At 40.8% G+C, this 71,883-nt stretch overlaps 2 protein-coding genes and 1 long non-coding RNA gene across 5 annotated transcripts; 2 read left to right on the top strand and 1 right to left on the bottom strand.

The window, feature by feature from the left end:
* The first annotated feature begins 11,193 nt into the window (after positions 1–11,193).
* On the top strand, positions 11,194–16,375 carry LOC142842109 (HAUS augmin-like complex subunit 8). Its single transcript, XM_075959041.1, has 7 exons — positions 11,194–11,256; positions 12,213–12,271; positions 12,557–12,622; positions 12,706–12,864; positions 13,173–13,314; positions 14,329–14,491; positions 16,230–16,375. Exons 3-7 carry the CDS (start codon positions 12,572–12,574, stop codon positions 16,351–16,353), a joined length of 639 nt encoding a protein of 212 aa, XP_075815156.1. The 5' UTR covers positions 11,194–11,256; positions 12,213–12,271; positions 12,557–12,571; the 3' UTR covers positions 16,354–16,375.
* Positions 16,376–24,336: 7,961 nt separating this feature from the next.
* Positions 24,337–63,475, top strand: LOC142842111 (uncharacterized). Of its 3 annotated transcripts, none has more exons than XR_012909176.1 (4): positions 24,337–24,426; positions 55,023–55,149; positions 55,340–55,400; positions 63,233–63,475. It is a non-coding gene; the product is annotated as an uncharacterized LOC142842111 (long non-coding RNA). The 3 variants fall into 3 exon arrangements; XR_012909175.1 differs by lacking the exon at positions 63,233–63,475 and adding an exon at positions 59,076–59,158; XR_012909177.1 differs by lacking the exons at positions 24,337–24,426; positions 63,233–63,475 and adding exons at positions 54,095–54,159; positions 59,076–59,158.
* LOC142842112 (ADP/ATP translocase 2) lies at positions 40,790–42,011 on the bottom strand. The gene has a single exon (XM_075959042.1). The coding sequence runs from the start codon at positions 41,937–41,939 to the stop codon at positions 41,043–41,045; it is 897 nt and encodes a 298-aa protein (XP_075815157.1). The 5' UTR covers positions 41,940–42,011; the 3' UTR covers positions 40,790–41,042.
* Positions 63,476–71,883: the final 8,408 nt, after the last annotated feature.

Raw genomic sequence — 71,883 nt, 5'->3', positions numbered from 1 at the left:
AATACAATTTGTGTGTTGTTATTTTGGGGCATAAGCTATCCAGGTGGCTGGGAGCTGGGTGGCAGGAATGCAGCCCGCAGCTCCTACTACACACTGTGTCGTCTGCAGGAGGAAGAGTGGTTGAGTCCAGATACCTGCATATGAGAAGAAAACTAAGAAGGTAATGGAGTCTTTTACTCTTGGAGCCACTAGGAATGGGTGGAGGGCACGTGGCAGCTGCAGCCCGATCCTGGAAGACACCATTGGGGCCTTTGCCGCCTCCAGGTTTTGGGCACAGTCCTGAGTCTCTGGTGAGAGTGACACCAGTGTCCATCAGTCGTATGTACCTTCTCTGCCCCTCCTGTTTTGAGGGCCTCTGTTCTGTCAGATCTGTCCTCCAGCACTATCCCTTCACACCCAGGAGGCTCCTGAGTGATGGGCAGTGGCAGCGGCACTCGGTGTGGGCCACAGGCACAGCTGGCAGGGGTGACGTTCACTTCTGCATCTTCCTGTGTGATACTTTTTCAGCTGTCAATAAGCAAGGCTGGCAGGGCTTCCTGAGGCCCCAAAAGCTGCACTGCATTGCAAAAATGGGGGAAACATGTTGGGGTCAGCTGCAGGCTCATCCCTGTGGTGACACATCCCTGGAGCACAGGATCCAGTTCCAGGTTGTCTGTCACGGCCAGGCAGGACTGCTGAGCACAGGCTTGGTTTATGACAATCAGAAGGTTAATTTCCCATCTGCCTGGCCTGTGCCCCAGGAAGTGTGGTGAGGGTTCCCAGGATTCCTGAAGCTCTGACTGGAAGTCTGGTTTAAGAGAAGGGATTCTCACATCACCCTGCAGACAGCTTTCCCAAGCTACTTATCCCTGCTTCCATTCACCCTGTGGCTGTTGCCACCTTGAAGGCTTGGCCACAGTGCCTCCATGTGTTTATACAAGGCATTTTGGTTCTGCTACCCCATCAGGTGACCTTGGTCTGGCTGGAGTCTTGAGTGTCTGTTGTCATGGTAACATTAGCCTGCGCTTTCTCCTGAGGCTGAATGGATCTCAGAAGGGCTGGTCCTGAGTGGAGCCCACTTCCAGCTGAGCAGCCCTTTCCCTGAGTGTGGGGCAGATGATCTTGAGTTTCAGATTTCAGTTGTGGATAAGGGGTGCTTGGGCTGTGCTGTGTGCTCCCATTCCTCCTGAACTGGTACACCATTTCACGTTTCTCCCAGGCACACTTCTGTGACTTCAGTAGGTGTCTCCAAGGCAGTTGGTGGTGGGCATTGCTCTGCATTGGTCCTTGTTATTTTTTTTTGTGTGTGTGTACATGTGTGTGTTGCAGGTTGTACAACCATGCATGTACACATGGATGGATGCCAGAGTGAAATCTTTCTTTTGTGACAGGATTTCACTGAACTGCCAGCTCTTGGGATCCTTTTGTGTTCCTCATCCCTTGCTAGGGTGAGAGGTTCTTGTGGTGAAAGACTTAGAGGCCCCTTAGCACTACTGCACCCCCTTCCTCGGAACCAGGGCCCTGGTAACCAACAACACGTGCACGAGAGCTTTGAGTACTTTCCATCTCCATTGTATAGACCTGGACCCTGGAACTGGGGTGAGACGACCTTGTAACCGTCATAACATTGATCAAGGTTCCTCCTTGTAACTATGACATTGATAAAGGCTCCTCCTTGTAACTGTTACAACATTGATTAAGTAGAGTCAAAATAGTAGACAAATGATTTTTGGGCTTTCCCTTTGATTTTGTACTCCCCCCTCCTTGATTTTGTGTTTTTTTTTTCCTTTAAAAGAGCTTGTAATAGACAAAGCAGTCGTCCTTCTCCTCTCGAGGCTGGGGGACCTCTGCCGCGGCAGAATAAAAATTCCTCTTGCTATTGCATCAACCGAGTTGTGAATGTCTCTTGGGGCGACCTTCTCCTTGGTGGGGCTTTAGGGCCCAACAGTGGATTTGTTTCTGTGTAGATGCTGGGGATTCAAACTCAGGTCTTCAGACTTGCAAAGTGACTGCCAGACTACACACCACACAGCCCTGCTTGTTGGCCGTTAAATTCTCATTTTGTTGCTGGTTTGTTTGTTACATGTTCTACCTTGGACATTTTCTCGCTAGTGAGTCAGGGTTTTCAGTGGTTGGCTTTCGTGGCCTGTTGTCAACAGCCACAGGCAGCAGCTCTCGTGTCATTGAGCACAAGTTCTGAATTTGCTTTCAAAAGACCAATCAATATTCCAGCCCGGCGGTGGTGGCAGGCATAGGTGGATCTCTGTATGTTTAAGGCTAGCATGGTCTACAAGAGCTAGTTCCAGGAGAGATAGGGTTGTTGCACAGAGAAACCCTGAAGCATGATTAATAAACGCTCAGGGTCAGAAATTGGGTTTCAGTCTGAAGGTCTAAAAAGCAAAACAGCCAGCCACTGGCTCTTGCCTCTCCCTCAGTCTGAAATGGTGATCCTGCCTCCAGATTTCTCAGAATGAGACTATGTCTGAGAACTGTCTCCCCCATCTTTTTCCTCTGTAGGGCTGGGATTAAAGGTGTATGACACCGTAACCTGGTCTGTAAGGCTGACCAGTGGGACTGTTTTACTCTCAGATCTTCAGGCAGTCTTTATTTATTAAAATACAAAAGAAAACCTATCTCACCCCCCCAAATAAAAGACCATTATGGATTTTTCTGCCTTTTTTCTTTTATGGACAGTGTCTCTCTACATATTCCTAAATGGCCGGGACTTAGAGAGATAGAGAGATCCACCCCTCTACCTCCTAAAGGCTGGAATTAAAGACAGGGCAACCACGTCCAACCGCAATTGTTGGTCATCTGTTGTTGGACCTTCTTTAGACTGCCAGTTCCCAAATGATGGCACAGAGACTTCTTATTAATTATGAAAGCTTGACCTTAGTCTAGACCTGTTCCCAACTAGCTCTGGCGGGTGGTGGTGGTGGCACACACCTTTTATCCCAACATTTAGGAGGCAGAGGTCTGTGAGTTCAAGACCAACCTGGTCAAAATTTCCAGGGCAGTAGGACTGTTTCACAGAAAAATCTGTCTTAAAAAAATTACCACGTCTATATTAGTCTACATTCTGCCATGTGGCTCCTTACCTCTCTGTACTGCTGACTCCCTCAGTGTCTCCCTGGCTTAATTATGAGAGCCTCTGATTCTTCCTGAGTTCCCTTCTCTCCTGGAAGCCCCACCTGTTCTCTCCTGCCTAGCTATTGGTCTTTCAGGTTCTTTTTAACCAATCAGAAGGTGCCTTGGGCAGAGACACATCTTTACAGCATACAAAAAGATTATCCAACAGCAATCAGGTGTGTACACAGACCTGTTGATGGAGCCCAGGCCTTCATGTGCCAGAGCCCAGCACCTGCTGGGGATTGACTGCATGGGCTCCCAAGTCAGCGTCAGGGACGTGCTGGCATGGGGGTCTCAAGACCTGAACCCTGTGATTCTTCTTGGGTTCTGACAGGCTTTCATGTATGATGTGTGAGGGTGGCATCTGGCTTCAGCACGTGCCCCTTTTAGTCTGGAATTCTTTTTTTTTTATTGAGAAAAGGACAAAAAAAGTTTCCGCCTCCTCGCAGACTCCTATTTCCCTCCCTCTCCTCCCACCCTTCTCCCCGTCCCCCCACTCCTCACCCCCTCCCTCTCCAGTCCAAAGAGCAGTCAGGGTTCCCTGCCCTGTGGAAAGTCCAAGGTCCTCTCCCCTCCTTCCATGTCTAGGAAGGTGAACATCCAAACTGGCTAGGCTTCCACAAAGCCAGAACATGAAGTAGGATCAAAACCCCGTGCCATTGTCCTTGGCTTCTCATCAGCCCTCATTGATCACCATATTCAGAGTCCGGTTTTATCCCATGCTTTTTCAGTCACAGTCCAGCTGGCCTTGGTGAGCTCCCAATAGATCAGCCCCACTGTCTCAGTGGGTGGGTGCACCCCTCGTGGTCCTGACTTCCTTGTTCATCTTCTCCCTTTTTCCGCTCCTCATTGGGACCTTGGGATCTCAGTCCACTGCTCCAGTGTGGGTCTCTGTCTCTATCTCCATCCATCACCAGATGAAGGTTCTATGGTGATATGCAAGATATTCATCAGTATTGCTATAGGATAGGGTCATTTCAGGTTCCCTGTCCTCAGCTGCCCAAGGAACTAACTGGGGACATTGCCTTGGGCCCCAGGGAGCCACTGTAGGTTCAAGTCTCTTGCCAACCCTAAGGTGGCTCCCTTAACTAAGAATTGTGCTTCCGTGCTCCCCTATCCAACCTTCCTTTATCCTAATAATCCTGTTTCCCCAAGTTCCCCCCATCCTCCCCTTCTCACTTTTCTCTGCCCATCATCCCTTACCCCAATCCCACCCCACCCCCAAGATCCCAATTTTCTCCCCGGCAATTTTGTCTACTTCCCATAGCCAAGATGATAACTATATGATTTTCCTTGGGTTCACCTTCTTATTTAGATTCTTTAGGTTAACCAATTGTAGACTCCGTGACCCCTATTTATTGCTAGAAACCAATTATGAGTGAGTACATCCCATGTTCATCTTTTTGGGTCTAGGCTACCTCACTCAGGATTGTGTTTTCTATTTCCATCCATTTGCATGCAAAATTCGAGAAGTCATTGTTTTTTACCGCAGCGTAGTACTCTAATGTGTGTATATTCCACACTTTCTTCATCCATTCTTCCATTGAAGGGCATCTAGGTTGTTTCCAGGTTCTGAGTATTACAAATAATGCTGCTATGAACATAGTTGAACAAATGCTTTTGTCATATTATAGGGCATCTCTTGGGTATAATCCCAAGAGTGGTATTGCTGGGTCCAGGGGTAGGTTGATCGCGAATTTCCTTAGAAACTGCCACACTGATTTCCAAAGTGGTTGCCCAAGATTGCATTCCCACCAGCAATGGAGGAGAGTACCCATTCCTCCACAGCCTCTCCAGCAAAGGCTATCATTGGTGTTTTTGATTTTAGCCATTCTGACAGGTGTAAGATGATATCTCAAAGTTGTTTTGATTTGCATTTCCCTGATTGCTAGGGAGTTTGAGCATGACCTCAAGTGTCTTTAGACCATTTGAACTTCTTCTGTTGAGAATTCTCTGTTCAGTTCAGTGCCCCATTTTTTAATTGGGTTAATTAGCATTTTAAAGTCTGAGTTCTCTATATATTTTGGAGATCAGACCTTTGTCTGTTGCAGGGTGGGTGAAGATCTTCTCCCAGTCAGTAGGTTGCCTTTTTGTCTTAGTGACAGTGTCCTTTGCTTTACAGAAGCTTCTCAGTTTTAGTAGGTCCCATTTATTCAATGTTGCCCTTAATGTCTGTGCTGCTGGGGTTACACATAGGAAGCGATCTTCTGTGCCCATCTGTTGGAGGGTACTTCCCACTTTCTCTTCTATCAGGTTCAGTGTGTTCAGACAGATATTGAGGTCTTTAATCCATTTGGACTTGAGTTTTGTGCATGGTGATAGATATGGGTCTATTTTCATTCTTCTACAGGTTGACATCCAGTTGTGCCAGCACCATTTGTTGAAGATGCTTTCTTTCTTCCATTGTATACTTTTAGCTCTTTTATCGAAAATGAGGTGATCATAGGTTTGTGGATTAAAATTCGGGTCTTCTATACGATTCCATTGGTCGACTTCTCTGTTTTTATGCCAGAACCACACTGTTTTTGTTACTGTAGCTCTGTAATAGAGTTTGAAGTCAGGGATGGCAATGCCTCCGGAAGATCCTTTATTGTACAGGATTGTTTTGGCTATCCTGGGTTTTTTGTTTTTCCATATAAAGTTGATTATTGTCCTCTGAAGATCTGTGAAGAATTTTGAAGGGACCTTGATGATTGCATTGAATTTATAAATTGCCGTTGGTAGAATTGCCATTTTTACTGTGTTGATCCTCCCAATCCAAGAGCAAGGGAGGTCCTTCCATTTTCTGGTATCTTCTTCAATTTCTTTCTTCAATGCCTTAAAGTTCTTGTCAAATAGATCCTTCACTTCCTTGGTTAGAGTTACCCCAAGATATTTTATGCTGTTTGTGGCTATTGCGAAAGGTGAAGCTTCTCTGATTTCCCTCTCTGCTTCCATATCCTTTGTGTATAAGAGGGCAACTGATTTTTTGGAGTTGCCCTTGTATCTTGCCACATTACTAAAGGTGTTTATCAGTTGTAAAAGTTCTTTGGTGGAGTTTTGGGGGTCGCTTATGTACACTATCATATCATCTGCAAATAACGAAAGTTTAACTTCTTCCTTTCCAATTCGAATCCCCTTGATCCCATTATGTTGTCTTATTGCTATTGCTAGAACTTCAAGCACTATATTGAAGAGGTATGGCGAGAGTGGACAGCTTTGTCATGTTCCTGAGTTTAATGGAATAGCTTTGAGTTTCTCTCCATTTAATTTGATGTTAGCTGTCGGCTTGCTGTATATAGCTTTTATTATATTTAGGTATGACCCTTGTATCCCTAATCTCTCCAATACTTTTATCATAAAGGGATGTTTTATTTTGTCAAATGCTTTTTCAGCATCTAATGAAATGATCATATGGTTTTTTTCTTTCAGTTTATTTATATGATGGATTACATTAATAGATTTTCGTATGTTGAACCAGCCCTGCATCTCTGGGATGAAGCCTACTTGATCATAATGGATATTTTTTCTAATGTGTTCTTGGATTCGGTTTGCCAATATTTTGTTAAGGATTTTTGAGTCGATGTTCATGAGTGAGATTGGCCTGTAATTCTCTTTCCTGGTTGAGTCTTTGTGTGGTTTTGGTATCAGAGTAACTGTAGCTTCATAAAGGGAATTTGGTAATGACTCTTGGGTTTCTATGTTGTGAAATACATTAAGGAGTACAGGTATTAGGTTTTCTTGGAAGTTCTAGTAGAATTCTGCATTGAAACCATCTGGTCCTGGGCTTTTTTGGTAGGGAGGTTTTTGATAACAGCTTCTAATTCTTCATGACTAACAGGTCTATTTAGATTGTTCACCTGGTCCTGGTTTAACTTTGGTATATGGTATTTATCTAAAAAAGTGTCCATTTCTTTTACATTTTCCAGTTTTGTGGCATACAGGCTTTTGTAGTAAGATCTAATGATTCTCTGAATTTCCTTTGTGTCTGTGGTTATGTCCCCCTTTTCATTTCTGCCCTTATTAATTTGCATATTCTCTCTCTGCCGTTTGATTAGTTTGGATAGGGGTTTATCAATCTTGTTGATTTTCTCCAGGAACCAGCTTTTTGTTTCATTGATTCTTTGGATTTTTTCTGTGTTTCTATTTTGTTGATTTCAGCCCTCAGTTTGATTATTTCCAGTCTTCTACTCCTCCTAGGTGAGTCTGCTTCTTTTTTTCCTAGAGCTTTCAGGTGGGCTGTTAAGTCTCCAATATGTGCTTTCTCTGTTTTCTTTAAGTGGGCACTTAGTGCGATGAACTTTCCTCTTAGGACTGATTTCATAGTGTCCCATAAGTTTGAGTATGTTGTTTGTTTATTTTCATTGAATTCCAGGAAGACTTTAATTTCTTTCTTTATTTCTTCCTTAATCCATGTATGGCTCAGTAGTTGACTGTTCAGTTTCCATGAGTTTGTAGGCTTTCTGGGGGTAGCATTGTTGTTGAATTCTAACTTTAATCCATGGTGATCTGATAAGACACAGGTGGTTACTAATATTTTTTTGTAATTGTGGAAGTTTGCTTTGTTACCGAGTATGTGGTCAATTTTTGAGAAGGTTCCATTAGCTGCAGAGAAGAGGTTATATTCTTTCCTATTTCGGTGGAATATTCTATAGATGTCTGTTAAGTCCAATTGATTCATTACCTCTATTAATTCTCTAATTTCTCTGTTAGGTTTCTGTCTGATTGACCTGTCCATTGGTGAGAGAGGAGTGTTGAAGTCTCCTACTATTAGTGTGTGCGGTTTGATGGCTGCCTTGAGTTTTAGTAATGTTTCTTTTACGTATGTGGGTGCTTTTATATTAGGGGCATAGATATTCAGGATTGAGACTTCATCCTGATGAATTGTTCCTGTTATGAGTATAAAATGTCCCTCTCCATCTCTTCTGATTGCTTTCAGTTTGAAGTCAACTTTGTTAGAAATTAGTATGGCCACACCTGCTTGTTTCTTAGGTCCATTTGCTTGATAAGCCTTTTCCCAACCCTTTACTCTGAGTAGGTGCCTGTCTTTGTGGTTGAGGTGTGTTTCTTGTAAACAGCAGAATGTTGGATCCTGTTTTCATATCCAATCTCTTAGCCTGTGCCTTTTTATAGGTGAGTTGAGCCCTTTGACATTAAGTGATATTAATGACCAGTGGTTGTTAACTCCGGTCACTTTTTTAGTAGTAGAGTTTGTGTGTTTCCCTTCTTTGAGTTGCGCTGGTGAAGGGTCTCTAGATGTCTGAGTTATTGTGGTCATTGTTGGACTCCTCGGTTAGTGATTTTTCTTCTATTACATTTTGTAAGGCTGGATTTGTGGCTATGTATTGTTTAAATTTGTTTTTATCCTGGAAAATTTTGTTTTCTCCATTTATAGTGAACGAAAGCTTGGCTGAGTATAGTAGTCTGGGCTTGCATCCATGGTCTCTTAGTTTTTGCAGTACATCTATCCAGGACCTTCTAGCTTTCATGGTTTCCATAGAGAAGTCAGGTGTAAGTCTGATAGGTTTACCTTTATAAGTAACTTGGCCTTCTTGGCCTTTTTCCTTTGCGGCTCTTAATATTCTTTCTTTATTCTGTATGCTTTGCGTTTTGATTATTATATGGCGAGGGGATGTTTTTTTTTGATCCAGCCTCTTCGGTGTTCTGTATGCTTCTTGAACCTTCATAGGTACATCTTTCTTTAGGTTGGGAAAGTTTTCTTCTATAATTTTATTAAATATATTTTCTGGACCGTTGAGCTGCACTTCTTCTCCTTCTTCTACTCCAATTATACTTAGGTTTGGTCTTTTTATTGTGTCCCATATTTCATGAATGTTTTGTGATGAGAGTTTGTTGGACTCGCTGTTTTCTTTGATCAGGGCATTTATTTTCTCTATGTTATCTTCAGAATCTGAGATTCTTTCTTCTATCTCTTGTATTCTGCTGGTTATGCTTGTTTCTGTAGTCTCTATTTGTTTACCTAGATTTTCCATGTGCAGCTGGCCCTCTGTTTGTGTTTTCTTCTTTACCTCCATTTTAGTTTTCAAGTCTTGAACTGTTTCCATTATCTGTTTGATTGTTTTTCCTTGGTTTCCTAGGGTAGCATTCACTGATTTATTCAATTCTTCAAACTTTCTGTTATACTTCTCATCCATTTCTATAAGGGCATTTTTTACATGCTGTTTAAGGGCCTCTATCACTTTCATAAAGTCAATTTTTTTCTACTTCTTCTTGATTAAGGTGTTCATGTCCTCCTGTTGTGAGGTCGCTGGGTTCTGGTGGTTTCATGTTGTTTTTCAGATTGTTGGGTGAATTCTTGCATTGGTGCCTGCCCATCTCTTCCTCCGAATGCTCCCCTATGGATCTTCTTTTACAGGATCAGGTCTCCTTGCCCACTGATGTACCTTCCCATTGATGTCACTCCCCAGTGATGGCTTTCCTGGTGCTTAGATCAGATCTCTGTGCTGCTTGGATAGCTCATAAACAAAGGGCCTACCTTGCTTGCTGCAGGCAGGCTATTGAAACAAAGGAACTGCTGCCCTCCCGGTTGCCCTCCCGATTCAGATTCGGTCCCAGCACCCGAACAGGCTGAGCTGGGAGATGTTATGTGGCCAAAGAGGGGAGGGAGGCAAACAGGGTGGGGAGGGTTCTGGATGCAAGCTGGGTGGGATAGAAAGAGAGAGGAGGTATTGGGCAGTATAGCCCCTGCAGGATGACCAGGAAGTGTAGGAGGGATGAGGAACATCTGAGTTCCCTGTTCCGGGCTGCTGCTGCACTCACTTACCCCAATGATGGCTCTCCTGGAGCCCAGATCAGATCTCCGTGCTGCTTGGGTAGCTTGTAAACAAAGGCTAGTCTGGAATTCTTAGGGGTGTGCTTTTGAAACATTTTAATTGGAATTGAGTGTACAAATAATGAGATTCATGGTGACTTTTTAAAAACTTAACTACATTTTTATTCATTAGAGAAGGGTTCGGGCCAACTGTACATATGGTTACCAGAGGACAACCTGTGGGAATTGATTCTCACCTTCCACCACATGGGTCCTGCGCATCAATTTGGTTTGGCAATCTTGGTGGCAAGCACCTTTACACACTGGCCCAACTGCTGGGAGTTGAATCCAAGTTCTCCTCTTAACCAGCGAGTCAACTCTTCAGCTTCTGGTCACACTCAGTCCAGTTACCTTCACTGTGGGTTCTTCAGTATCTGACCCTAAACCCCACAGCCCTTGGCTGTTGTACCACCCGGGGTAGCCAGGTCTGCGTGAGTGTGTGGTCCCTTATGCAGATTGTTCTGAGGGGAGGGCACTGGCACAAGCAGTTTTAGAGCACGATGACCCCGAGTTCCGGAGCCAAGGCCACAGCAGTTCCTGTGCAATCGTGGCCAGGGTGGTCAAGAGCCCCACTGTCAGGCAGGCGAGAAGCAGAGCTTGCACTTTGTTCTTCACAGCTGATTCTCTTCGTGCCCTTGAGGGCCTGGCTGGCAGCACCTATGCAGGGTGGAGTCTGCTGCCTGCTGGCCTGACACCTAGGGCCATTGCAGGTGGTTGCCCAGAGTGACCCTCAGGCTTGGAAAACTTCTTTGCTCTAGTCTGAATAGGCTTGGGTAGTTTTGACAAGGAGTAGGTTTTAGTTTTCCTGTTCCATCCTGCTGCCTCCTTATTTCCTACAGAGGGTCCCCAGACCCAGTGGTGCATGAGAATGAACCACGACACAACCCCCACTGTGCTCCTTGCCTTTCTTGTACCTGACAGCTGGGCATCCACTGATGCTGGTGGTGCAGCTGCTGTTTGTGAGCTTTGTAGACTTAGGCCAGGGAGAAGTCAGTGTCTCCTGAAGTCCAGAGTAACCTGTGTAGAAGTCAGCCCATCCTGAGAGTGCCATAGGAAGTCGAGCGCCAGCCCCTCCACAGCACACGCAAACACACACCCATCGAGATGGCAGTCCAGCACGTGTGCCGTTAATTCCCATGTCTGATGAACGTAGCTGTCCACTGTTTGACTCTCCCATGTTCGCAGTCTCAAAACTCCTGCTTCTCCGTCTGACCTTTAAGCAAATGCATCAAAGGTCAAGTGGCCTGACCTCTGACTGTTTACATAACAGGCTTCTGCATCTGCTGGAGGGAAGTCACCAGAGGGAAGAAAGCCCAGCACATTGCAGAAGGTCAAAGGTGAGTCCTGGCTAGGGTTGGAAGGGTGGGACTCTGGCAGCAGGGAAGGAGCTGCCAGGCCTCCCTCAGGGCAATCAGGACAACCCATCACAGACTGTCCACAGTCCAGCCTGATCCAAAAGTCCCTCAATTCCCCGGTGATCCTAGATTGTGTCAGGTTGTGAGTGAAAACTTAGCATTAAGGGTCTCTGTCAGAAAGGATGTGGTTCAAGTGTGTGATGGGAGCATAGGCAGAGTGTCTGAGGCCCAACCATATGTCCACGGAACTACTTGCGGATCCAGGAGCTGCTACTTGCTGTCAGTTTAGGATGCTACAGAAATTATAACCAATGGGGTGCCTGACATTTGGACACTTGGGAGGTGGTGGCAAGATCAGAAGTTCAAAGTCATCCTTGGCCACGTGGGCTCCATTGAACCAGGGTGTGCATGAGACCCTATCTCAAAACACAGGAACAAAAATTTCTCTGTTCCCAGGCGGGGATGAGAGCAGCACATGGGCCTGGCTAGGATGTTCTCATGTGCGGCGTGAGCACCTCCTGAAGACGGGCCAGTCAGGAGTCAGGACCTGCCTGGCCTAAACAGGTGCTCACCAAAAGGGACTGACTAGGGTTAGGGTGTATGCAGACATTTTATTTGGATTTTGGCTTCTGATGGATGAACCACAGCTGCCCGTTGGCCCTTGGTGCACAGGATGCCCCTGGCTAGCATCTAGTTGGCCCAGAGGTCTGCAGTACCAAAGCTGAGGAACGTTGTTTGTTGGTTTTTGTTTTTGTCATTTTGTCGTCATTGGTTCTTGTTCCTGATGCCTTGGCACATTTGATGTCCGAGGACAACTCTGGAGTTCTCTCCCTCCAGCTTCCTGCGAGTTCAGGGATCGAGTGCGTCATCGGGCTTGCCAGGCAAGGAAGCATCTTTATGGGCTCAGCCAGCCAAACCATCCCATTTTTTTGACACAGGGCCTCATGTACCCTTGACTGGCCCAAAAGGAACGACACACCTTCCCCAGAAAAGACAGGTGAGCACTGGGGAGCAGACGGTGGGTAGGTCTGACTCCCGGCAGCCAGTCCTACAGGATGGAGGCTAGGGCTGTGGTGTCCATGGGTCCTTGCTCAGGTCAGTGTGCCCATATACTGAGTGGGGAGACACCCATACACTTCTGGGCAAGGTGTGACCTGACTCCATCCTCAGCCCCGCGGACACCATTTGAACCTATAAAGTGCACAGAGGTTGGGGTTCTGCCATGCCCGGAAGAGCCAGGTCAACATGGCTTACTGGGAATTGAACAGCAGGACCCTTGCAGGATCTACAGGAGACCATGGACATGATGGAGTCGCAGACACTGCTGCTGACCCTGCTGTCTGTGAAGGTGAGCTTAACTGGGACTCACGAAACAGCGTGTGTCCTCTGTCACCTCCCCCACCCCACCTGAGTTGGTCTTGCGACCCACAGATGGAAAACAACCTGGCTGTGCTGGAGGAGAAGGCTGAGAAGGACTTGGTGGCCTTATGCCATGAGAAGGAGCGTCTACAGCAGCGGGTGCTGGAGCTGCGGCGCCAGCTGCTGCTCCAGCAGAAGCATCAGGAGCTGGCTACCATCCTGGATGCCCAGGTGGGTTTGAGCATGCTCCTGAGGCTAGGGGTGCATGAGGGAGCCAGGATCAGGATGCCACCACTTACATTCTGCCCGCCCTGCTTAGGCTCCTGATACGAATGTAGTACTCTGTATGGGACACCTGTCTCTGCCACACAGTCTGCAGAATACTTGGCACCTGCCAGCATTGATGTTGTCCCACCGTGGAGCTTAGCATAGCAACAGGGCCCCATCCAGGGCAGGTCAGAGGGGGTCCTGTTACCTGGAAGCTGGCCCTTCTTGTGCGAGTGAGCGGTGTGTCTTACAGTGTCCCCTTCTGCCTGCAGATGGAGGTGCTGGGCCCTCTCGAGGCTGTAGCAAAGCGCTTCAAGGAGCAATACAAGACACTGGCCACAGCCTTGGACGCCACACGACATGAGCTTCCCGTGCAGGGCATCCACATGCAGGGAAGTGGGCAGGAACTCCTAGGTAAGAACAGCCTTGCTGTGTGGCATTGCCTCAGCAGGAAGGAGCCTCAAGTCTCACATGCACCATATTCTAGGTGCCTCTACCCTGGGGTGGTGTTGGAACCCGTGTGGACCAAGTAGGACACAGGCAGCTGAGTCACGATTCCAACCCCACGCTGGACCTCACAGCTGGAAGACTCTGGGGGCAGGGTGACCTATCTACCGGCCCTGAGCCCTGGGCCCTACCAACAGGGTGGAGGTGTTGAGAGGTCATTTGAGGGATTCTCTGGAGCAGACATCCTCCTTAGGACTTTTTAGCTGCACAGGGTTTACTCTGCCTGGGCTACGTAACAAATGAAAAAGGTATGGTGACCTACATTTATTGTCTGACTCTTGGGAGGCTGTGAGTTCCAGGCCAGCCTGAGCTACAACACAGTGAGACCCTGGCTCCATAAAAGAGCATAGTGTTGACCTGGAAGCTGTAGCGATCCTCCTAGCAAACTGCCCCTCGCAAGTCTGTACCCAGCAAAACCCCAGCACTGACGGTGAGGTGAGGACACGACACAGCAGGAACAGGTCCTTTAACCCTCATGACCTTGCTGGGTTGTGTGTGGTGCAGGTCTGTGCCTGGGACACACAGCTGCTACAGATACCAGAACCTCAGCTCTTTAGATCCGGAGGCCAGGAAGTGCAGGTCCAAGCCACATCTGGCAGGTGCATCCTGCTTGTCGCTCGTAGTGGAAGGACAGAGGGACAGAGGGTGAGAGAACAGAGCAGTGGCTTGCAGCCTGAAGCCCCAGCTCCCCTGGTCCACAGGAGCCTCCTGGGCAGCAGTCACAGAAGCACCTGTGCGCTCCCCACTGGGTTTGTCTTCCCAGCATGCACTTGGCACCCACACTCCAGGGACGAGTGAGATCTCCTAAGATCCCTCCCTTTGGCCCTGTTCCCTGAGTGTGAGAGAAGAGCCAACGCTGCACAGCTCAAACAGCTGCTGCTTTGGGCACCGGAGTTCTGCTAACAGCCTGTATCTCCACAGATGATCTGGAGCCGGCCCTAAAGACCACCCTGCAGCTCCTGGGAGAGCTGGGCATCTCCTCCCTGGACGCCAGCGGGCAGGTGCCAGACACCAGCGCGCAGGTGTCACGCCTGCTAGAGGAACTCAGGGACTTGATTACCAAGAAGGACCAAGAGCTCTACAGGTGTGGGTCAGGCCTCCCCCTTTCCCCTCCATCCCTCCCCTCCTCTCTCCATCATCCCTTTCTTTTCAGTTGGGTTGCTGGAGGTGGAACCCCACCCAGCTGCTCTCTCAGGTGAAGACTGTTTGGGCTTTTGAGGACTCAGCTATTGAGTGCCTCACTACTATAGCACTGTTCCACTCCTAGCCCACTTCTGAGTTCTGAGACACTGGGACCTTGGGTGCAGTGAAGCCATCAATTCATACTGTGCCAGAGTCCAGCAGAGTAGGACTGGGGACCGTAGAGACCTGAAGTCACCACGGGCAAGGAAAGCATCCCACACTCAGTCTCATGCCCTAGATAGGGCAGCTCCAGGTCAGCAGGGGACAGAGAGAGCCTTTTCTGAGCCGGACAGTTGCTCAACACATGTTAAACGTCATTCAGAAGTCAGTCTTAGCAGGATGTTTGGGGGTTTCTTTTTGTATGTTTTGTTTTGTTTCTAGACAGAGTTTCTCACTCTGGAACTCACTCTGTAGATCAGGCTGGTCTCGAACTCAGAGATTCGCCAGCCTCTGCCTGCCAAGAGCTGGGAGTGAAGCTGCACACCATCACTGCCTAGCCAGTCTCGCGGTTTCTTGAGGGACATTGTTGTTTTGTGTGTTTTCTAAGACAAGGTCTCAATCTGTAACACCGAGTGTGGCTTTGAACGTGCAGAAATCCTCCCACCTCAGCTTGCAGAGTTCTAGAATGGCAGGTGTGAACATCACACGTGTTGGGGTTTTGTTTTTGTTTTTTTACGTATTTTTATGTTTGGGCATGTGCATGCCAAGGCATGAGTGTAAAGGTCAGAGGACGGCTTTGGGGTCTGTTCTCTCTTTCCACTTTGTGGGCCCTAGGGATCAGACTGAGGTCATCAGGCAGGCTTGGCCATTTTGGCCACCTCCAAAAAAATGCATTTAAGGAGATGCCCATAGGAGTTCTCAGGGATTCTGAAGTGCCGTACCCAGCGCTGGCCTACAGAATGGGTCAGCCATCACTCATATGGAGCATAGACTGAGGATGTCTCCCTGTGCTTGTGACCACTGTATGGCCACAAGTTTTCCCAGTCAGTATCTGAGCAGTACAGATGTACCTGGTATTCACTCTTGGACACATGCCCTCCTTCTAGGGGCTCTTAAAGTCTTCAGACACCTGGCCTTTGACCATGTGGTAATGGCTGAATCTCACATCTAGCTTGGCACCAACAAGGTCTCCTCACATCAAATTTGCCCACTGTTGAGGGTGTGGGGCACTGAGGTCCCAGGTGAACAGGAGGATGAAGGATGCATTCAAGGCTCGCCACACAGCTCTTTCCTGCTAGGCCTGGGGGCACAGATCTGTCAGCTGTCTCAGATGCTTGGGGGCTGAGGCAGGAGGGTCATCAGTTTAGGGTCAGCCTAGGAATCTTAGGTGCTGTCTCCTTCAAAAGAGGGAGAGCTGGGGACGGAGGGAATTCAGTATACACAGGCCCTGCTTCTGTTTGCAGCACCATATGGACACATGCACACTTGCCCCCAAGTTGGCAGCCACCCTTGTTGACTTCCAAAGACACCATTAGGGTCCTGAGATCAGCCAGCAAGGAAAGTCTGGTGTCCTGAGTTCAGTCCCTAGGATCTGTATGGAAGGAGAGAACCTATTTCTCTAACAAGTTTGTTTTTCTAAGATCTCCTTTAGAGTTCTTGGCCAGAGGCGAAGTTGTCCCTTCTCTTTCTTCTGCCCACAGGATCTTCAGTCTGGCCATGGAGCTTTCTTCCCAGGCCAGCAAGGAGGCAGCCTTGATGAACCAGGAAGTCTGGGAAGAGGCCCAAGGCACCCCTTCGTGCAGCCAGTGGTACTTCGGTCCATAGGCAGCAGACATCACCAATGTCCACACTCCTGGTGGTGGGGTGTAGGGATAAGCCCAGCCCATTAGGGGGCGTGTTTGCCTTGGGCTAATGTTACCTATAAATCTGGCGAGCATGAGCCCCGCAGCTCTCTTTGTTTGTATTTCCTGCTCATCACTGGATGGCTGGTGTTGTAAGTTCATTAAAATTTGCTGTTTCATATTAAGCTAGCCTGGTTATTATGCCGCCTACAGTGGGGGGCAATGAGTGGAGAGGCTAGGCAGATTTGGATGGTCACTGAACACCCTTGGAGTCCCCACACCCAGTAAGGTCCACAAGGAAGTTCTGAAGATACTGCAGGGCCAGCAAGCCTGATCACCAAGTAAAGCTGATTGCTGCCATACCTACCCCAAGTTTCATCCCTGGAACCCACATGCACATGGAAGGAGAGAACTCACCCCTGCAAGTTGTCCTCCGGTCTTCACAATTGGGCTGGCTCACACACCCTGGACAGACATTTCCTAAAATACACAGCATCCTAGGCCAGCAATCAATCCCTGGCCTTTAAGGACAGCAGCAAATGCAGGCAAACACTCATACACATAAATATATGAAAAGACAAGTATTGATGAGGCTGTAAAGAGACTGAAATCCTCTTCCATTGCTGGTAGAACTATAAGATGATAAACCCACCGTGAACATGTTCAACATCTTTAGCCATCAGGAAAATGAATATCAAAACTACTTTGAGATTTTATCTTACACCTGTTGATTTCTTAAGCTCCATAATACAAGGGACTGTTAATGCTGGTAAGGATATGTGGCAAGGACATGTACAAGTGCAAACTTGTACAGCCAATGTGGAAATCAACATGCAGTCCTCATGTTGTGAGTCAATTCACCTCAAGACCCAGCTATACCACTCTTGGACATATATCCAAAAGATCCTACCACAAGGACATTTGCTCAACTGTGTTCAGAGTGGCGTGGTTCATAAAAGACACAGACTGCTGTATCTGGGAGAGATTGTGTTGATGATTGACGTGGGAAAGTTCCTCCAATGAGGGTGGCAATATCCCTAAGAAAGTGGGCTTGGGCTACAAAAGGGAGCTATCTTAGCATGAATGAAGGAGTGACTGGGCAAGAGAGAAAGCCAGGAAACAATCTTTGTCCATGGATTTTTGCATTCAACTATTAACATGATTTCCTATCCTAAGCTCTAAAAATGATGAAGTCAAATTACCCCACTCATTGTCTGAGCTGATTTTGGTTAGGGGATTTAATCAGAGCAACATAAATGTAAGTTAGGACAAAAAAATGGAAAACCAAAAGTAATATTGTTGCTAGGCAGAACCTGGGAATGATGTCTCTTGAAACAGTGTAGAAGATATCTAGATTTTAGGTGGTGAAAAAAATATAGAAATTAGTATACAGAACTAAATTGGCTGTTCTTATAGGACCAGGAATATGGAAATGTTAAGAAGAATGTCAGAAAGTAGAGATTGAGATCATAGCATTTCAGTTGGAAATGATACACTCCATAACCGATTAAGTTAGAGGTCATTTGTGTGATATTTTGGCTCCAAAATCTTCCTTTTATTTTCTTATTGAGTGTGGTTGAAAAGGTACTTACAAGGGTTTTGATTCTGTGGTTGTTTGAATCAAAATGGCCCCGAAAGTCTCATGGAGAGTGGCACTATTAGGAGGTGTGGCCTTGTTGAAGTATTTCATAGTCACTTTCTGCTGCCTGCTGATGTGGATGGAGATCTCTCAGCTCTTTCTCCAGCACCATTTCTGCTTGCATCCACCATGCTTTCTGCCATGTTGATAATGGACTAAATCCTCTGAAACTGTAAGCTTGCCTAAATCAAATGTTTTCCTTTATAAGTGTTGCTGTGGTCATGGTGTCTCTTCACAGCAATAGAAGCTTTAACTAAGATACCCAAAAGGCAGCCAAACAGGCACGTCTCCATCTAGTATGTACAATGGCTCTCCCATAGCTGCATATGTGGAGCTTACCTTCTCTCTACTCTTCCACCGCACATATGCTTTCCATTACAATACATTTCTCAGTGAACGTAGAAAGTAAGCCCGATAGCACTCAAGGTAAATCCCCACTTTTAAAAATGGCTTTCTCATAGGTGCATACAAAGAATGTACATCCTCCCGAGTCTTTTCCAGGCTGTGTACTCTAGTTCATCTCTGAAACCAGAAGGTCACATGTCATTAGGCATGATTTGCATATAGGTGACTGGAAAAGAGGCTGTGTACTCAGATGGAGGGGATACTTTTTTTCATGATGGAATATTAACAGTCAGCAAACCCGGTGGTGGTCATCCTTGGTAAGCAGTCACAAGTGATCACAGGAAGGTACCAATTGTTTGTCTTTAGATAGTGCTGAGTAACAACAAAAGAAATCTGAATAGAAACTGTATATGATAATGTAATAAATTAGTATTTCCTAGGTATAAACTGTTCAACTAAACCTTAGATAAAACACAATACATTATTCATATGATACTTGGCATTACTACTGAAAGACCCCCAGTTCTTGGGAGACTCTCACTCAAGTCTTGGGATAACACGACACCCCCCATAGTAACTCACAAAGGACCATCTTTGCTGCAATCACAGGAGGCTTTAATCAATGAGATGGGAACCAGTACACTGGGGCCAAGACTCATAACCCATGCAGGGGAAGAGTTTGACCTTGAGTGACTGGGAGAAGGAGTTTTTAAGGGAAGAAACCATAGCCCAGTAATCCAAAAGTGTCATAGAAAATTTCAAAAATCCAGTGTTGGTCACAAGGGGGCAACTCCCTGCCTCTCAAGATCACTTCCAAGATTACAATCTAACTTTATCTTCAGCTAGTTCTTGAAACACAGTCACTGAACTGGCTAATCCTAGATTCTTGATTCTTCTTTTCTTGCTTAGATTTTTGGCTATTTTCTTCCTGCTGGGAGGGTCTGGATTTAACCAGGTATTTCACCACTATAACCATGCTTTTGGGTTTTAATGTATGTAGTTGATACCAAGAAACAGCAAACACATAACAAAATATCATGGAATTGATCCAGTCCAACACAACTAAGAAATCCCTCTTAAAACTGTGATGCTCCAGCTTACTCTAGAGAGTTACACAGGCAGACTCTCTATCCTTTCTATTGGTGAGTATCTCATTTGCTTTTTTCACTACAGACATGTATACAAAAAAGTTAAATAAACATTTACATCTTTGCATCCAAATCTCTAATAGTTCTGATTAACATACTACTTGTCTTTGGGTGTATTTCAAAGGCAGCCCTCCCTCAGCTAAATTTTATATTGTGTGGCTTACTCTCTAAGCATTGGTCAATCCTTTATATCACCAATTCTACATTGCGACTGAGTAGTAGAGTACTACACAGTACATGAGACCCCATTTACAACGTCCACAAATTAACTCCAAATGGACCTTACACCTAAATGTCAAGTGCTAAGTGCAGAACTTCTAGAAAATACTTGAAACTTGGCCTCTCTGACTTTGGCAACCCGCCTAGGCTTTGGGAGGTTTCCTTAAGGCAATGATGTATAGAGCAACAACAGAGCTCTGTCTCTAATCTCAGGAATACGCTTGGGAGAGCTGGCAAAGATGTGGGGACAGGGCCTTTGGAAAAGGGTTGTTTCAGATCCTCAGAACCCAAACCTTTACACAGAAGGGTGAAAGCTGTGGTTATCAGTTCCAACACCACTGTGGACTTTGTTTATAAAGTTCTTGGTTTACCCAATGTTCTTCTCATTTTCTGATTAGCCTCTTTCTGAATTTGTATACTTCCTTTTAAAACCAAACCCATTGATTTACATTAGCAAAAGACTTGCTGTTGAACTTGACTTAGATCTCCAACCAATCTGGGATTTGTTTCTGTAGATTAGCCGCCAGTGCTGGGAATGCTGTGCTGTGTCCCTTCTGCTTACCTGGTTCTGTCACTCAGACCTTACTAGCCAATGAGAGCCTCCACCAGTCAAATGGGAGGGTTCTTCCGGGAGCCTGACTTCCGGTTTAGCACTTCCTGAAGAAATCACAGTCTCTCTCATGCACTGCGCCTTGTGATCCCTTGTGGGGTTAAAGCTTGTCAGCTAGGCAGCTGCACCATGGTGAGTGAATGGTTGCTCTCCCGAATGGGAGGAGAGGCAAGCCAAGGAGAGCAAGGGGCCAATGTCCCCAGGTGGGGAGGAGTTGCTGGCCTTGGTGCACGTAGTTGCTCCTCCCACGTGTGGAGGAGTGGCTGGGCTTGGTGGGTTTGGGGTTGCTGTCCCCAAACTAGGTGGAGCGGACTGCTGAGGCTCGTGGCTGATGTGATGCATTTTCGCCTGGCTGGGCGGGAGCCAGTGGACAAACACAGAGTTTAGTGTGTTCCTGCCTCATCCTAAGTAGCCCTAAGTGATCCTTGCAACTCCTGTGGCAGACTCTGAATAACTTCACTGCCTGGGTGGGCTGTGTCTGCACAGAGCAGAGCTTTGGGAGCTGCAAATGGTGGTGCCTGTAGTGCTTATGTTGTCGCATGTGGAGAGATATCACCAAATTTTCCAAACTCGGAGCCTACTGGTCTCTCCAGTATCTACAGAAGTTCTGCACTTTTAACATTTATGTTTAGGATCCATCTGTAGTTAATTTTGTGGAGCTAATAAATGGTTTCTCCTGTGTAGAGGCACTCCGCTGCTAAACTGTGAAGTAGGAGAGCATAATTGAGTATAGAATTAATAGTTTAAGGATTTGCCAGTTCTTAGGAGACATTAAGTCACACAAAGTAGAATTTAAGTGAGGGAGTACTGCATCCCAAATTCCCCAAAGATAAGTAGTATGCTGGCCATGCCTGTTAGAGATTAGTATCATGAGATGCAAATGTTTGTTCACCAGGATTAATAAGCGGGTAAGGTACATTTCTATAATAAATGAGACAACCATGATTTACAACCTGCCAAAAGACCCACTTCCCCATCAAAGACCTCTAACATGCTGCCCAAGGGGCCATTACAGGGTCACAACCTGTGTGCCATGAAAGTATAATAATTCTAGGACAGCTGCAGTTTTCAGTTTTTAAAAGTCAATGTCCCCTATACTGTTTGAGGTAGACTTGAATCCTGTCTGTAGCCCCACAGAGCATTACCCTTGCTATCCTCTTGGTTAACCGCCATAAATTTTTGGATTAAAAGTATGCTGCACCACAGAGTTCTAAAATTACCACTTTGAGTCTTATCGTGGTGGTGTCCATTGCAATAACAATAAAAGGATTTGTGTGTGGAGCATGGCTTCTCCCTTCAGACCCGAAGTGTAGGAACAGTATACTGTGTACACTGGAAGGGGGAAAAACTGGACAATAACTAGATCACAGAATGAAGTTTAAGGGAGTGAGCTTCAGGGGTATCCATTACAAAGAAGGACCTGATTGACACAGTGTGTGACTTTTGGTGTGTTTTCCCATCATACATTAATTTCTTGCATGTGAATGAAGACAGACACCAGTGGGTGTGCAGTTTAAGGAGGATAGCTTGAACAACTACATATTTAGTTTCCAATTAGTGAACTCTCCCATGCAGGTATATTTAATCCTGGTTGACACAGTGAATTCAGCTCAGATGTTTGAGACACAGGCCATTGGCTGTAACTCCATGTGTCAGCTTACAGCACTCAGAAGCTAACATTTTACATGGGACAAAGTCATGCTTTCTCTTACTAATGGCATTCTCCCTACCAGGGAAGTACCTACTCTGTTTCAAAGTCATTATAACTTATCGAAAATCCAAAAAACAAAAAAAGAAAAAAAAAGAAAAACAAAGTCAGTATAACTAAGTGTTCAATTATTTTTTATTATTTTAAGAAATCAATTAATGGTTGTCATATTTTAGATTTCATTTTCTTCAAAGGCATAACTGCTATAATCTTGTATTTTCTAATGTTTCCCAGGTTTTGAATTTCATTTTTAAGAGCTGTTTATTTATTCATCTTTTTATTTATATCAGATTAGAGCAGTGATTCTCAACCTGGTGGGTTATGACTCATTTTGGTGGATCAAATGAACCTATCACAGGACAGGCCTAAGACCATCAAAAAGTACAGATATTTATATTATGATTCATAACAGCAAAAATATAGTTATGAAGTAGTAGTGAAAATTGTTTTATAGGTGGGGAGAATACTACATCATGAGTAACTGTATTAAAGAGTCATAGCACTAGGAAGATTGCGAAAAACTGGTTTAGATCAGTGTCTCCTGTAGCTCGGGCTTGCATCATACTATGTAACTGAGAATTGCTATGAACTCCTAATCCTGCCTCTGCTACCTAGTGCTGCAAAAACAGTCCAGCAACTCCTACCATGCTGGACATTGACTGGTCTGTGTGAAGGAGAAATAGATCAGTGAATGAGTATACTAAAACTTCTTTAGATTTTATTGTGAATTTACAAGTGAAGTAGGACCTGTGTAATAACTGAGTTCACGGACCAATTCTAAAGCCAGTATCGTCACATCAGAAAAAGGGATGGGAAAGAAGGAAGGTAAAAGCTTTCCTACTGTGACAATAGTTGACATTAGCAGTGAGTAGTGAGGTAATCAATTTTAAATGTTCCATAAATGTGCTGACTGGCCATTTCATGGGTCCACAGACCATGCATACAAGAATCTATATAAAGAAATTAACTTATCATTAAACCAAATTACTGTAGTTACAGTAGTTCAAGTAAAATAGAAGAGCTGGATAAAATGGTGTGGCCCTGCCTACCATGATTTATTTTCTAGGTTTAAGATGTATACTGTGAGAGAAATGATGTGAGTAGCACTTCGTGTGCTCTGATACAAATCCCTGGTCTCTGGGGCACATGACCATAAAATCTGTTTCAACTTTTTAACAGAATTTTTCAGGATTATAAATACATTATTTCCACTATCTCTTTCCTGCCTCTAAGCCCTCCCATAGACCCTTTGTTGTGTTCTAATTCTCATGGCTTCTTTTTGTTTAATAACAATTACTGTTTGTGACCTGTGTTTGTTTGCAAGACCTCCCAGCTATGAAGTAAGGGGTTGGCTACTCTGGACCTTGAGTGTGTAATGGAAAGTGTACACATAGGACCATGTGCCTTGGAGGAGGAACAGGAATTGCTCTGGGAAAATGGAAGATTTTACTAAACTACAAAATTTCCAGATTAGTATCTTGTCTGACCATAGTGTGGAAGGACAAACCTGGAGGATTTTTGCTTTCTAAGACATTTGATTTCTGCTCTCCCAGTAGGGTAACTGCCAATGTCTGGAAGCCCAGCTGGGTGGTCCTAGCTAATGAGGGACTCTGGTTGGCAATTAGGAGCACCAGCAGGAGATAGTTTACAGGTTCTTTCCAGTATTGTATCCACATTCTCTTGCCTGTTCCCAAGACTTACCACAATCCCTCAGTGTCTTCTAATTCATGGCCCACTTGTCTTTAATAGCAGTTGTAAATGTGACCTGTGTTTGGCTGCAAGATTTCCCAGGTATGAGGCAATGGGTTGGCTGCAGTGCACATTGAGTGTGTAATAGGATGTGCACACAAAAGACCCTGTGCTTTGGATGAGGAACAGGATATGCTCTTTGAAAGTGGAGGATTATCTACTAAATTACTAACTTTCTATCTAGGGCCCTGACCACTGGGCTGGAAGGACAGAACAGGAAGTACTGTGCTATCTGAGTCATTTGATCTTTGATCACCCAGTAGGGGAGCTGACAATATTCTGAGGCCAAGATGAATGGCCCTAGCCAAGGAGAGATTCTCGAAAGTCTTAGCAATCAGGTATAATAGTGGCAGGTTTCTTGCAGGTTCTTTTCAGGATTCTTTTCTACTTTTATTGAAGTGAGTTTTTTTAACTATACTATTTTGTTTTTTAAAGATTTATTTATTTTTATTTTGCATACAAACATCTGCCTCCATGTATGCCCACATGTCAGAAGAGGGCACCAGATCTCATTACAGATGGTTGTGAGCCACCATGTGGTTGCTGGGAATTGAACTCAGGACCTCTGGAAAAGCAGTCAGTGCTCTTAACCACTGAGCCATCTCTCCAGCCCTAGGAATACCACAAGCTATGCCATGGTGAGTATAGGGTGTTCAGAGAAGGTCTGTTGAACTGTCATTTCTGCTGGGATTTGGATGGACCATGAGCCAGGCTGTGGTTCTGTTGCCCTATGTAATGACCTGGGCAGTGGTCGTTGTCCTCTGTGCCTCCCCGTATATGGATTTCCTGGGAAGAGGGACACTCTGCAGCCCCGGCAAGGTAGAATATTATACTTGTAATATCACTGTCCAGTGTACGCACAGAGTCATGCTTTTGGTGTGCAGTGGGAAGACAGATTTGAAAACTTATAGTTTTATTTCTAGAAGTTCTGAATATTACATTCTACTTTCAAGTTTGTCTTATAAATGTTTCAAATAATTTAAAAGCTGGTAGAACTATGGTGATGTTGACTGTCTTTTAGCAATACATGATTAAAATGCTTCTAATTTGTCTGATACTACTAGCCACAATGATGTCATTCAGTGATATTTAGTTCCAGGTGACAAAAAGAGTTTCTGAGCTGCAGAGGTTTCTTAGGTGTGTATGGTGTTGGGCAGGTAGATAGGGCAGAATCTATATCTTGTGCCATAATCCATGTGACAGGAAGCAGAAATTATACTATATTGCTTTGGTATTGGGCATCAGTGAGACTGGGTTTACCTGAAAATATAACAAGACCGAAGGAGAGGTCTCTAGAGCATGGGGCCTCACTGTTTGGAACAAATACCAGTAGCTGTAGGGTCAGAAAGAAGAGTTTATGGGTCATTTTGAGGTAGTTTTGTGAAAATTGTGAAGTCTTTATTTATTTAATTTCTCTACACATAGAATCATAGGTAGGTGAGTAACATTTTTTAAGATCACATGTCTTCTAAGTTTTCTTTGGTCTTTTTATTAATAGTTAATGATATTTTTCTGCCTATTCTCTCTTCTTTTTCTCTCCATCTCCTTTATTCTTTCTCAAATATTGTACACATTCTTGATTGTTGTTGCTTTTTCCCCCCAAGACAGGGTTTCTCTGTAGCTTTGGAGCCTGTCCTGGAACTTGCTCTGTAGACCATCTGACTTTGAACTCACAAAGATCCACGTGTCTCTGCCTCCCGTGTGCTGAGATTAAAGTGTGCATCACCACAACCCAGCAAGAATTCATATTATGTCAATTTGTGTACTATTTTTTCATAATCCCACTGATTACTCTGGGTGTTTCCTCTATGAATATAACTTTGTAATCAGTTTTCCTGTTATAAATTGTTTTGCATTGTCATTTTAATGTATTTATCATGCAAATTTACCACACACATCATCTTAATTTTGATGCATCATGTTTCCAAGGGTCATTTATTTACTTCTTTATTTATTTTGGTTTTGTTGCTATTATTGTTAATCTGAGAGACTTTTGGTTTATTTGATAAAAGCCATTATGGATGTTGGCAGATGGCTCATCACATACTCATTTTGGAGATGACCTATGTTCAGATACCTAACTCAAGTTGTTAGGCTCATAACTCTTCCATTTCAGATCCAAAGCATCTGAACCCTTCTTTTTTGTATGTCACCTGCATACATATGGAAGATATTCTAACTCATGTAAAATATATGCAAAAAATAACAATAAACTTGTTTTCAAAAGTACTTTTGACTTATAAAGCAATTAAAGTAAAACAAGTTGCTTTAGGTGTACACTGATTCTTTAAAAAATCTGTTATCTTGCATTTTGTTTAAAAATGTTTTCATTTCCTCACTCTGATTGCAGACTTACAGGCAATTATCAATCATGTGATACAAATGGTATCTAAGTGACCCTAGGAGACATCCTATTCCTTACTATAAGATAATGAGATCCTTTTAGTAGTCAAAACTATTTTCTACAAAGTTAAGACATGAGAAGGTTTCAAGGGAATCTCTCCAATTTTGGTGGAACATCCCTCCTCACCCAAGCCATTTTTTGTTATTGTTAAAGGAGAGAGAACTGAAGTCTATAGGATGAGTGCTGGTCAGTGATTTCTTAGAGTTTGATTTTGGTTAAAATCTTGTAGTTTTTATTTAAAGGAGCACAATATGTCTTTGTGTCTTTGTCATCTATGTTATTGATTTTATTAATTGTTATTTAAGAATATTCTTCATTTCTGGAAAATAATGGTCTCACTAACTTTGTATTCAAAAAATTTCTCATGTTATTAGTTCCTTGAGTTTTTATTGGTTTGGGAAGTTTCTGTGGAGAGACAGTACTAGTTTTTTCTTCTTTATCTTATATGTTTGCCATTTTCCATTTTCTGGCATATCTATCTTCATGTTTGTGTTTTTGCTGGTCAAGTGACTGATGCTATTAGTACATTGCCTTTAGATCTTTAAAATATTTTTGTATAATATTGTCTTTTTCTCTTAATTAGCCTCAGCTATCAGCATGACATAGCTTAGAGTGATCTGAGAAAACACCAATTAGGGTATTCCTAGATCAGAATGTCTGATTAAATTGTCTGAGAGAGATTGTGTTGGTTTTGATTGATATGGGAAGGTTTTTCCACTGTGTTGGCAATATCCCTGAGCAAGCAGCTCTGGGATAGATAGAAGAGCTAGCTAAGCACACGACACTGACAAAACAAGAGAGAAAGCCAGAAAATAATGGTTCCACATGTTTTGCCTTTAGCTATTATTTTTAGCTTGAGTATCCGCTTTAAGCTCCCATAATTAAGAATTGTGAAATAGGGTTAACAACCAAATAAACTTACTCATTACCTGAGTTGCTTTTGATTAGATAATGTAATAGCAGCAACAGAGAAGAAAGTTGGAACAAAAATGGGACTCAAGTGCTGCAAAAGACTTTGGAATGTTGACTGTTATAAGAATGCTACAGATATCATAAAACTGAAGAAAAAGCCTAATCAGCTGTTCTTTTGGGACCTAGAAGATGGAAATGTTGAGAGTAATGGCAGAGAGTGGAGGTCAAAGTCATAAAATTTTTGTGGGTTGTAAGCTCTGCAGGGAACCATGGAGTTGGCCTGACCTAACTTCCTTGAGAGACCTGTGTCATAGGTTTTTCAGGTTAAAGTAAGCCCATGGTTCCTGGGTCACAATATACCTCCCAGTTCCAGTTGAATTCCCTCAGATAGTGAAACGTTCAGGCTGATTTGTGTTTCTTTGTATGATCCCTTAGTAGTCAAGGAATCATGAAAGTTTAACATGACAATTCAATTTAAACATTAATCTTGTGTACACTGTATAGCTTGCAAATTTTATTATATCCTGATGTATACAGATGCCTAGGCTTGCAATAATTATAAAAATTATTTTAATTACAAGACTGCTTAGCCAATAGCTTAGGCTTTTTATTAAGTAACTCTTACATCTAAAATTAACCTATTTCTATTAATCTTTGTGTCATCACATGACTGTGGCCTACCAGTAAGGTTCCATCCAGCATCTTTCTCCTTCGGCAGCTACATGGCATCTCCCTGACTCTGTCTTCTTTTCTCCTTTATCTCTGCTTGGAATTTCCACTTGTTCTATTCTGTGAAGCCATAAGCCCAAAGTAGCTTCTTTATTAACCAATGGTAATAAAACATCTTCATAGCATACAGGAGGAATCGCACATCACCTCCTATTTTCTGTCTAAATAAAAAGGAAGATTTCGATTTTGACATAGCAAGATTACATATAATGAAACCATTATCCAGCAAGAATTAGAGTTACAATATTTAGTCCCTTTACACTTGGCAAGTTAAGAAAAATACTATATCATCTATTCCATCTTTTTGAGTCTAAGGTTTTATGTCTAATCTATTTTTTTATAATTATAAAACTGTCTCTTTCTTCAACTCCATCAAAGAATCCAGAAGGATATACTACTACCTAAGTAAACAGGAAGTACGTTGTAAGCAACTTCTAAAACTCTAGAATTGACAAAGACATCTTGCTGCCTGGACAGTCACCCAAAGTTCTTCTGTAACAGTGGGACATCCATCTCCAGCCTATAGGCCCATAGTGTCTGGCAGACTTTTCCATGAAGCAGGAAATTTCAAAGACAGTTCTGCCTATATTGGCAGTTTGTTAGTCACCTTTTTTTTGTGGATCCTGCAGAATGTCTGGCAGACTCTTGCATGGAGCAGGAACTTTGAATGACTTTCTCACCTTCTTTAGGCAACTTTAGCAGTCATTTTTCTGTGGGTCCTGAGTGTCCAGTTTATAAAACATACCATGAAGCAATTCCAGCAGAAGTTTCTTGCCCAAATGGCTAGTCACATTGAAGGCAAATTCCATAATGAGATTCTTTAATGCCCATCAACCTCTCTGAAATAATATGTGCTGCCAGAGGCAGATGTGGCTCACTGTCATGAAAAGTCCTAAGTTTTTAAAACATTTTAAATGCCATATTATGTATGTCTCCATATTATATTATATTATATATAATATATTATATATATTATGTAAGTCTCCAATGTTTGCTTTCTCCATTTTCTTTAAGTGGGTATTTAGTGCTATGAACTTTCCTCTTAGCATTGCTTTCATAGTGTCCCATAGGTTTGAGTATGTTGAAAGCCTCTAGAAGACACATTTATTAAAACACTATGCTTGCCTGGCCTCCCTTGCCTACTCAGGCATCATCTGGCCTTTCTGTTGTGTGTATGCATCACTGCCTGTGGGCTGTATAGGTAGAGGCAGGTTTGGGGTTTCCTGGAATAAGCCTTAAATCAGTAGAGGCTTAGACTGATCATCTTCTCTAAGTCCATGATGAGGAAAGGGCTTCTCAGAGTGTTGCCACCTCACCTCCTGTTCCCCAGCAGCTGCCACCGGAGCCTGAACCCCTCCCTCCTCTTCATCCCCTTATGATGGCAGTGCTTTCTCTAAGCTTTCCAAGCTGTGACTGTCCAACTGGAACATGAGTAATAAAATCTTGGAGAAATTGGGGATATTATATTATATTATATTATATTATATTATATTCCTTTCTAGGACTGGTTTCTATAGCAGCTAGTATGGCTACTGGGATTAAAGGTGTGTGTTACCACTGCCTGGTCAGTAAGACTGACCAGTGGGGCTGTTTTACTCTTTGAACTTCAGGCAAGCTTTATATATTACAACATAAATGAAATGCCACTACATCCAATACAGGATGAGCCTGTCTTCCCAAAACTACTTCAACTGCCTGCAGCTGTTCCTGGGGTAGGCTTTTATGTCAATGAGCTGTGTGTCTGGGAAGAACTTTTGTCACAGGAACATAGTCTAGGCTTGTATCCATGGTCTCTTAGTGTCTGCAGTACACCTATCTAGGACCTTCTGACTTTCATGGTTTCCATAGAGAAGTCAGGTGTAAGTCAAATAGGTTTACCTTTATAAGTAACTGGACCTTTTTCCTTTGCAGCTCTTAATATTCTTTTTTTATTCTGTATGTTTTGAGTTTTAATTCTTATATGGAGATTTTTTTTATCCAGTCTATTTCTCTATGCTTCTTGAACCTTTATTTTATTTTATTTTATTTTATTTCTTTATTTTATTTCTTTATTCTGTATGTTTTGAGTTTTAATTCTCATATGGAGATTTTTTTATCCAGTCTATTTCTCTATGCTTCTTGAACCTTCATAGGAATAACTTTCTTTAGGTTGGGAAAGTTTTCTTCTATAATTTTATTAAATATATTTTCTGGACCGTTAATCTGTACTTCTTCTACCCCTATTATTCTTTGATTTGGTCATTTTATTGTGACCCAGATTTCCTGAATGTTTTGTGATGCGAATTTGTTGGATTTGCTGTTTTCTTTGATCAGTGCATTTATTTTCTCTGTGGTATCATCAGTGTCTGAGATTCTTTCTTCTATCTCTTGTATTCTGTTGGTAATACTTGTCTTAGTAGTTCCTGTTCGTTTACCCAGATTTTCCATCTCCTGCCTTCCTTGGTTTGGTTTTCTTCATTACCTCCATTTCATTCTTCAAGTCTTGAACCGTTTCCCTTACCTGTTTGATTGCTTTTTCTTGTTTCTCTTGTTTTTCTTGGGTATCTTGGAGAGATTTATTCATTTCCTCTACCTTTTTGTTTGTCATCTCTATTTCTTTAGGGCAGTTTTTCACCTCCTGTTTAAGGTCCTCTATTATTTTCATATAGTTCCATTTAAAGTCGATTTCTTCTATTTCTTCTGGAGTAGGGTGTTCAGTTCTTCTTGTTTTGCGATCCCGGGATTCTGGTGATGTCATGTTGCCTTTCAGGTTGTTGGAGGAATTCTTGCATTGGTGCCTGCCCATCACTTCCTTCAAATGGAGCCAGGAGAGGCCTGGTGTCTTGGTTCAGTCTTTGCTGTGACTGAATCTCTGGGTGGATCTCCTCAGTGTAGAAGCAGGAACTGTTCCTGTCTGTATGGAAGTCCTCAGCACCATCCAGATGGAACTCCTCAGCACTGAAACAGGGAAGCCTGGTAGCCTAAAGACCCACGGACAGAAGGGCTAACGTGGGAAGCAGGGCGGGGTCGAGTAGAACACAGGAGACCCTGCAGCACAAGGTGAAAGTGCCCTCGCTCCCTTGCAGGGGACCTTCAGGCCTGCCTGATAGGCAGGCATTCACCCCTCTGGGTGGTTAGCCTTGGTGCAGGAGCAGGAAACTATTCCTGAGCCAAGGACCTTGCAGACAACAGGGCAGGCTTGGGGGGGGTCTAATTTGTATTGCATCTTTAAATGAGCTGCACAAATATAATACCTTAAACAAGAACATATATATATATATATATATATATATATATATATATATATATATATATAACAAAATTGACCTTAAATTTTTATCAATAGGTCAAAATCTATGCAAATGCAAAGTATTATCTCTATTTCATGGCTCCTTTAAATGTAAACAAATGTTTATAAACAATATTTCGGAATTTGGTAGTAGTTCTCTCCATACTCCTTCCTACTTTTTGTTTGTAGGGATTTCTGCATGGGCTTGCATCAGCCCCTGGAAGAAGCCTCTTTAATAACAATTAAGCTAAACAGCAATCTATGATAATAGCAGAAAATAGTTATGAATCATTTCATTGATATTTTTTCTTGGTCAACTGTATTTGGTTCTACCCTTGTTCTCTGAGCCATTCAAGTTCCAGCTCCTGGCCATGTAGGCAGTGTCAGTTATGGACTTCCTCTCACAGTATGAGCTTCAAGTTAGACCAGTCATCTATTGGCCACTAAGCAAGTTCTGAGTCACCAGTGCCCCAGCGTATCTTGCAGGTAGTACAAGTGTGGGTTGAATGTTTTGTGGTTGGCTTGGTGTCGCAGTTCCACTGGTAGCCTTATGTGGTTACAGAAGATGGCTAGTTCAACCTCCTCTTGCATACTAGGAGTCCTCACTAGGGTTACCTTTATAGGTTCCAGAAAGTTTTCGCTACACTGTTTCCACATCCCCTGTTAAAAGTTCCCCTATTCCAGTTATCTCTCCCTGTCTTCTCCCCACCTGTCTTTTCTTTACTCACCTGATCCTTCCTGTTCCCATCCCCACCTGCCTCCAGTGCACCCATAAAATCTGTTTTATTTCTTATTACCAACAAGATGCATTCATCTCCTGTAGAGCTGTTCTTGTTACTTAGCCTTTCTGTGTCTATGGAGTGTACTGTGATTAACTGTGATTACTGTGATTATACTTTAACTGGTAATATCCACCCATAAGTAAATACATGCCATGTTTATCTATGTGATTCTGTGTTTCCTCACCTAGGATATTAAAGAACTCAAGAAACTAGACAACAACAAACCAAATAATCCAATTATAATGGGGAACACCTCTAAACAGAATTCTCAGTAAAGGAATCTAAAGTGACTGAGAAACACCTGAAGACATGTTCAACATCCTTAGCCATTAGGGAAATGAATATCAAAACTACTTTGAGATTTCATCTTACAAGTCTTAGAACTGTTAAGATCCATAACACAAGTGACAGCTAATGCTGGCAAGGGGATTCATTGCTGTTGCAAGTGCAAACTTGTACAGCCAATGTGGAAATTAATATGCAGTCCTCAGGAAATTGGGAGTCAATCTACCTCAAGACCAATGTATACCACTCTTGAACATATACCCAAAAGATCCTACCACAAGGACATTTGCTCAACTGTGTTCATGGTGGCTTTGTTCATAAAAGCCATAAACTACTATATCTGGGAGACAGTGTGTTGATTGATGATTGATGTGTGATGGCTCCTCCACTGTGGGTTGCAATATCTCTAAGAAAGTGGGCTTGGGATACAAAAGGCACCAATCTGACTAGGCAAGAGAGAAAGCCAGGAAACAATCTTTGTCCATGTATTTTTGCCTTCAACTATTAGCTTGCTTTTCTATCCTAGGCTCCCAAAATGATGAAGCCAAAATACCCCCACTCATTGCCTGAGCTGCTTTTCATTAAAAGATTTAATCAGAGCAACATAAATGCAAGTTAGAACAAAAAATGGAAAACCAGAAGTAATATTGTTGCTAGGCAGAACCTGGGAATGATGTCCCTTGGAAGAGTATAGAAGATATCAAAACTTTAGGTGGCAAAAAAATAGAAAGTAGTACACAGAATTAATTAGCTTTTCTTGTAGGATCAGAAAGATGGAAATGTTAAGAGAAATGATAGAAAGTGGAGATTGAAATCATAGAATTTCAGTTGAAATTGATTAAGGTAGAGGTCATTTGTGTGATATTTTGGCTCCAAAATATGTCTTTTTCTGCCTGTGACCTGGAAATTTAGTAAAGCAGAATTTAAAAATATGAGCTAATTTCTTAAATGGAATATTGAATGTGGTGGATGGTTATTACTGATGATTCATTCAAGACTACAGTGGAAAAAAAACAAGTGGGGCAGAAATAAATGAAAATGAAAAGGCAGTTTCTTATGGCAGTCAATTACTGGAACAGGCTGGGATTTTCAAGGATTTTATCACCATTATAGAGAAGGACCTTGCTATGGAATGGAAGCCTAGCAAGGTGCTCTAAGGGTAAGACTCCATTCACATAAGCATTCAACTTATGGAAGGCGTAAGCAAAGTGATTCCCAACTGTAACCCTAAATGCATTTTTCTTCATTGGTGACCATGAGCCTATAGTGACCCAGGTCAGGATGTAATTGATTGAATAAAAACCTCCCATATAGGAAGATGTATTTGAACATGTCTCTTTTCTTGGCAACTTTCATTTGATTGCTTGTGAATCCAGTAGGAGGATGAGCCTTTCTGGATGAAATTCCTCATTGGACACGTGATATGAGTTTCTATAGCCTCAACCCATTCCCTGTTCTTTGTGCCTGCTATGTTGTGGTTGAAACTAATTGGTCAGCTTTCTTCTTTTGCTGTCATGACTTCCCTACCATTATAAACTCTATCACTAAATCACATTAGATTCAGTAGAATTACCTGCTATTTGATGCTAAGACAGTTTGGTAGCCTACAGTTTTCATTTTTGTTTGTTTATTTCTGAATACAAGATTTGTCTGTGTAGCCCTAGATGTCCTGAAAGTTGCTCTATATACCAGGCTGGCTTCAAACTCAGAGATCCCCTGAACCTGATTCCCAAGTACTGGGATTAAAAGTGGGCCTGGATTTTTTGTTTTTATATTGTTCTATGATGGTTTTTGTTCCTATCAAGCATATGCTGTTGTACTGAGCTTCACCCATATCTTGAATTTTAAAATTTGACAGAGGGTATCATTATGTTTCCCAGGATGGCATGTATTCATGACATTGATACTGGTTGTGCTTTCTGAGCCATTGGATTGCAGGTGCATCACCTTCTTCTTCCTGCCTATTTTGTTTGGTTTGAATTTTTATTTTAATATGAGTATTTACTTGTACATGGATATGTACCATGTAAGTGCCTGATCCTTATATTGATTAAAAGATGGAACTAGAAACGCTGAACTTGGAATAATGAATAGTTGTGATCCCCCCATGTAATTCCTTGAGTCAGACCAGGAGTACTCTTTACTGTTGAAACATGTTTCCTGCTCAGTGTTGATTATTTGTGATCAACATAAATATTTGATGTTTTCATTTGTCCATTTATAAGAGTGTTATTGCTGGGTAGGTTGATCCCAAATTTCCTGAGACACCACACTGCTTTCCATAGTGGTTGCACAAGTTTGCATTCCCACCAGCAATGGATGAGTGTACCCTTTACTACACATCCTCACCAGCAAAGGCTATCGGTGTTTTTGATTTTAGCCATTCTGACAGGTGTAAGATGGTATCTCAAAATTGTTTTGATTTGCAGTTTTCTGATCACTAAGGAGGTTGAGCATGACCTTAATTGTCTTTTGGCCATTTGAACTTCTTCTGTTGAGAATTCTCTGTTCAGTTCAGTACCCTATTTTTTAATTGGGTTAAGTAGCATTTTAACATCTAGTTTCTTGAGTTCTTTATATATTTTGGATTTCAGACCTTTGTCTGTTGCAGGGTTGGTGAAGATCTTCTCACAGTCAGTGGGTTGACAGTGTCCTTTGCTTTACAGAAGATTCTCAGTTTCAGGAGGTCCCATTTATTCAATGAGGTCCTTAATGTCTGTGCTGCTGGGGTTATACGTAGGAAGTGGTCTCCTGTGCCCATATGTTGTAGAGTACTTCCCACTTTCTCTTCTATCAGGTTCAGTGTGTTTGGACTGATATTGAGGTCTTTAATCCATTTGGACTTGAGTTTTGTGCATGGTGATAGATATGGGTCTATTTTCATTCTTCTACAGGTTGACATCCAGTTATGCCAGCACCATTTGTTGAAGATGCTTTCTTTCTTCCATTGTATACTTTTAGCTCCTTTATTGAATATCAGGTGTTCATAGGTCCGTAAGCATTTCTTGGTTTAGTAAGTTTCTGTGGAGAAACAGTTTTAGTTTTCTCCTCTTGATCTTAGAGGCTTACTTTTTCTCATTTCTTGACCTATCTGTGTTTTTCAGTTCTTCATGTTTGATATGGTTAATATATTGATTTTGTGTTAAAAAATCTTCTTCTCCTATATTATCATCTCTACCTTAATTAGCTTCAGCTGTCAACATGATGTAGATTAGAGTCATCTTGAGAGAACATCAGTTGAGGCTGTGCCCAGATCAAAATTGCTATTTTTTCCTAACTATGGGAAAATTGTGTTGATTGATGATTCATGTGGGAAGGCTCTTCTCTTCCACTCATGGTTTCAATACCCTAAGAAAGTGAGACTGAGAGGGATAAGTAGGCTAGCTGAACAAGAGAGAGTGACTAAGTAAGAGCGAAAACCAGTAAATATTTTTCCTTAGTGTCTCTTGCCTTCATTTTGTAACTTGAATTTCTATCCTAAGCTTCCACAGTTGTGGGTTGTGATCTGGAAATATCAGTCAAAGAAACCCGTTTATTACCTCACATGCTTTTATTTAGGGAATTTAATCACAGCAAGAAATGAATAAATTAGGTCAAAATGTGGTACACCAAAAGTGATTTTGTTGCTGGGTAGAATGTGGAAACGTTGTCTTTTGGAGGAATGTGGAGGATATTAGGACTTTAGGTGGCAAAAGGAATAGAAAACTGTACAGAGCTTAATTAACAATTCCTGTAGGACTAGGAATATGGGGGTGTTGAAAGTAATGCACACAGTGGAGCTCATTGGATTTCAGTGGGAAATAGATTTCATGAAAAATTTATCTATGGGTCATTTGTATAATATTTTCTTCCCAAATCATTCCAATTTTCTCCATTCCCTGAGAAGTTGAGTAGGGCCAACTTAAAAAGTAGTTGGGAGATTTCTTAGACAAAGCATTGATTCGGTTGGGTATTTATTCCTGATGATTTATTTAGGTCTACAGTGGAAAAAAATGAGTGATGTGGATAGAAACAAAAAGTCAGTTTTGTGGAGAAAAACAACACTAGGAAGATTCAAAGGGCAGTCCTGTCATGAAAAAGAGGACAAAATTTCAAGAAGTTTAGAACCATTAAAGAGAAGGCCCTTCTTATTGTTTGAAGCCTAGGAAGGTAACTTAGGGAAAGATTTCATCTATCCAAGTCTTCAATTTCTCAAAGGAATAGGCAACCTGATTCCTAATCTGAGAAAGCAACTTCATGCAGAAGCTGCTGGAACTCTGAACAAAGCATAGTAGCATCCACAACAACTTAGAAGCCAAATTGTGTGTGTTGTGGAGGGACCCATGTTGTATTGTTTCTGGAAAAAAGAAAGAAGCAAAATTTTAAAGTCATAAATTCTTCCTCTTTAGTTTCAGTTGAACATGGTTTTGTCCATCTGTGTTTGGCAGAGTCAGAAACCCACTGAAGAGACTGTGAAACTTTTTATTGCATGAAGCTGTGAAGATGAAGACAGAGTTGTATTTTTAGATGATAGGATGTTGTAATACCCAAGCTATGAGATATCTGCCATGGAGAACTACATATAGGAGGTAGATATATACATATATATAATAAATATATAAGGATATATATATATATATATATAATTTTTCATGAATAGTGCTATCTAAGCTCTTTGAAAATGAATCCCTACCTGTCTGAGGCACAGCTAAAGGATTTGTTGTTTGCCCTACTGAGTTTTCGTGTTACCATGAACCAATCTTCCCTCACTGTGTCCACATTTCTCTCTCTCTCTTTTCAAAATTTATTCTTCTTGTAAACACAGGCTGCTTATTCATTTCCCAGGCACCCAGACCCGAAGAATCACAGAGAAACTATATTAATTACAGCACTGTTTGGCCTACTAGCTCAGGCTTCTTAGTAACTTGCTCTTTCATCTTAACCCACGTCTATTAATCTCTGTGTCACCACGAGGCTGTGGCCTACTGATAAGGTTCTGGGGCGTCTTTCTGCTTTGGCAGCTACATGGCCTCTCTTACATTCTGCCTACTCTCTATATGTCTCTTCCAACCTGGCTATATTCTGCCTTGCCAAAGCAGCTTTATTCATTAACCAATAAAAGCAACACTTATACAGAAGGACATCACACATCACTTTTCTTATAATATATCCCAACTGCAGTTTTTCTGTTCTCCATTTCTCTCAGTCCTCTCCACAACTCCCTTCTCCACCAGATCCACTCAATCTTCATTTCCCTTCAGAATAGAGCAGACACACAAGAGATATCAATAAAGCCATATATAGCAAATTGAAATTAGACTAGGCACATATCAAAGACTGCATGGATCAATCTAGTAGGAGAAAAAGGGTTCCAAGAGCAGGCAAAAGAGTCAGAGACATTCCCCACTCCCACTGTTAGGAGTTGCACAAAAATAGCATGCTACAAATGATAACACATATAGAGAGGAATTGGGGCAAACTCCTACAGGCTCCATGATTGCTATTTCAGCCTCTGTGAGCTCCTAAGAGCCCTGCTTAGTTGATTCTGTGGCCTGCGTTCTCCTGTATTATTTTAGTTAGAAAAGATTTTGACTATGAATTTTTTTGATATTTTTTTCTGTGTTTTTCGGGTGAGATAGTTCTCCATTTCCTGTTATTATTAGGGTTGGTATTTTTCTAGTGTTTTAGATTTCCTGGATGTTATGTTTCAGGAAATTTTTGGTTTAACATTTTCTTTGATCAATATGTCCATTTCTTTGATCATGCCTTTAAAGTCTGAAATTCTCTGTTCAATATCTTATTTGATTATTTAGATTTTCATTTTCATAATTATTTCAGTTCATATTTTTTAATTGCTCCTATTTCTATTTTAAGGTCTTGAACAGCTTCATTTCTGCCAACTGTTTCTTTGTTTGTTTTTGGTTTTCTTTAAGGGATATATTAATTTTCCCCAATACTGCATTTATCTTTTCTCTACTTTTTTTAAAAAGGGATTCATTTACTTCTTTAAGGACTTCTGTCATCTTCATAAAGTTGGTCTTAATTGTGCTTCAACTCTATTGGAATATTCAGAGCTTGCAGCAGTAGGATACCTGGAATCTGGTAGTGACTTATTGCTCTGGCTGTTGTTGATTGTGTTTTTATGTTGGTGTCCAAGTATCTGGGTTTTAGGAATTTGTGGATCTAGGTACTCATCTCTCAGTTTGTCTTTGTTGCATGGGTGTTATTTTGCTTGGTTTCTGGTCCAGCAGAGAGTCTTTACCTCTGTTTTCCTACCTGTTTTTTTTTATTTTGGCTCATGTGGCCTGCACTTGAGCAGAGGCTATGCATCTGATATAGGGGTGGGTACATGTTTTTGAGGTTAGCAGCTGTAGGGTTGCTGAAAGATCATGTCTGTGGGAATGTAGGGAGTGTGGAAATTTCATGGGTTTGTGGTCTGCCTATCTGTTCTCACTGGTGTGACATACACATGAGTCTGCCTAAGATGGGAGGTGTAACACAGTCATATTCCTGTTTTTATGAATGGGACTATGCCCTGTGCCATTATATGTTGTAAATCTTTATTTTTTTTATTTTACAACATGTGACAGTCAAGAGATTGTCTAAAATGTCAGAAGAGACTTTGGACATTTGTGATGTTTGGGCTGCTACAGATTATAAGGATCATTGAACTTACACTAAATGCATTTTATTTTTATTTGTATTTATTCTTCTCATATTCTATATATCCTGATTCAATTCTCACCCTCCTCTACTCATTCCAGTTCCTCCCCCACCAAATCCCATTGTCCCAGCCCCACTGCTTCCTTTTCCCTTCAAAAAAAAAGAGCAGACCTCCCAGGGAAATCAACAAAATAAATCATACCAAGGTGCAATAAGACTAGGCACAGACTCTTATTTCAAGGCTAGACAAGGCCAATGCAATAGAAGGAAAAGGGTCCTAAGAACAGACAAAAGAGTCAGAGATGCCATGACTCCTACAGTTAGGAGTTTCACAAACACCCCAAGCTGAACTATAGCATGTATGCAGAGGACCTGGCACAGAGCCATGAAGACTCTGTGATTGCTACATCAGTTTTCTTTGAGCCACTATATGCCCTACTTAGTTGATTGTGTGGGCCATGTTCTCCTGATTTCCTCAACCACTGAATGCTACAATCCTCACACCCTCCTTCTACAAGATCAATACAGCTCAAGCTTATGTTTGGGTAAGGATCTCTGATGGGCTTCCATCAGCCCCTGGAAGAAGCCTCTTTAATAACAAGTAGGCCAGGTGTCAACCTATGATTATAGCAAGAAATAGTTAAGAATCATTTTATTGATATCTTTTCTTGGTCAGCTGTTATTTGGTTCTACCCCTGTTCTCTGAGCCATTCAAGTTCTGGTTCCTGGCCATCTAGGCAGTTTTCAGTTATGGGTTTCCTCTCATAGTATGAGCTTCAAGTTAGACCAGTCATTTTTTGGCCATTAAGAAATCTCAGAGTCACCAGTGTCCCAGCATATCTTGCAGGTGGTACAAGTGGGTTGAATATTTTGTGGCTGGCTTGGTGTCCCAGTCCCACTGGGAGCTTTATGTGGTTACAGAAAACGGCTAGTTCAACCTCCATATTCTTGATTACTAGGAACAGTCACTAGGGTCACCTTTATAGTTTCCAGAATGTTTTCACTACAGTTTCCACATCCCCTGTTAAAAGCTTCTCTATTCCCATCATCTTTCCCTGTCTTCTCCACATCTGTCTCTTCCTCGCTCACCTGATCCTTCCTCTTCCCATCCTCCCTGCCTCCAGGATACCCACAAGATCTGTTCTATTTCTGCTTACCAGGGAGATCCATGCATCTCCCCTAGAGCTGTTGTTACTTAGCCTGTCTGTGTCTATGGATTGTACTGTGATTAACTGTGATTACTGTGATTATACTTTACTTAACTGCTAATATCCACCTATAAGTGAGTAAATATCATATTTTTCCATGTGATTATGGGCTTCCTCACCTAGGATATTAAAGAATTCAAGAAACTAGACAAGAACAAAGCAAATAATCCAACTATAATGGGGAACACCTCTAAACAGAATTCTCAGTAAAAGAATCTAAAGTGACTGAGAAACACTTGAAGACATGTTCAACATCTTTAGCCATCAGGAAAATGAATATCAAAACTACTTTGAGATTTTATCTTACACCTGTTAGATTTGTTAAGCTCCATAAATCAAGGGGCAGCTAATACTGGCAAGGACATGTAGCAAGGGGATTCATTTTACAAGTGCAAACTTGTACAGCCAATGTGGAAATCAACATGCAGTCCTCAGGAAGTTGTGAGTCAATTCACCTCAAGACCCAGCTATACCACTCTTGGACATATATCCAAAAGATCCTACCACAAGGACATTTGCTCAACTGTGTTCAGAGTGGCGTGGTTCATAAAAGCCATGACTGCTGTATCTGGGAGAGATTGTGTTGATGATTCACGTGGGAAGGCTCCTCCAATGAGGGTGGCAATATCCCTAAGAAAGTGGGCTTGGGCTACAAAAGGGAGCTATCTTAGCATGAATGAAGGAGTGACTGGGCAAGAGAGAAAGCCAGGAAACAATCTTTGTCCATGGATTTTTGCATTCAACTATTTTTTTTTTTTTTTTGTCTTTAGATATTTTTTATTTCTTCAATTTTTATTATCAGGAGTGACTGAAATAAAAAATATAATTGAGTCCCATCATTATTGTCATTATGGAAATGGCTTTAAGAGAAAACTGGTCAGATGAATATTATTGCTTCCCACTTTTCAACTGGTAAATAGTTGCCACTGATAAAACAGACAAGCCCAGAGAATCTGTCCAGAATGTTCAAGATATGGTGTATTATACAACATGCCTGTTCTCGGGGAGAACACCTACGACATAATTATGTGTACTTCTTGATCTCATCATACAAGACAAGCACAAAGGCACCTCCCATGCCCCTGAGAACGTTGGACCATGCACCCTTGAAAAAGGCCTTGCTTCCTTCGTCACGAGCAATCTTCCTCCAGCAGTCGATTGTGCCTGTGTACATGATGTCAGTTCCTTTGCGTCCTGACTGCATCATCATACGACGGCGAACCGTGTCAAAGGGATAGGAAGTCAAGCCAGCGACAGCAGTGACAGACTGTGCAATCATCCAGCTGATGAAAATGTGAGTGTTCTTGGGATCTGGAAGCATTCCCTTTGCAGTGTCATAGATGCCAAAGTAGGCAGCTCGGTAGATGATAATGCCCTGGACTGACACATTAAAGCCTTGGTACAGGCCCCTAATCCCATCAGATTTGTAGATCTTAACCAGGCAGTCACCAAGGCCTTTGAATTCCCTTTCAGCTCCAGCTTTGCCCACATCAGCTGCTAGACGGGTACGGGCAAAATCAAGAGGGTACACAAAGCACAAGGATGTGGCCCCAGCGGCACCACCTGATGCCAGGTTCCCTGCAAAGTAGCGCCAAAACTGGGTCCTCTTGTCCACACCACCCAAAAAGATCTGCTTGTATTTATCTTTGAAGGCAAAGTTGAGAGCCTGGGTGGGGAAGTATCTGATGACATTGGCCAGGTTACCACGCCAGAAGGACAGGACTCCCTGTTCCTTGGGGATACGAACCACGCAGTCTATAATGCCCTTGTATTGCTTATCTGCCGTGATTTGCTTGCTGGCATGCTGCACCTGCAGCAGCAGCTTGACCCGCTCGATGGGCGCTACCGCCGTCTTGGAGATGGCCGCGGCCACTCCACCTGCCAAGAAGTCCTTGGCGAAGGACACAGCGGCATCTGTCATGTTGAAAGAGAAAGAAAAGGCAGGGGAGCGCGGAACGGGACTGGCTTGACAACCGGCTTCGACTCCCGGACTCTGGGCTGCATTCAACTATTAACATGATTTTCTATCCTAAGCTCTAAAAATGATGAAGTCAAATTACCCCACTCATTGTCTGAGCTGATTTTGGTTAGAGGATTTAATCAGAGCAACATAAATGCAAGTTAGGACAAAGAAATGGAAAACCAAAAGTAATATTGTTGCTAGGCAGAACCTGGGAATGATGCCTCTTGAAAGAGTGTAGAAGATATCTAGACTTTAGGTGGTGAAAAAAATATAGAAAGTTTTACACAGAACTAAATTGGCTGTTCTTATAGGACCAGGAAGACAGAAATGTTAAGAAGAATGCCAGAAAGTAGAGACTGAGATCATAGGATTTCAGTTGGAAATTATAGACTCCATAACAGATTAAGCTAGAGGTCATTGTTTGATATTTTGGCTCCAAAATCTTTCTATTACCTCGATATTTAGTAAAGCACAATTTAAAAAAATGGGCTGATTCCTTAAATGAAATATTGGATCTGTTGGATGGTTATTACTGATGATTCATTCAGGTCTACAGTAAAAAGAAAACACGTGGGGCTGAAATAAATGAAAATGAAAAGGTAGTTTCAGGTGGCCACCAATTACTGAAAGAAGCAGGGATTTTCAAGGAGTTTATTACTATTATAGACAGGCCCTTGCCATGGAATGGAAGTCTAGCAAGGTGCTCCAGGAGTAAGACTCCATCCACATAAACCTTCAATTTATGTAAGGAGTAAGCAAAGTGATTCCTAATCCTAGGAAGCAATTTCATACAAAATCTGCTACACCTGTGGTCCAAGTGTGTTAGTGTCTGTCAATTAAGAAGTTAAGCTTTTCAGGACCACTCATCATGTGCTGGTCCTGTAAACAAGAAAGAATCAAAATTTAGGGTACTGGGTTTTTAGTTTGTGGTTACAATTCAGCATTGTTACTGGCATCCATGTTTGGCAGAGACAGAAACCCAGTGAAGAGATTGTGAGAGTTCATACCATGAAGCTATGAGGACAAAACCTGGTGTTGTTGTTTTTACTCTTTTGGAGGTCTGCCACCCAGCTCTCAAAAAGTGACATACACTGAGGCTTATTATTATTATTATTATTATTATTATTATTATTATTATTATTATAAATTTCTGGTCTTAGGCTGTCTTGTTTCTAGCCAGCGTTTCTAAACTAATTGTCCCATCTACCTTTTGCTTCTGGGCTTTTATCTTTCTCTATTCTGTATAAATTTTTATTTACTTCTTATTCTGTGGCTTGCTGTGTATCTGAGTCACTGGCCCATACTTTTCTCTCCTTTTCTTGGTCATCCTTCCTTTTTTTCCTCCAAGATTTCTCCTCCTGTTTATTGTTTCTGCTTGCCAGCCCTTCTTATACTTTTCTACCAAGCTACTGACTGTTCATTAGGCCAAATAGGTATTTTAGACCAGCCCAGTATCATAGCTTCACAGAATTATACACATGCAACATAAAAGAATGCAACACATATTTGTATCATTGAAACAATTGTTTCACAACATAAACAAATATAACACATCTTACAATAATATTCCACAACAGCCAGGGTTGTATTTTGATACAGCCTAGGTTGCATTTTGATAGCATAAGATATTGAGATGCCTAAACTATAAAACATCTTCTGTGGAGAACTAGCTGAATATAGGGAGTGAAATTAACCACAGAGATATATGAAAAGATGCAGGGCTGGGTGGTATGGTGCATGCCTTTAATCCCAGCACTCGGGAGGCAGAGCAGGTAGATGTCTATGAGTTCGAGGCCAGCCTGGTCTACAAGAGCTAGTTCCAGGACAGGCTCTAAAGCTACAGAAAAACCCTGTCTCAAAAAAAAAAAACGAAAACTAGATGCAGGGATAGGGCCATCTAAGCCCTTTGAAACTGAAGCCTTGTGTATCAGAGACAGAGCTACAGGATTTAATATTTGTCCTGCTATGCTTCAATCTTCTCTTGGTTCAATCTTCTCCCACTATGTCTCCATTTCTCTATTTTGCAGTGTAAATGGTGTTCCATATTCTATACCATTGTATGTTGGAAAGATGTAACTTGTTTTCTGATTTTTTAAATTTATTTATTTATTAAAGATTTCTGTCTCTTCCCCGCCACCGCCTCCCATTTCTCTCCCCCTCCCCCAATTAAGTCTCCCCCCAGCCCGAAAAGCAATCAGGGTTCCCTGTCCTGTGGGAAGTCCAAGGAACCCCCACCTCCATCCAGGTCTAGTAATTTGAGCATCCAAACTGCCTAGGCTCCCACAAAGCCAGTGCGTGCAGTAGGATCAGAAACCCATTGCCATTGTTCTTGAGTTCTCAGTAGTCCTCATTGTCCGCTATGTTCAGAGAGTCCGGTTTTATCCCAGGCTTTTCCAGACTCAGGGCAGCTGGCCTTGCTGAGTTCCCAATAGAACATCCCCATTGTCTCAGTGTGTGGGTGCACCCTTCGCGGTCCTGAGTTCCATGCTCGTGCTCTCTCTCCTTCTGCTCCTGATTTGGACCTTGAGATTTCAGTCCTGTGCGCCAATTTGGGTCTCTGTCTCTGTCTCCTTTCATTGCTTGCTGAAGGTTAATATTCAGGAGGATGCCTATATGTTTTTCTTTGGGTTCTCCTTATTTAGCTTCTCTAGGATCACTAATTATAAGCTCAATGTCCTTGGTTTATGGCTAGAAACTAAATATGAGTGAGTACATCCCATGTTCCTCTTTTTGGGTCTGGCTTACCTCACTCAGGATAGTGTTTTCTATTTCCATCCATTTGTATGCAAAATTCATGAAGTCCTTGTTTTTTATTGCTGAGTAGTACTCTAATATGTATAAATTCCATACTTTCTTCTTCCATTCTTCCATTGAAGGGCATCTAGGTTGTTTCCAGGTTCTGGCTATCACAAACAATGCTGCTATGAACATTGTAGAGCATATACTTTTGTTGTATGATAAGGCCTCTCTTGGGTATATTCCCAAGAGTGGTATTGCTGGGTCCAGGGGTAAGTTGATCCCGAATTTCCTGAGAAACCGCCATACTGCCTTCCAAAGTGGTTGCACAAGTTTGCATTCCCACCAGCAATGGATGAGTGTACCCCTTTCTCCACAACCTCTCCAACAAAGGCTATCATTGGTGTTTTTGATTTTAGCCATTCTGACAGGTGTAAGATGGTATCTTAAAGTTGTCTTGATTTGCATTTCCCTGATCGCTAAAGAAGTTGAGTATGACCTTAAGTGCCTTTTGGCCATTTGAACTTCTTCTGTTGAGAATTCTCTGTTCAGCTCAGTACCCCATTTTATAATTGTGTTGATTAGCCTTTTATGGTCTAGTTTCTTGAGTTCTTTATATATTTTGGAGATCAGACCTTTGTCAGTTGTGGGGTTGGTGAAGATCTTCTCCCAGTCAGTGGGTTGCCTGTGTGTCTTAGCGACAGTGTCCTTTGCTTTACAGAAGCTTCTCAGTCTCAGGAGGTCCCATTTATTCAATGAGGTCCTTAATGTCTGTGCTGCTGGGGTTATACGTAGGAAGTGGTCTCCTGTGCCCATATGTTGTAGAGTACTTCCCACTTTCTCTTCTATCAGGTTCAGTGTGTTTGGACTGATATTGAGGTCTTTAATCCATTTGGACTTGAGTTTTGTGCATGGTGATAGATATGGATCTATTTTCATTCTTCTACAGGTTGACATCCAGTTTTGCCAGCACAATTTGTTGAAGATGCTCTCTTTTTTCCATTGTATACTTTTAAGCTCCTTTATCGAAAATCAGGTGTTCTTACATTTGTGGGTTAATGTCAGGGTCTTCTATTCGATTCCATTGGTCGACTTCTCTGTTTTTATGTCAATACCAAGCTGTTTTCAATACTGTAGCTCTGTAGCAGTATTTGAAGTCAGGGATGGTAATGCCTCCAGACGCTCCTTTGTTGTATAAGATTGTTTTGGCTACCCTCGGTTTTTTGTTTTTCCATATAAAGTTGATTTTGTCTTCTCCAGATCTGAGAAGAATTTTGATGGGATTTTGATGGGGATTGCATTGAATCTATAGATTGCTTTTGGTAAAATTGCCATTTTTACTATGTTGATCCTCCCAATCCAGGAGCAAGGGAGATCCTTCCATTTTCTGGTGTCCTCTTCAATTTCTTTCTTCAAAGACTTAAAGTTCTTGTCAAATAGATCTTTCACATCCTTTTTCAGAGTTACCCCAAGATATTTTATGCTATTTGTGGCTATCGTGAAAGGTGATGCTTCTCTAACTTCCTTCTCTGTTTCCTTATCCTTATTGTATGAAAGGCCACTGTTTTTTTGGAGTTGATCTTGTATCCTGCCACAATACTAAAGGTGTTTATCAGCTGTAGGAGTTCTTTGGTAGAGTTTTTGGGGTCGCTTATGTATACTATCATATCATCTGCAAATAACGAGATCTTAACTTCTTCTTTTCTGATACAAATCCCCTTGATCCCCTTATGTTGTCTTATTGTAATTGCTAGAATTTCAAGCATTATATTGAAGAGGTATGGAGAGAGTGGACATCCTTGTCGTGTCCTGATTTTAGTGGGATGGCTTTGAGTTATTCTCCATTTAATTTGATGTCAGCTGTTGCCTTGCTGTAAATAGCTTTTATTATTTTTAGGTATGACCCTTGTATCCCTAATCTCTCCAAGACTTTTATCATAAAGGGATATTGAATTTTGTCGAATGCTTTTTCAGCATCTAATGAAATGATCATATGGTTTTTTCTTTCAGTTTATTTATATGATGGATTACATTGATAGATTTTCGTATGTTGAACCAGCCCTGCATCTCTGGGATGAAGCCTACTTGATCATGATGGATAATTTTTCTAATGTGTTCTTGAATTCGGTTTGCCAGTATTTTATTGAGAATTTTTGTGTCGATATTCATGAGTGAGATAGGCCTGTAATTCTCTTTCTTGGTTGGGTCTTTGTGTGGTTTTGGTATCAAGGTAACTGTAGCTTCATAAAAGGAATTTGGCAATGCCTCTTCTGTTTCTATATTGTGAAATACTTTAAGGACTATAGGTATTAGCTCTTCTTGGAAGTTCTGATAGAATTCTGCAATGAAACAATATGGTCCTGGGCTCTTTTTGGAGGGGAGATTTTTGATAACAGTTTCTAGTTCTTTGTGAGTAACAAGTCTATTTAGATTGTTCACCTGGTCTTGGTTCAGCTTTGGTATATGGTACTTATCTAAAAAAATGTCCATTTCTTTTGCATTTTCTAGTTTTGTGGCATATTGGCTTTTGTAGTAAGATATAATGAGTCTCTGAATTTCCTCTGTGTCTGTGGTTATGTTCCCCTTTTCATTTCTGATCTTATTTATTTGCGTGTTCTCTCTCTATTGTTTAATTAGTTTGGATAGGGGTTTGTCGATCTTGTTGATTTTCTCCAGGAACCAACTTTTTGTTTCATTCATTCTTTGGACTGTTTTCTGTGTTTCTATTTTGTTGATTTCAGCCCTCAGTTTAATTATTTCCAGTCTTCTACTCCTCCTGGGCACGTCTGCTTCTTTATTTTCTAAAGCTTTCAGGTGTGCTGTTAAGTCTCCAATGTATGCTTTCTCCGTTTTCTTTAAGTGGGCACTTAGTGCTATGAACTTTCCTCTTAGCATTGCTTTGATAGTGTCCCATTGGTTTGATTATGTTGTCCCTTTATTTTCATTAAATTCAAGGAAGACTTTAATTTCTTTCTTGATTTCTTCCTTGACCCAGGTGTGGTTCAGTAATTGACTGTTCAGTTTCCATGAGTTTGTTGGTTTTCTGGAGGTAGCGTGGTTTTTGCCTTCTAACTGTAATCCATGGTGATCTGATAAGACACAGGTGGACACTGATTTTTTTTTGTATCTGTGGAGGTTTCCTTTGTTTCCAAGTATGTGGTCAATTTTCGAGAAGGTTCCATGAGCTGCAGAGAAGAAGGTATATTCTTTCCTATTTGGGTGGAATGTTCTATAGATGTCTGTTAAGTCTATTTGCTTCATTACCTCCAGTAGTTCTCTTAATTCTCTTAGGTTTCTGTCTGATTGACCTGTCCATTGCTGAAAGAGGTTTATTGAAGTTTCCTACTACTAGTGTGTGTGGTTTAATGTCTGCCTTGAGTTTTAGTAATATTTCTTTTACATAAGTGGGTGCTTTTATATTAGGGGCATAGATATTCAGGATTGAGACATCATCCTGAAGAATTGTTCCTGTTATGAGTATAAAGTGTCCATCTCGATCTCTTCTGATTGATTTTAGTTTGAAGTCAGTTTTGTTAGAAATTAATATGGCCACACCTGCTTTTTTCTTAGGACCATTTGCTTGAAAGACCTTTTCCCAACCCTTTACTCTGAGTAGATGCCTGTCTTTGTGGTTGAGATGTGTTTCTTGCAAACAGCAGAATGTTGGATCCTGTTTTCGTATCCAATCTCTTAGCCTGTGCCTTTTTATAGGTGAATTGAGACCATTAATATTAAGTGATATTAATGACCAGTGGTTGTTAATTCTGGATATTCTTATTGTTTTTGGAAGTAGAATTTGTGTGTCTCCCTTCTTTGAGTTATGCTAGTGAAGGGTCGCTAGATGCATCAGTTATTGTAGGCAGTGTTGGCAATGTTGGATTCCTTGGTTGCGATTTTCCTTCTATTATTTTCTGTAGGGCTGGATTCGTGGCTATGTATTGTTTAAATTTGTTCTTATTTTGGAATGTCTTGTTTTCTCCATTTATAGTGAACGAAAGCTTGGCTGGGTATAGTAGTCTGGGCTTGCATCCACGGTCTCTTAGCTTCTGCAGTACTTCTATCCAGGACCTTCTGGCTTTCATTGTTTCCATAGAGAAGTCAGGTGTAAGTCTGATCGGTTTACCTTTATAAGTTACCTGGCCTTTTTCCTTTGCAGCTCTTAATATTCTTTCTTTAACCTGTATATTTTGTGTTTTGATTATTATATGGCGAGGGGATGTTTTTCTTTGATCCAGTCTGTTTGGTGTTCTGTATGCTTCTTGAATATTCAAAGGAATATCTTTCTTTATGTTGGGAAAGTTTTCTTCCAATATATTGTTAAAAATATTTTCTGGCCCTTTGAGCTGTGACTCTTCTCCTTCTTCTATTCCTATTATTCTTGGGTTTGGTCTTTTTATTGTGTCCCATAATTCCTGAATGTTTTGTGATGAGAATTTGTTGGCTTTGCAGTTTTCTTTGATCATTGCATTTATTTTCTCTATGGTGTCCTCAGAATCTGAGATTCTTTCTTCTATTTCTTGTATTCTATTGATTATGCTTGTTTCTGTAGGCTCTGCTCGTTGACCTAGATTTTCCATATCCAGCTGGTCTTCAGTTTGTGTTTTCTTCCTTGCTTCCATTTCAGTTTTCAAATCTTGAACTGTTTCCATTACCTGTTTGATTGTTCTTTCTTGGTTTCCCAGGGTATTATGTACGTATTTACTCATTTCTTCAAACTTTTGGTTATACTTCTCATCCATTTCTATAAGGGCATTTTTCACATGTTGTTTAAGGGACTCTATTGCTTTCATAAAGTCAATTTTTTCCACTTCTTCTGTGTTAGGGTGTTGAAGACCTTCTGTTGTAAGATCGTTGGGTTCTGGTGTTTTCATGCTGTTTTTCAGATTATTGGGTGAATTCTTGCCTTGGAGCCTGCCCATCTCCTCCTATGGATGCTATCTAATGGGTCTTTTAAAACTGGTTCAGGTTTCCCTGCTGGCCAGGGGCTCCTCTTACAAAATGCCCTCACTCTGTTTCCTGGTTCCTGCCGGGGGGCCATGGTCCCTCTCACCCCTCAGAAGGGTCTTCAGGAATAGGGCCTGGCTCCTCCTTTGCCAGGGACTTCACCAACCAAAGGCCTACCTCTTTGATTTAATTGATGTGGGGCGATCTGGTCTCGGTGTGTGGTCCTTGCAGCCTGTTTCTGCTGCCACAATGGTTCCCGTTTCCTGTGGCCTGCGTCTTCTGCTGCCGCTGGTCCGCCTCTGTGACCATGTTCCGTCCGCCTCTGCGACCGGGTTCCATCCCTGTTTTCTGATTTTTACAAGATGTTATTTGCTGTGGGCCACTGGTCTTGTACCTTGCAAAGATTTGTCACTTGTATTAGTTTAATAAAATGCTGATTACCAGTAACCAGGCAGGAAGGATATGTGGGGTGACCAGAACAGGAGAATTCTGGGAAGAGGAAAGGCTAAGTCTGCAGTCATCACCCAGACATAGAGGAAACAAGATGAGAATGCCTCACTGATTAAAGGTACCAAACCCTGTGGCTAACACAGACAAAAATTATGTACTAATGCAAGATGTGAGAATTAGTTAATAAAAAGCCTGAGCTAATAGGCCAACCAGTTTATAATTAATGTAGACCTCTGTGTGTTTCTCTGGGATTGAATGACTGAGACCAGGTAGGACAGAAACCTCTGTCCACAAGTCACTGTCAAGTGATTGTTTTGAGCATCAGAAGAGATTTTAACATTTGAAAAGTGTAGGGGCTATTGCAGACTATGAGTATCATTGAAATGACCAAATTAATTTTCTTCTTGGATGAACATAAGCCTCTAGTGACCCAGGTTAGAATTTAATTGATTGAATGAAAACCTCCCAGATAAGAAGATGTATTTTAACATGTGCCTCTTCTTGGTAACTTTCATTTGATTGCTTGTGAAATCATTAGTAGGAGGAGCCTCTCTGGATAAAATCTCTCATTGGGGCTGTGATATGATGTAGTAAAGAGGGCTACTTGTTTGTTCCCAGCTGCTCAGCCCTGAAATAATCACACAGAAACTGTATTAATTAAATCACTGCTTGGCCTTTTAGTTTTAGCTTCTTATTTAAGGCTAACTCTTACATTTTAATTTAACCCATTTCTATTAATCTGTATAACACTATGTGGCTGTGGCTTACCAGCTAATGTTCCCAGAATCTGTCTCTGGCAAGGCTACATAACTTCTTTCTGACTCCGCATTCTTCCTCCCAGCATTCAGTTTAGTTACCCCCACCCCGCCTAAGTTCTGCCCTATAGCTCTGCTATAGGTCCAAAACAGTTCCCTTATTAAACAATGATAATCACAGCATAGAGAGAGGAATTCCAGATCACCTCCCAATTCTTCAACTCCAACAGAGACTCCAGAAGGATATAATATTACCTAGGTAAACAGGAAGTATATTGTAAGCAACTTCCAAAACTCTAGAAATGACAAAGACATCTTGTTGCCTGGATAGTCACCCAAAGTTATTCTGTGTTGTTGGGGGCATTCAATCTTCAGCTCACAGGTCCATACTATCAAGCAGACTTTTCCATAAAGTAGGAAATTTGAAGACCTGTTCTGCCTTGCAATGGAAAAGTCCATCAGTTGCCTTCTTCTGTGTCCTGCAGAATGTCTGGCAGACGCTTTCATGAATCAGGAACCCTGTGAGTCCTGCATGTCTAGTTCATCAAGCAGTCCAGCCTAGAGCAGTTTCTTGCCCAAATGGCTAACCAACTCCATAAGGAGCCTCTTCGATGCTGATTATCCTCTTGAAGTAGATTGCTGCTGCCAGGAGCAGATGTGTCTCATTGTCATGAAAAGTCTTAAGCTCTTAAAACATTTTAAAGGTCATATTCTGAAAGTCTATGAAAGATTTGAAGAATCCCTATCTATCTGAAATACATTTCTATACATCGAGAAAATCTAATATGCTACTAACTATTACTATTATAGATGACTCTCTATTTACCTATATTTTAATTATACATTACATTTTTAAATGAGCTAAACAAATACAATGACTTAATCAAGAGCAGAAATGCACAAATAAAATTGACCTTAAAATAGTATCAATGAACCAAGATCCATACCAATGCAAATCTCTATAGCATATTCCCTTTTAAATGTAAACAAACATTTATGAACAGTATTTGGGAATATGGGCATAGTTCTCTTCAAACTGCTTCCTGCTCTTTATTTGGTGAAGTAATTTTTTGGGTGTGATCATAGTGACCTTTTGGGCGGTCTTGCTTCATCAAACCACATTAGTCTGGAGGGATTCCACAGGTTCTCATCCTTTGTGGGAAAAAAAGAGAACCTCTTTTGCAAAGCAACAAATCCTTAGACCCAAATCCTGAAGACATGATACCTTTAAAATATATATGTTGGTTACTTAGCTCCTTTACAGCCAAAAAAAATTAAAGAAAACACAATAATATACATAATCCAGAGACTCTGTATATAGTCCATGTTTATGTGGCTTATTTTTTTATTCTATTACTTTTTAATATTTATTTTATTATCTTTACTCCTTTAATTTATGATTTTCTATACTCTGTCTCTCTAAAGACTTTTGTTTCATTTTTATAAACCATTTACTTCTTTTTATAACTTTCTATAGTTTTCTTCTCTCTCCCAAGCCTATGTACATTTTTTAAACACACCATGTCTCATTTAGAGATCTTTTAGGTATGAATCTGTCCTATTGTGTGTCTGTAATTCTTTACTGTTTAGGAGCACTTCTTAAAATGCTAAGCACTGTGGAACTTAAGCTGTGCCATTGGTAGAGCAAATACGGCCTGCCTGCTTGCTCCATCCAGTCCATTGCCCCATTTTCAGGCATATAGGGGATCTAAGTTGCCGGTAGCAATCTGCTCACAGATCCCATAGCTGGTCCTCCAGAAAGTCAAGAGTTCACGGTGGCAGCACAGTCCAGAAAGCCGGCATTTCAAAATGGTGCAGGTTTTTTTCCTGCTATCTCTAAATCAGAAAAACTCTCTTAAAGGAACCGCAGCATGTCACCAGTAAGCAAACCCCATTTGGGGAAATAAATGTGGCTAAACTTTATATTTTTAGTGTCTAGAATCCTTTTCCAAGCTCTCTAAGATTTTAAGTGGATTTTAGTTGGCCACACAAGCACCAGTTTGTTGTGGGAAGCCACTTGTTAGTTCCCAGCTGCTCAGCCCTGAAATAATCACACAGAAACTGTATTAATAAATCACTGCTTTGCCCATTAGCTCTAGCTTCTTACTGGCTAACAGTTACATATTAATTTAACCAATTTTTATTAATCTGTGTATTGCTATGTGACTGTGGCCTAGTAAAGTTCTCAGCATCTGTCTCTGTTGGGGCTCCATGACTTCTCCCTGACTCCACTTTCTTTCTCCTAGCATTCAGTTTAGTTTTCCCCACCTAGCTAAGTTCTTTCCCATAGCTCTGCTTAAGCCCAAAGCAGTTCCTGTATTAACTAATGATAATCACAGCATACAGAAGGGAATCCCACAATATGAGTTTCTGTAGCCTCAACCCATTTCCTGTTTTTTGTGCCTACCATGTTGTGGTTGAAACTAATCAGTCAGCTTTCTTCTTTTGCTGTCATAACTTCCCCACCATCATAAATTCTAACACTAAATCACACAAGATTCAGTAGAATTAGCTGCTATTTGGTGCCTAGGTGGTTTAATAGCCCACTGTTTTCATTTTTATTTGTTTATTTTTGGAGACAAGGTTTGTCTTTGTAGCCCTAGCTGTCCTGAAACTAGCTCTATATACCAGGCTGGTTTCAAACTCACAGATCTTTTGACTCTGACTCTCAAGTGCTGGGATTAAAAGTGGGCCAGCATTCCTGGCTTTTGTTTTAATATTGTTGTATGATGGTTCCTATCAAGCATATGCTATTGTACTGAGCTTCGCCCATATCTTGAATTTTAAAATTTGTCAGAAGGTTTCATTATGTTTCCCAGAATGGCATGTATTCATGACATTAATACTGCCTGTGCCTTCTGAGTCATTGGATTGCAGGTGCATAAACTTCTTCCTGCCTGTTTTGTTTGTTTTGAATTTTTATTTTAAAAAGAATATTTTTGTAGGAGGAGGAGGGTGGCCCTTTGTTCCCTTCTATGCGACAAAGATGGGATTGCTTGTCGTCCTGGCTAGCTTACACCCAAAATAATCACACAGAAGCTGTATTAACTTAAATACTACCTGGTTCATTATCTGTAGCCTCTTATTGGCTAACTCTCATATATTGATTTAACCCATTTCTAGTAATCTGGATATCACCACAAGGTTGTGGCTTACCGGGAAAGATGCAGCATGTCTGATATTGGCACCTCCATGGTGGTTCTCTATGACTCTGCCTTCTTCCTTCCAGAATTCAATCCTGTCTACTCTGCCTACCTCTACGTATTTTACCTGTATGCATGGATATGCACCATGTGAGTACCTGGTCTTTACACTGATCAAAAGATGGTATTAGAAACCCTAAGCTGGGAACAATGGATAGTTATGATCCCCCATGTAAGTCCTTGAGCCCACCTGTATGCAAGACCAGGAGGACTATTTACTGTTGATCTATCTTTTTTGCTCTGTGTTGATTATTTATAATCAGCATATTCATTGCTATTGTTTTCATTTGTCAATTTGTAACTTTAAACACACAGTGCTTTTAGTAAAATCTTATTTACATTGCAGTTAAAATTGGGACACTTCAGGTTTCTGGTAGATGAATAAAGAGTTCAAGTGAATGCATAACTCTTTGTAGAAACCAGTAAAAACCTGTGAGTTATTTCTTTTATATTTGTTTGATATTTTTCATGTGAAACAGATATTTAATATGTATTTCTTGCTGTCCTAGAAGTGATTGCATAGACTAGGCTGGTATTCAACTCAGAGGAAGATAGATATACATGCCTCTGCCTTTTGAGTATAAGGATTAGAGGTATGATTCAATACATCTGGCTTTTTCATCTTATTTTTCTTTTTGTAGGTAGGTATTAACCTTTCATACAGTTTCTCTTATCTGTACTCTGTACTCTTGATCTGTTTACATATCTTTCATTGTTGGTCAGTAGGCATTTCTCTTGTAAGGTGATATCCCATTCAAAGGGTCAGAAATGACAGAGGTGAGCCTCCTATTCATTTTGCTTCTAAAGTGACTTGGTGATTAAATTATGATGTCTGTGTCATGGAGTAAGTATGGGGAGCACCAGAATTATATGACTATACTGTCAAAGAAGTATACATTTACAGTGTTGTCAGAATCGTGCTTTTGGTTGTACACATATATGGCATATTTTAGAATACAGTGACCCATGATGATGTGCATGTCGACTTCAATTGGGAAGAATGGACTTTGCTGGATCCTTCCCAGAAGAATCTCTACAAAGATGTGATGGTGAAGACCTACAGAAACCTCACTACTATAGGTAGGGCTGAATTATCTTTCATGTTTCAAATAAGGGGACAACTGTTCATTGGTTAATGGTGCTCTTTTGTAATATGATTGAGAAAGTAGAATGGGGTAAATAAATCAGGCATGGTTGTAAGGTTTACTACAAATGGTGGCTAAATTTTTTTTACAATTTTTAATATATAATGTCTGGCACTATATTTTAGGATACAGTTGGGAAGACCATAATGTTGAAGAACATTGTCAAAGTTCTAGAAGACATGAAAGGTAATTTTCATTTATAAATATACAAATATACCTCTGAAGAATTGTAATACATCCTATATGTTTTAAACAACAGCAGCAGTGTATATAATAACATGCATTGATAATTATTAAATTCTCACAAAATCATATACCTTAATTTCAGATAGGTGAACTGCATTTGCAAGTCATTCTTTTAAGAAAGAAGTCAAGGAAACAATGTCTTAACTTATATTACCATTTGAATCATAATACAATGAGAACTATACTGTAAAATTGTCTGTTTATTTCATATTATTCATATTATAAAAGATATACATGTTGAAAAGATGATAAGTATATCTCTAAAACTCTCTATTACACTAATAGTCCATAGAAAAGGTAGTTTAACCCATATACTTGTGACTGTGTTAATTTCAGTGAGGGGGCAGTTAGAGTCATGAATCAAGGGGCAGCTGTTGTGGAGAGGCCTTAATCCAGATGCCACAAGTCTATGAGGACATAAAGTGTGATCTCAATGTGGAAATCTTGTATTTGTTATTCTTCCTTTACTAGGTATATCATATGTTACTCTGGATACAAGCCACATGAGCATAGGGATGTGAAAAGATATAGCATACCTCTCTCTCAGAACAAACAGAAGATGTGTAGCAGTCTCCATGTTAAGTATACATGTTGAATTTGATATAAAAGTATACAAGTAATTAGTTTTATAGCCTCATTGTTAATATATCAACAATCTCACATTTCAGAAAAGCACCATGAGTACTATGACTGTACAAATATTTCTCTTTGTCCTAGTTTACTTAGCAAATGTAGTATCACTCACAGTAGAGGACACATGAATGCAATAAGAGTGGTAAAGCTCTGAGTTTTTTCAGTTCTCTTCAAATACATGAAAATTCTCATGTAGAAAAAAGATTCTGTAAATGTGAATCATGTATCTTCAAAGATGAAAAGCAAGCCTTAATAATGGGGAAAAACAAAATTGTAAACATGGTAATAAAACATTAACATTTAATTCCTCTTTAAAAAAGGACTAAATTGTAAAATTAATTCATACGGATAAAAAATTCAACAATGTATTAAATGTAGTAATGCTTTCACATGTACCATTATCATTGTAGGCATGAAAAAAGTCAAACTAGAGAGAAAACTTCTGCATATACTCAATGTATTAAAGCCATTACATGTGGCAGTCATCTTCACATGCCTGAAAAAACACCTACTAGATTAAAACCCTATAAAGGAAATGAGTGTGGTCAAGCCTTTTCACATCACAGTCATCTTTAAATGCATAAAAAGACATACACTGAAAAGAAACGCTATGAAGGTAACCAGTGTGGTAAAGCCTTTGCATGTCACAGTTACCTCGAAAGCATAAAAGAACTCATACTGGAGAGAAACCCTATGAATGTAATCAATGTTTTAAAACCTTTGCACATAACAGTACTCTTCAAACACATGAAAAAAGGCATATTGGAGAGAAACCCTATGAATGTAACCAGTGTGGTAAAGCCTTTGTATGTCACAGTGATCTACAAAGGCATGAAAGAACCCATACTGGAGAGAAACCTTATGAATGTAACCAGTGTGGTAAAGCCTTTGCATGTCACAGTAATCTACAAAGGCATGGAAGAACCCATACTGGAGAGAGGCCCTATGAATGTAACCAGTGTGGTAAGGGCTTTGCATGTCACAGTGATCTAAAAAGGCATGAAAGAAGCCATACTGGAGAGAAACTCTATGAATGTAATCAGTGTGGTAAAGCCTTTGCATGTCATAGTTACCTCAGAAAGCATAAAAGAACCCATACAGGAGAGAAACCCTATGAATGTAACCAGTGTCGTAAAGCTTTTGCACGTCACAGTAATCTACAAAGGCATGAAAGAACCCATACTGGAGAGAAACCCTATGAATGTAATCAGTGTGGTAAAGCCTTTCCATGTCACAGTTACCTCAGAAAGCATAAAAGAACTCATACTGGAGGGAAACCCTATGAATGTAACCAGTGTGGTAAAGCCTTTGCATGTCACAGTAATCTACAAAGGCATGAAAGAAGCCATACTGGAGAGAAACCCTATGAATGTTGATGGAGGAAGGTCATTGGCTAATAAAGGAACTGCCTTGGCCCATTTTATTGGTTAGAAGATAGGTGGGTGGAGTAAACAGAACAGAACGCTGGGAGGAAGAGGAAGTGAGCTCAGACTCGACAGCTCTCCTCTCAGGGCAGACACCTCAGAGAGATGCCATGCCCCGCTCCTGGGCAGACACACGCCATGAAGCTCAGACCCAGGATGGACTAGGCTAGAATCTTCCCGGTAAGACCGGTTCTCACAGATTATTAGAGATGGGTTGATCAGGATGTGAGAATTAGCCTATAAGTGCTAGAGCTAAAGGGCCAAGCAGTGTTTAAAAGAATACAGTGTCCCTGTAATTATTTTGGGGCATAAGCTAGCAGTGCAGGCGGCCGGGGTGCTGGGAATGCAGCCCCACCGCCCTTATTACTACAGAATGTAATCAGTGTGGTAAAGCCTTTGCATGTCACAGTAACCTCCGAAAGCATAAAAGAACCTATATTGGAGAGAAACATTGTGTTTGTAATTAGTGTGGTAAAGGCTTTGTTTATTATAGTCATTTTCAAAGACATACTAACACATACTGGAGACAAACCCTATGAATGTAATGAGTGTGGTAAAGCCTTTGTACATCACAGTACTCTTCAAATGCATAAAAGATCACACACTGGGGATAAACTCTATGAATGTAATCAGTGTGATAAAGCATTTGCATGTATGAATAATCTAAATCATGAGAAAAAAATCATACTGCAGAGAAACCCTATAAATGTACTCAGTGTGGAAAAATTTGTGCTTTATATAGGAGTAAAATTTTTATTTGCAGCAATCTTTTAAAATCTTTGCATATTACAGTAGACATTGACCTGAAATAAAAAAGAGGACTTCTTATTATACAGTATTTGGTCAGATCTTTAGCCAAAATATTTATAATCAGCTACAAAGTGATTTGGTATTCCCCTCTGTATGCTGTGAATATATTTTGTTGCCTTTGTTTAATAAAAAAAAAAAAGCTGCTTTGGGTCTATAGCAGGGCAGAATAGAGCAAGGCAGGAATTCCAAGCAGAGATAGAGGAGAAAAGAAAGTGGAGTCAGACTCCATGTATCTGGAGTCTGGAGACAGATGCCCTGGAATCTTACTGGTAAATCACAAGTCTTGTGGTAAAATACAAAATAATAGGAATGGGTTAATTTAAGATGTCAGAGTTAGCCAGGCGATGGTGGCACACGCCTTTAATCCCAGCACTCGGGAGGCAGAGGCAGGCAGATCTCTGTGAGTTCGAGACCAGCCTGGTCTACAAGAGCTAGTTCCAGGACAGGCTCCAAAACCACAGAGAAACCCTGTCTCGAAAAACCAAAAAAAAAAAAAGATGTCAGAGTTAGTTAATAAGAATTCTAAGCTAGCTGGGCGGTGGTGGTGCATGCCTTTAATCCCAGCACTAGGTAGGCAGAGACAGGCGGATCTCTGTGAGTGTGAGGTCATCCTGGTCTACAAGAGCTAGTTCCAGGACAGACTCCAAAGCCACAGAGAAACCCTGTCTCAAAAAAAAAAGAATTTTAAGCTAATAGGCCAAGCAGTGTTTTAATTAATATTGTTTCTGTGTCATTGTTTTGGGTCTAGGCAGCCAGGAATGAACAAGGATCTTCTGCCTACTACACAGAGCTATTTCTTCTGTAGAAATAAATTTGACAGTGTTAACAATCTTTTCAAGCATTATGATGTCATTTTTATACTGTTTGTACTTACAAACTCATGGTAAAATGAATTTATGAAGTCCTATGTGTAGGGTAAATGGGCCAGCCAAAAAAAAACACATCCTGACTCTGAAATCAGAGACAGTGAAATACATAATTTTGACTCTGAAACTGGAGACAAAGAAATACATCCTGACTCTAAAACCAAGACAAGGAAATACACTTTGTTTCTGAATCCAGAGCCAATGAAAGAAACACCTGACCCTGAAATCAGACTTAAAAGACTATAAAAGGCAAGTGATAGAACACACTTTGACTCTAAAACAAAAGCCAAAGAAACACACTCTACCCTTGACCAACTGAGCACAAAACCAGCTAATCCCTAAGCTCAAGATCTACCAACCCCTGAACATGAAATCCAGCCAATCTCTGCATTGTTCAAGATCAGAGATTGACATTTAACCAATTCCCACCATGAGAACCTTCTCCCTGGGAATACTCTGTGACTAAGAAGTCCTATATAAGTTCTATACATGTTCAGCTGGCTTCTGCCCTGGCAGAGAGAGCCCCTCTCCTGGATTCTTCCCTTCCAATTAAGTTTCTTGAATGAGTTTTGGGTGAAAACCTTCACTGTAGTGGTAAGAAACTTCGTAGTGGATTGGAACAGAGAAGCTTTGGTCACCTCTGCTGGCAAACTCCCTTAAAGGAGCAGAGCAGAAGTAGCAACTCTTCACCAGCGACTTCAACATTTCTGCAAGTTTCCCATTAACTCCAGTGAAGCAGAGAAGTAACAATTTGGGCTGAAGCTGAGAAAAAAATTGGCATCTCTGTTAGGAAACTCCCTAGTGGGGTGAAACAGAGAAGCATTGAACATCTCTGCTAGGAAACTCCCTTAGGGAAGTGGAGTATAACAGCCATGGACATCTCTATTCTGAAGCTCTCTTAGCAGAATGAAGCAGGGCCCAGCTGTGATGGCTCTTTTGGAGAGGAGCAGTATTGCTACATCCTGCATGGAGAACATCTCCCACTGGAACACAGCCTCACATATAGCCGGACTTCCCAATAGCCAGTGTTTGTCAGGGACCATCTTTGACAAGTATACCAGTTACCAGGGTAGGGGCCTGGGGATTAGAAAAATAAGCAAAGAGAATGAAGACACAAGTGAAAATAATAAAGCAGAAGCATAGGATAGTACTGGCAGGGAGTTCCAGTGAATACTGTAAATCTGCCTGCATTTAATTTCCCATTATGTTTATACCCCAATACAATGGGGGGGGGGAGACAGAAGACTGCTTTAACACAATGCCAAGGACAACTAGAACAGTTACTTGCTTCAATACTTTGATCCATCAAGTCCTTGATTATTGAGAAAAACATTCTGTTATTCAGGCAGTGAACCGACCCTAGACCAAGGATCCTAAAGGCAGTCAATCCTTAGGCCAAACATCTTAATTCAAAAGAAGGAGCAGAAGTATGTTTGAATTCTCTCACCTTTGCTCAAGGGGGAGTGGATTTATCTGCCTGGGCCCTCTTAAAGTCCAAAACACAAAACAACCACACCTTAGGAAACTCTGACCTTCAGACAAGGTGGAAATAGGCTCATGGATTGGGGCCTCTACAAGGATACCTTTTCTTGTCATAGCTCTAGGTATCCAGTACACTTTCCTTTCACAACTGTAGGTATGGCCTGACTTCTAACAATCAGGCTACCATTTTTTTCAGAGCCCTAGGTATCAGGCTACCTTCCCTCCACAGCTTCAGTTATAGCCAGATTTCCGGGAATCGAACCAGGGTTTTTATTTATTTATTTATTTTTTAATTTATTTATTTATTAAGGATTTCTGCCTCCTCCCCGCAACTGCTTCCCATTTCCCTCCCCCTCCCCCGATCAAGTCTCCCTCCCTCATCTGCTTGAAGAGCAATCAGGGTTCCCTGACCTGTGGGAAGCCCAAGGACTGCCCACCTCTATCCAGGTCTCGTAAGGTGAGCATCCAAACTGCCTAGGCTCCCACAAAGCCAGTACATGCAGTAGGATCAAAAACCCACTGCGATTGTTCTTGAGTTCTCAGTATTCCTCATTGTCCGCTTTGTTAGGATTTATCCCATGCTTTTTCAGACCTAGGCCAGCTGGCCTTGGTGAGTTCCCGACAGAACATCCCCATTTTCTCAGTGTGTGGGTGCACCCCTCGTGGTCCTGAGTTCCAAGAGGAACATGGGGTGTACTCACTCATATTTGGTTTCTAGCCATAAATAAAGGACATTGAGCTTATAATTCATGTTCCTAGAGAAGCTAAATAAGAAGGTGAATCCAAAGACAAACACATAGGCATCCTCATGAATATTAACCTTCATCAGACGATGAAAGGAGATAGAGACAGAGACCCACATGGGAGCACCGGACAGAAATCTCAAGGTCCAAATCAGGAGCAGAAAGAGATAGCCAGACTTCTCAACAGTCAGGATTCCTTTCTCCTTATAGGTGTAGGTATCCAGTATACTTTCCCTTCACAGCTGTAGGTATGTCCTGACAGGACAGTGAGGGTACCTTTCTCTTTAGAGCTATAACTATTCAGAATACCTTTTCTCCACAGTTTCAGGCATAGCCTGACTTAATAACAGTCAGGGTAGCTTTCCTATCAGCTGTAGATATCCAGTATTGTAATTTGAGACTGTTCAGGAAGTTTCTGGCGCCATCTAGACCCAAATAGTCACACAGAAAATATATTAGTTACAACACTGTTTGGTCTGTTAGCTCAAGATTCTTATTGACTAATTCTTACATCTTAAATTAACCCATTTCTATTAATCTCACCACAGGCTGTGGCTTATCAGTAATGTTCTGTTCTGGCATCTTTCTGCTTGAACAACTACATCTCTTTTACTCCACCTATTCGCTCTCTCTCTCTCTCTCTCTCTCTCTCTCTCTCTCTCTCTCTCTCTCTCTCTCTCTTCCAGCCTGACTATATTCTGCCCTGCTGTAGGCCAAAGCAACTTTTTTTTTTACCAATGGTAATAAATCATGTTCACAGCATACAGAGGAGAATCCCACATCCCAAGATACCTTCTCTTCACAACTGTAGGTATAGCCTGACTTCTGACAGTCAGTGTTGTAGGGAGGTTGCTTGTTTGGTTCCCAGGCACCTGGCTAGCTTAGATCTGAAATAATCACACAAACACTGTATAAATTAAACAACTGCTTGGCCCATTAGCTCTGGCTTCTTATTGGCTAAGTCTTACATATAAATTTAACCCATTTCTATTAATCTATGTATGGTCTTGTGGCTGTGACTTACTGGGTAAAATTCCCAGCATCTGTCTTCAGCATCTCCATGGCATCTCACTTACTCTTCCCTTCTTTCTCCCAGCATTCAGTTCAGTTATCCCTGCCAACCTAAATTCTGCCCTATCAACAAGCCAAGGCAGTTTCGTTATTCATTAATGGTAATCACATCACACAGAGGGGAATCCCACATCAGATCAGGGTATCTTTCTCTACACAGCTATAAATATCCAGACTACCTTCCTTTCATAGCTGTAGGTATAGTCTGACTTCTGGCAGTCAGCATAACTCCCCCCCCCGAGCTGTAACACTTGCACTATGAATTTAAACAGTAATGTAACCCTTTTAGATTTTATATTTCTCCTCAATTGAATGGAATTATTGATTCAAGTGTAAAACTTTATTGATTTATATTTGTTCCTTTTCTGTTGTGATATAATGTCTAGGTCAACTTATAAAAATTAAGTTGGCCTTTGGCTCCAGCGGGATACATACAGAATCACCATGAAAGTGACATGACAGCTGGACAGTGGTGGTGCATACTTTGATCCCACACTCAGGAGGCAGAGGCAGGTGGGTCTCTGTGAGTTTGAGGCCAGTCTGGTCTACAAAGCTAGTTCTAGGACAGACTTCAAAGCTACAGAGAAACACTTTCTCAAAAAAGAAAGAAAGAAAGTGTTATTGCTACAACTGTCTAACATGACAGCTAAAACAGGTTAAGAACTCAAATCCTTAACTTACAGCATGAAGCAGAGGGTGTAAACTAGAAAAGCCTACCCACAGTGACTTATTTCCTCCAGCAGGACAGCATTTCATAAGTCTTCCCAAATGATTCCATCAACTTAGAAGGATTGATTTCTCAGACTTCAAGCCTGCCTGATTGCTTCATGGTGAAGAAAAACTCTGTAAGCCATTAGGTGCCTTAACACCTATATTATAGGAATGAATTCTTACATGAGAAAAACTTTCATGACTGAAAATATGTTTAAAGAGTTGTTTTAATTGTGATTATGTGATATCAGTGTGCTTTGTGTGGGTATGTGAATGTGCATGCTGGTTTCTGATATATTAGATGCTAGGATTTTATTGCAGAAATTACAGGAGGTTGTCAAAAAATCAGACCTTGGGCCACGTAGCAAACATTTCTTAACTGCCCAGCCATGTTTCTAGTGCTCTAAATATTTTAAAGCCTATGTGTATCAATTAAAAGACAGAAATATGAATAAACTCACATAAAAGAAAACGCTTTCTGAAAGTGATTTTGTAAAGGCTTTAGACATTACAGTTGTCTTCAGCTTCAAGAAAAAAATGATGATCCATTTATTTTTCATTATAGCCTTGAAGGAAGTAAATTATTTACCATGCTCACTGAAGACTGATGGTAGAGATCACTGCCTTGTGGTTTCTACTTTGAAACATTTGAGGTAGATACTAAAGTGTGCTCCATGTGTGACAAATCCATTTAGTAAAGTTTATTTTGTGGTCCTTATTTTTCTTCCGTGACTTTTGTTAATCTGTATTTTTCTACTATAATGTGTAGAATGGTAACCCCATCATCTAATTGATTCATTTTTTTATCTAAATATCAGGCAGTGTGTGATCATACTTTTTAAGTAAGAGTATCTATGAAATGGTGGTGGGTTGTTGCTCCTGGTTTTGTTTTTCATATTTCCACAAATTCCCTTGAGATTTTCTTATTTGTTATTCAGTTTTGCCTAAATGTTAGTAATGATTCAGGGATATATTTGAACTCTTGATCCTCATGAGTCTACCTCCTTAGTACAAGTCTAAGGGTAGATGAAGTACTCACAACATTTGCTCTTTGGTCAACACAATTTAACAATGTTAATGTTAAAAATGCTTAATAGAAGAGAATATAAGAAACATTAATGATCTCGTGTGTACTCAAAACAGTATTTTCATTTATCTGGTAGAGATGTAATAAAGTAGGATAATGAACATTCAACTGTGTATCTCATACCATAGCTTGATGTTTTATATGTGTGTTGTAAATATATATTAGAATATATATACATAATACTGATGTTCCATGCTTCCCTGCTGCCAATTAGTTAACCATTTTATCTTGAAGAATTGCCTTCTAAGGAAATTATCCAAAGATGTCAGGTAATGTAAGGGCACTAAGATTTATTTTGTAACAAAGATTTACGGTGTGTGTGCAATGTGATTATGGGTTTTTAGGACCAATGCAGATATTTGGAGACCAGAAGACCACTTTGCAGTTTCTACTTTTGGTCCTCTTAATATGATAATCAAGGTCAGTTTTCCATCCTTGCACACCACAGACCTTTCCCATGGAGCCATTTCCCTGGTCCTCAAATAAGATTATGAGTAATATTATAATAGTAAACTATTGTCCTCTTTTCAGATTGTAAACAAGACAGATGAACACTGTATAATTTGAATGCAAAATCCTCTTTGCATAGGAAAATATTTGTATGATCAAACTGCCACACCAACTCCAGTGTCGTCTGTGTGACATGACATATGTCATTATACCGGATGGGAGCTACGTATCCTATGGGACTAGCCTTCCTGGAGGTCAATGGAAGACAGCCTGGAATTAGCCAACACTGAGGCATAGACGGGTTTCTCGATTAGATGGCTATGCGGGATATGAACTTTGCACAAATTCTTTCATAATAATGATAGTTTTTATATATATTCAAGACAAGGATCATTCTCTTCAGAAACAGCTCTGGGATAAGGAAGCACAGTATGGGAATGTATAAGACTACAGCAGAACCTTTGTTATACACAGGGTGTATGATGAGCAAGGGAATAGATGGGTTAATGTTGATGGACAAAAACTGTTATATAATACTTTGAACTTTATGGATAGGCTTGCTAGATCCCAACCCCCATGATGTCTGCTGCATAAGAAGGTATTAAAAAGTATAGTTCAACAGGTGCAGAGAACTGATTAGGTATATTTGGTCACTAGATGAAATAAAGGGTTAGGAAGAGGAAGGGCCATGATAGCGATAATGAGACAGAAACTTTCTATTCTTAACATGAAACCACTTGTCTGAGGTTTACAGTCCCAAGGACAAGATTTCCTCTTCTAAGGATGCTTTATGTCTAACACCTGTTCCTGATAAAGTACTTTTCTTAGATATTGCTGATGTGACTAAAAGAAGCTTTCATACTGTGTCAACCAATGACACATGACCTTCTGATTTGTTCTTTGTTTGAATACTATATAATGAAAACATGAATTCAGTAAAATCGCAGCAAATTCCAACCACTCTCTTGTGTGTTGTGTCTTACATCAAGAGAACTGTGTTAACAATAAAACTCAGAAACAATATGGAGAGGTAAAGAAATCCATTAAATTCTTTGACAACCATCAAGAGGGGACTTTCCTCACCTTCAAGTGATAGGAGACAGAAGGAATAGTAGCTCATCTTCATCTTTAGCATTATTATGACCTGGAGAGTTGGCTCAGTAGTGCTGCTCCTCTTGGATACTGCAGTTTAATTCCTGGCACCTATATCTGATTCTTCAGAATGACTTGTATTTCCCAGTCTTGGTGATCTGGTGCATTCATGTGGCCTCCTAGGGAACCAGATATGCAAATGGTGGAAAGACATCTATATATATGATTACATATTGTTAAAAGGGTTTTCTTCATGTGTCTATTACCTTAGAAAAGAATAAAATTTAATTTAAGTGTATAAGTTTTGCCAGTGAGTATACCAATGGCATGCCAGGAACCAGTAGTGACTAGAAGATGTTGTCTGATCCCCTGTGACTAGAGTTACTGACAATTGTAAGCTGTCTTTTGGGTGCTGGAAATCAAAAGGCAGGCCCTGTGGGTGAGCAGCCAGTGTTTTAAGTGCTGAGCCTTCTATTCAGTCCCATGAACATGCCATTAATAGCAATAAGGTGTGACTGGTTGATCTAAGTAACAGTTGACTCCCATCAAATGCAGCCTTCCTGTCTTAAGGTCCACTGTCTTCCAACTATGAGCAAAATTGTTTTTCTTTATCTTTGTATTATAATTCATCAAGGGACTAGAGCACAGTACTGTCTTTATTCTACAGATGGTTGAAACCCAGGCTCATGGAGATTGGTGGAGTTTTAATATAATTAAGTGTAACTGCTCATCTTACTCACCCCAACTTTCTAACGAATGATTAAATGGAGTTAAAGCCAACTAAGTCAAGCATGGTTACAGATGTATAACCATGGTACTTAGAAAGTGGAGGCAGGAATTTCAGGATTTCAAAGTCATCTAAAATGAGAATGGTCAGTAGGGTATGGTGGAAGGCCCATTGAACCCAGGGAGCCTGTGGTTTGCTCAGGACAGTGTCCATAGTCTTTCCTGCAGCCCTACAACTTCAGGGCTGTGGCACCAGCAAATGTTAGATGAGGTATTTGCCAATCTAAGTTTTTTATTCTTGATAATGTTTTCTGTCCAAGTCAGCCTAAGTCACTTAAGGGTCAGAATTATGTTGCTCAATAAAGATTGCAATTCTCCTACAATTGGGTGAATTGGCCTCAGGCGGGGATGAGGTCCCTATTTATGTATCTGAAATAACATGTTCAGTTCTGAAACAATAACACAAAACCAACAGAAATGGACCCAGCAGGTTTTATTAATATAGTTGCACATCCTTATTCATACAGACTTAAGGAAGGAATTAGAAAAGAAAATTTTGGGAATAAATTTTAAATAAAAATGCAGCTTGCAAGATAGCTTAGCAATTAAGAACACTGGGTGTTGTTGCAGTTGGCACAGGTTACATTGCCAAAAATCATGGTTGCTAACCATCTCCTGCAACTCCAGTTCCAAGGGATCTGATTCACTTATCTGGCTTCTGCGGGTACTGCACAGAGACACCTGTGGGTAAACACCCATATACATAAAATAAAACTTAAAAAATGAGATTCTCTACAGTAATGTCACAGACTTGAAATAAACACCAATCAGGGCTGTTCATCAAAAAAGCATCTGTGGCCTTTCTCTGAGACAGCTAGCTTGGAGGCAAAAGAAGGATTATTTTGAGGTTAGAATGGCTCAGAACAGCTGTTGACTTAAGAACAATCACAGTGTGGATAGGTGACTTTCCCATAACATTGTTTTAATTTGTATTCTATGTCCTTTGTATATGTGAGGATTGTAGCATCAATACATCTTAAATATATCATTTAGATCATATATTAAGATCTATTTCTCTTTTAAGTCATACATTGTGATATATTTTATTTTTATCATAATGCATAATCTCAAAGATAGTTTTGTTCTGTAAATCTCCATCTGCCTAAGTGGCTAGACTTGCATTCTCCTGTCCCTATTTACACTGTTCAATGTATAACCTCAGGCCTGAACCTAAAAAAAAGACTTAAGGATGACAGCATATGTGGAATGCAAAATCTGGACCAGGTGGTCTCCTCTTTTAGCATTAACCACCATGAATGCATACTGTTACTAACGGAATTTATGTCTATTAAACTTTAAGTGTGTGAATGATTTATCACTGGGAAGACATATTAATTCTAGAATAGCAGTACCTCAAGCATTGTAGAAAAATGTTTCTGAGAAAAACATTTCTTTGTTGGATTAGGTAGCCTTGATCCCACACCATTGCTCCCCAGAGCAATGACCTTGTTGTCCTTGTAATTAAACTAAATTCTTGGATGAAAACACAATGACCACTGAGCTCTAAAATTGAAAATTTAAGACATGTAGTCAACTGTCCATTACAGTAACAGGAAAAGGATTTGTATGCGGAGCATGGCTTCCACTTTCAGACCAGAATAGGAGGAATAGTTTATTGCATACACTGTAGGTAGGCAAACAGCTGCTGGAGTCACCATTATGAAATAGGACCTGATCGTGACAGGATCAGTGATTTTGTAATTTCCCAGCATATGTTAATCTGTCATGAGAATGAAGGCAGGCTAGATTTGGGCTGTATAATTCGGGAAGGTTAGCTTGAGTCAATAAATATTGACTTTCTAACAAGGGAACTCTCCTATGCTTATATGTCCAATCCTGCCTGTCATGATTCTATCCATTAGCTGCAGCTGTGTGTTTCAGGTCACAGGTCTCAGCAGCTGACACTGCACATGGGGCATGGTGAAGTAATGCCTTTTTAATGTCAGTCTCTTTACCAGGGAGTGTTTTTCTCTTGTCCAAAGTCAGTATAACTGTGTTTTTAAAAAATTATATTTATGTTTTTTAAAAGATAATTGCTATTTTCACTTTTTAAATTTTATTTACTTTAAATGCTCTAGTTTCTGCTCTAATCTATTTGTTTCTATTCCCTATTATTTCCAGGTCATTAAGAATTTCTTTCCATTTTTTCTCAAATTCTGTTGATTATTTATTTCTGTCTCCTGTAGCTTAGGCTTATCTCACACTACATATTTGAGAATTGCTTTGAACACCTAATCCTACTCCTGCTGCCCAGAAAGCAAGTTCTGCAATTGCTTCAAGACTGGGCCTTAACTGCTCAGTGAGAAGGATAATAGATGAGTAAATGAGTGTCCTCCAGCTTCTCTGGATTTTATTGTGAGTTCTAAAATTATCAGTTTGAGTCATATAGAGCATGGCTCCTCCCTTCAGACCAGAAGAGTAGGAAGAGTGTACTGTGTGCACTGCAGGGGATGCACTGGACAGTAGCTAGATCACAGGCTGAAGTCGAAGGTCATGAGCTTCAGACCAGAAGAGTAGGAACAGTGTACTGTGTGCACTGCAGGGGACACACTGGACAATACCTAGATCACAGACTGAAGTTTAAGGCCATGGGCTTCAGACCAGAAGAGTAGGAACAGTGTACAGTGTGCACTGCAGCGGACACACTGGACAATAGATCACAGACTGAAGTTTAAGGTCATGGGTGGCAGGGGTGTCCATTACATAGAAGGATCTGATGGGTCACAGTGTGTGGTTTTCCATCATATATTAATTCCTTCCGTGTGAATGAAGACAGACACCGGTGGGTGTACAGTTTAGGAAGGAGAGCTTGAACTACTAAGCATTTAGTTTCCATTAGTGAACTCTCCCATGCAGATATGTTCAGTCCTGCTTGACACAGTTAATCAGCTCAGATGATTGAGACACAGCCATTGGCTGTAACTCCATGTGTCAGCTCACACCACCCAGCAGCTAACATTTTACATGAGACAAAGTCATACATTTTCTTATTAATGATGGCGGAGGAGTAGTGGTTCTTTGCTCAGCTGAACCAATACAACAGGAAGTAAATTTCTAAAAATTAAACAACAAATGACAAAAATTATTTAAAATCATACAATTTGAAATATATCTCTCTCTTCACATTTAAACAGTGTAAAGCTGGTAGCACATACTTAAGTCCTGGCATTGGTGAAGGCCAAAGCAAAGGGATCATGAGCTGATAATAAGACCCTATCCTAAAAAACACAAAACTAAACGATGAACTGAGATACTATGGAGCTGAACATGTAGCTCCATGGTAGAGTACTTGTCTAGCATGTATGAAGCTTGGGTTTGATACCAACCGATGGAAAGATAAATAACTAAATTTAAAAATTAAGTAAAAATAAGAGGAAATCATTTATATAAAAGTAAGCAAATACTTTGAAAATAGAAGTGAAAGTCAATTTTTCAACAGGATCACAACATAAACAGAGAAGTATATACCTAAGGCATCAACATCAAATTTATTTTTAACTGAGATAAACCAGACATTACTTTTATGAATCAATAAGTCTTTTTGATGGGTATTTTTGTTTGTCTGGTTTTTGGTTTTGTTTTTTCAAGTTGAATTTTTTTTTTTTTGCTTTTGTTTTGGAGCATGTCCTGGAACTAGCTCTTGTAGACCAGGCTGGCCTTGAACTCACAAAGATCCACCTGCCTCTGCCTCCTGAGTGTTGGATTTACTACTGTGTGGCAATGGGCATTATTTTTAAAAGTTAAAAGAGCTTTACTATTATCTAAAATAGAGATAATTACTTTTCCCCTACAAAATTTATTGAGTATTATGTAACAGTATAATGTTAATTAAAAGCTACCTTCAATAGTCATGATGAGAAATAAGAAACTTACTAGGAAAATCATTCTGACAAATATTCTACTTCATCTAGATGACTTTCTTAAATTAGCCAATCTCAAAAAGATTTTCTAACCTGTGTGGAGAATAAAGCTTGAAGCTACTTCATCACTAGTTCATATTTCACAGAGATAGAAAAGTATATCATAGCATTTTAGGAAAATATTTACAATATATTTTCTAAATATTCTTAGGATTTTGCAATCCTAATGGTCCTAAAAACCCTAATGGTCCTAAAAAACAAAGAAGCTACATATACTGACCTCATTCATGGCAGGGAATCTGAGAGGAGCAGAAACCTTTTGTTGTCCATTGTCATAGATATAGATGGTGCTCTGACAAAAGGACCTTTGCCCAGGCATGTGAACAATGGTTATGTTGTGCTAATGAAGTAAAGCACACATTAAAATGACTAAAATTACATCATGTCTTTGCAATGACATATGCTTACAGATTATTACTTCATAATTTGTGTGAAGAAAATATTAAGGAAAGCTAAAATGCTGACTCAATGATGTTCTCAAAACAAGTAACAATTTTCATGTACTGTAAAACAATTAAGTCTTTATCAGAGACTTACAAAAATTGTTTCTTCTGCATTTTTTAGGTTCTAAATATTCTTAAAATTATTTTCTTCAAGGAGAACCATTTTATGTTTTTGAAGTAAGCAACAAAAATACATTGATTTAACATTAATTCATTAGAAATGAATATTGGCAGACAAAACCGTCTCCTATAAATGCATCAAACTGTTATACTTCTTTTTTGAGACAGGGTTTCTTTGTAGCTTTGGAATCTGCCTTGAAAATAGCTTTTATAGACCAGGCTGTCCTTGAAACTCACAGAGTCACCTACCTCTGCCTCCTGAGTGCTGAGATTAAAGGCGAGAACTGTTATACATCTTAAAGGAAAGATAGAATGAAGAGTTTGAGGTGGCATCCTGAAGTCTTACCCAGAGAGAATCACAGAAACTGTGGTCAGGAACATAACTGTTGCTTATTCTCTTTTTGTGCACACTGCCACAACCAACATACCTAAGTGAGTAATAAAAGCTTCAAAACCCATTCCATTTCCTGTAAAAGAAAAAACTAACAAAAATATATGTTATCAGAACCTCTGAAATAAAGTAGACAAGTCTCTTCATCATTGAAGTTCACCATCGTGAACATATAATGTGATTACAAATATCTTTATCAACAATGCTGCAATCTTAATTTTATTGCTATACAACAGACTTGGTTTCAGTCATTTTTTAAATCCATTTTGGCATAAAAGTTAAAAAAATTATAAAAGGTAACACTGGAAGTGGGATTTCATTATCAAGCTAGAACAGTGGTTTTCTACCTTCCTGATGCTGTGTGCCTTTAATATACAGTTCCTGTTGTAGTGAC

This window comes from Microtus pennsylvanicus, assembly GCF_037038515.1.
Source record: "Microtus pennsylvanicus isolate mMicPen1 chromosome 13 unlocalized genomic scaffold, mMicPen1.hap1 SUPER_13_unloc_2, whole genome shotgun sequence".
NCBI lineage: Eukaryota > Metazoa > Chordata > Mammalia > Rodentia > Cricetidae > Microtus > Microtus pennsylvanicus.
The sequence above is the reverse complement of the archived record's forward strand: the minus strand, read 5'-3'. Positions and strand labels throughout refer to the sequence as shown.

Bases quoted from the DNA above. Each gene is read 5' to 3' on its own strand.
- LOC142842109 (XM_075959041.1), top strand. From the start codon at position 12,572: ATGGACATGATGGAGTCGCAGACACTGCTGCTGACCCTGCTGTCTGTG. The intron at 12,865-13,172 runs GTGGGTTTGAGC...TTCTGCCTGCAG, and splicing joins CTACCATCCTGGATGCCCAG to ATGGAGGTGCTGGGCCCTCT. The intron at 13,315-14,328 runs GTAAGAACAGCC...GTATCTCCACAG, and splicing joins AAGTGGGCAGGAACTCCTAG to ATGATCTGGAGCCGGCCCTA.
- LOC142842112 (XM_075959042.1), bottom strand. From the start codon at position 41,939: ATGACAGATGCCGCTGTGTCCTTCGCCAAGGACTTCTTGGCAGGTGGA.